The 72,089-nt window shown below is 48.6% G+C and overlaps 1 protein-coding gene across 1 annotated transcript; it reads right to left on the bottom strand.

Annotated features, from left to right (window-relative positions):
- Nucleotides 1–16,019: 16,019 nt before the first annotated feature.
- prelp (proline/arginine-rich end leucine-rich repeat protein) lies at nucleotides 16,020–41,445 on the bottom strand. The gene is made up of 3 exons (XM_072479959.1): nucleotides 41,254–41,445; nucleotides 23,329–24,353; nucleotides 16,020–19,680 (listed from the first exon to the last, which is right to left on the bottom strand). The coding sequence occupies exons 2-3, from the start codon at nucleotides 24,332–24,334 to the stop codon at nucleotides 19,505–19,507; spliced, it is 1,182 nt and encodes a 393-aa protein (XP_072336060.1). The 5' UTR covers nucleotides 24,335–24,353; nucleotides 41,254–41,445; the 3' UTR covers nucleotides 16,020–19,504.
- Nucleotides 41,446–72,089: the final 30,644 nt, after the last annotated feature.

The following is a 72,089-nucleotide window of genomic DNA, read 5'->3' as shown; positions in this document are numbered from 1 at the left end:
GTCATGACCGAAGCAGTAGGGGACATATCTCACTCATTGAGAGACATGACCCAGTCTCAGTCCTGCGCCATGGCTGAGGGCATCGTGACCATGGCTCAGGCGTGGGCAGGCCCCCATGACTGGCAACGCCAGGTGATGGAGGTGCCTCCAGTGATCATTTTGTATCCCCTCCATTGCATGGAGTAGTCCCAGGGCCTGCAACAACCCTGAGGGATGAGGAAGTGGAGAGGCCCATGCTGCTGCCTCCTGCACGTAGGTGTTGGAACACCTCAGCACATCTTGAGGATGCTAATGCACCGTTCAATGACGCTCCTGGTTGCTGCATGGGCATCGTTATAATCGGCCTCCACATTGGTTTGGGACCTCTAGACAGGTGTCATCAGCCATGAACTCAGCGGGCATCCCTTGTCATCCAAGAGCCAACTCCTCAGCTGAGGGAGCACCTGGAAGGTGCCGGGAATCTCAGAGTGCACCAGGATATTGTGCCCGCTGCCTTGGTGCCCCCTCAAGCTCTGGAATGATCCAGAGGCATAAACATTCAGGGCGACTTCCACCGGGAGTGGGTATACTCCTCCAAACTCCCGCGGTGCCAGGTGAGCCACCAGCTGGCGCAGTTGACACACAATCTGCCAGGTGAGCCGGAATCAGCGTCAGCACCAGCGGTCTGGCAGCTCCTTGAAGGACAGGCGCCGAAGGCAAACACATGCCCTGATGTGGTGTCCCCCTTGCACCTAGATAAATAAATAAATAATTCTTATTAGTGTCACAAGTAGGCTTACATTAACACTGCAATGAAGTTACTGTGAAAATCCCCTCGTCGCCACATTCTGGCGCCTGCTCGGCCTGTTGAATGGCGGCTGCTGAGCCTCACCTGCTGGCTTCTGCTCTTCTGGGGCAGGCTCCTCTTGTGCAGGGTCCTCCTGATGTGGCGCTGATACTCCAGTCACTGTGCATCCGCAATGGCAGCAGCGGCCAGATAGATAGCGAGCGTGGCTGGCTGGGCTCCAAAATCCATCTCTCTGCAGGAGGGGTGGGTGGGCGGGGGGACGGGGACAGAGAATGTGAGCAAGGTAAGGATTCCCTTGACCATCCAAAGCCATCAGGTTACATAGTCAGCCTGAGCTGCACCGCCCTCAACCCCCATAACCACCGCACCCCCACCTCTCGTTCGGTCCCTTCGATGTGTTGTCATCCACACTGCACCCCTGTCCCCATTAGTGAGTGGCACCTGGCCTGTGATGTGGGGAACCTCTATCCTCACCTCCCGTCCCTGTCAGCAGGGGTATCGATGGCTGCCACAAACTGTGTCAGTGATAGGCTCTATGGCCCCTGTTGTTTCCCGCAGTGGGCCGCCCCACTGGTGTGTCATGTGTTAAAGCACCAGAAGGATGACAATTGGTTGTGTGGTGGAGACAGTCAGCCTGTGTTGCTAATCGCCTCTGTGCTTAGAGGCTTGTGTCTGGGCAGGTCCGACAGATGGGGGTGAGCGAGGGAAGTGTGCCTTTGCTGGGACCTTAGCTGCAGTGTGATGTGTGGCTTGGAAATAGCACACAGGGTTGTGACAGAGAGCAGGTCAGGTTTCCTGACTGGGGATGGGTGGGAGCTGGGGCACGGTGGGCAGGCTGGGCTTGGAGACAGTTGGTAGTCCTGAGGGGTGGGCTAGCTGAGAGTGTCACTGGTCAGGTCTCTGCCCTGAGAGGGGTAGTGTGCCAGGGAGGGTGCCAAAGACCACGGTGCAGGTTTGTTTGGGGTGAGCTCTGCTATTCCCCTGCTTCCCCTCCAGTGGGGCTGAGCTTCTGATGAGTGAGCTGAGGAGTGGCAGCACCTGGTGGGCCACTGATTGAGCTTGGCCACGCCCATCCCGGTGATGGGTCAGCCGGGGGTCTGAGAGTGTCCAGAGGGACGGCCTGGGGTGGGTTCCAGACCGGGCGCAAATTCCAACTTTTGCTGCACCGGATATTTTCCACCCGATCGCGATTCTGGCTGCTGGTGTGGACAGCGGAGAATCCAAACCCTTGTTCACCAACCCTAAAATATCTCCATTTTTGTGCTTGAGTGTCGGAAGTGAGACTTGAGAGTCGATGAAATTCTGAGGGTAGCCCTGAGCCTCGGCTGACACTTATATTTGTAACAGCGTGATAGAAAAATGTTTGGCGTATACTGCTAACCAACTGATAGCTGCTGCTTTCTTCCAATATCTCTACGTGTCCCCTTAAAGTCACCAAGTGTAATTGCTGTAAATTAAAGGTCAATTGGAGTTGGTGAAGGAGGTTGGCAGTTAGCCAGAGCGCCAGGTATCTCTGTAAACCCACTTCCCCAGCAGCGTACACCCTCCACATTATCTCAACATGAAATTATTCTTTTTTTCCTGATATTTTGAGCAGTGAAGGGCAGTTTCTCGCTCTTTTGCTGAGGATGTTTTATTCTTAAACAAATAACAACTTTTGGCCTCTCGCCTTTATGAACACCGATGAAGGAATTGTCCGCACACAGTTCCCCTGCCCCGACAGAGGCTGATGTGCTCCTGTGGATTCTGCAGGTTGAGGGCAGCTGTGGGGCGAGTGGGTTGGATAGGGCTGTGACTGAACACAGTGCCCACATGGACTGGCGGCATGAGCAGTAACAGGAGCAGCCCTGTGGGTTTTCCAAATCAACGCCAACTTGTCTGGGTGCACTGCTGCATTCAAGGCTTGGGCTGTTGCCAGGTTTTATGGGAATTGTACCACAGGGCAAAACAGTTTGGAATGAATCAGGGAAAGCACACAAAGAATATAATGCCCTTCCTATTCAGTGCTGCTTTTGCAAGGTCACTTAGCTTATCTTCCAAGGAAGGGACATGCCAATGACTTGTAAGGTCCAGGCTTTATTTCTACAACTGTATCTATTTTATTTTCATTAGTTGATCTCAAAAGGCATTGCTCACTCTTATTCCTGGTCCTTGAAAAGAGAAGAATCTATTTTAGTGCAGAACACAACAAGGGGCCAAGGAACAGAACCCCTGTTGAACAAATTTGGAGTGGGAGCTTGGATGGAGGGACATAAAGCTGAACTCTTGGCAGACTGAACGTTATAAACAGACTGAAACTCTCTTTGGGCTGATGCAGAGAGTGCAGATAATATTGGGATTAGGGTCAGGGGGGAGGTGGTACTGGGATTGAGGTCAGGAGGGGGCTCTGATCCCCAAATGGGGGCATTCTTAAGGCTGGGAGTAGAGGCATTCCTGGGTTTAAGGCTAGGGATCAAGCTAATAGCATCAACAGAGTCATGTCTTAGATATTGGGGTCAACTTTCATTATCGCCACAACACCAGAGCAGGGCTATAAGCCGGCGAAAGCTTCAATATTGCACTCCCAACATCTCTCCAGCCGTTGCCATTTTGTGTGTGTGTGGTGGGGGGAGGGGGGGGGGGGTGCAACAACTAAGTGTCCCAGGTGCCTGCAGGAAGCAATTGGGTGCATCATTAACCCGTGTAAATTGAAGTCATCAATCGGCTCCGTGAGCTGTAGAGTGACGGGGCAGATTTTGATCTGACCCTGGTGACTGGTTGGGAGTTGGGGATGTCCAGTAATATCACAGGGAACTGTGGTGGGTTGACACCACAACGCAGTTTTGTCACTGGAGAGTTTTCTAGTGCCGGGCATGCGATGTGTACCTCATTGGGGTGGGAAGCTTATTTGTATAATTATAGGCCCCGTTAAGAGTCATATTATAGCAGGACAGGTCCTTCCGCCCCAGGAGGGTGCCAGCTTCACTGAAACAATGACCCCATGACTCAAAGTGAAGGCCGTAGATAGGAGATTTGGCCCCGGCAACCCCAGTGATGCCCCTGGGGGGACTTCCCTTCTGCCCTGTGATTTTTAAAATTGCCTGGAGGCCCCCGGAGTTCTCCTGCCTTTTTGTAAATTCTTTCACAGGATGCGGGCACCTCTGGCCTGGCCAGAATCTGTTGCCCATCCCTAACTGCCCTTGAGATGGCGTTGGTGAACTGTCTCTTGAACCACTGCAGTCCATGTGGTGTAGATGCTGAATGAACGGGCTAAGGGCTAAGTCCTTATCTTATGAAGAGGGATTGTCACCAGATTCAGGTAGTTGCTGAAAACTAGCTTATTTAAATTATGTACAAGATATACAAGATGTGTTACTGTGACGGTACATGTCTTTTGAGTGCTGCCTGTCTTCTATACAGAGTATCTTCCACATGACAGCTGATGTCACTGACACATCAGAGGTTCCCAAACCTTTCCAGCCACAGCAGCCTTTTGACCTTCAAGACTACTAATGGAACTCTTCAGAAACATTCTGAAGAAGGAGGTCATTTGGCCCATCGAGTCTGCACCGACCCTTCAAAAGAGCACCCTAGCCATGTCCACTCACCCGTCCACCCCACCCTATCCCCGCAACCTAATAACCTAACCTGCACATCCCTGGACACTAAGGGGCAATTTATCATGGCCAATCCACCCACACAGCACATCCTTGGATTGTGGGAGGGAACGGGAGCACCCGGAGGAAACCCACGCAGACACAGGGAGAACGTGCAGACTCCGCACAGACAGTCACCTGTGGCCAGAATTGAATCCAGCTCCCTGGTGCTGGCTATGAGGCGGCAGGGCTAACTACTGTGTCACTGTGCCGCCTGAAGAATCAAACAGCAAAGAAAATTATTACTATTATTATGCAATAGGTACAAACTTACAAATACAAACTTCAAAGATATTTCTATGTCTTATATGTATATGTTTTTATAAATAACACACCCATGCTCACCCCACACACACAGTTGCCGTCACCCCACACATACACCTCTCTCAGGCCCTCATGGTCCCTCAAAGCCCACTCGGACTTTTTTAGGCCCACACAGCCCTCTCTCCTCTTGGACTCTCTGAGGTCCCCATGACCCTGGCCCCTCTCGGACTCCGTTAGGCAACTCTGGCCCTGGTTTTCTCGGAATCCCATTCCCTGTCTTGGGCCTCTGCTCCTTCTCTCGAACCCTGACTCCCTCTCTCACGTCCCTTCCCCTCTCACAGCATCCATGGCTCCGGCCACTCACTTGCCCGTGAGTTTAAATTGGGCCGGATCCTCTGCCGCCCTCTGCTGGTAGCGGACTTCCTGATGCGGTGGAGAATCCACCATCGTCAAAAAAATGGGATCACCGCCACTATTCCGATGCTCGGGTCCTCCCGCTGCTGACGGTATTGAGGTTCGCTCCCTGCGCTAGCGGGATGATCCAAATGAGTCAAAATGACCCATTTGCATCCTATTAATGGGCACTGGGTTCTCCAAGACTGCGTGTTTCTCCAGTCTTCTGGGCTGGGAATTGATTTGTTATGTTGTAGGTGTAACATAAGCAGCTTCCTTGTGGTGCACTTGACAAAGGACGGTTCAGGCGTGGAGATAACTTCAACACGTTTATTAAACTATTTACACTTCTATTACTCGGGTTCGACACTACTGCTAATCCTACTATAGCTACCCAGACTGACTAACCAGTTGCTGCAATCCACGTGGTGGGTGTAATATTGAATCAACCCTGTGTCTCTTCTCACTGACTGTCTCCACTGGAAAGAGGCAGATCATGTGTGTGGTGTCCTTTATATATGGGTTGGTGTAATGCCCCCCTGTGGCCGTGTCACCTCCTTGTGTATCGTGAATGTCTATTGGTCGTGTCCTATCTACTTGATCTATTGGTTGAGTGTGTGTGATGTCTTTGGTGCTCCCTCTAGTGTCTAGCTAGCTTACATGTATTTACATTGATGCACATCACCACAGGAATCATGTGGGCGAGCCCTGGCATAGTGAACCATGCGGTGGGCCAAGGGGATAACTCTTTAAGGAAGTTGCCCCCACAGCCCATCGGAGGGCTTCACTCCCCCCCCCACCTGCAATCCTGCACACCCACCCCAACAGATCCCTCTCACCAGAGACCCCGAAAAGAGAGACCCGCCATGAGAACCCCCATTACAGAGACCCCCACCAGAGACCCCAATAAGAGAGCACCCAACCAGAGACCCCTCTATACAGAGACCAGCACCAGAATCCCCCCATTATAGGGATCCCCACCAGTGACCCCATAAGAGAGACCTCTACCCAAGACCCCCTCCATTACAGCGACTCTCAGTAGAGACTACCCCCCCCCCCCCCCCGCCAATTACAGATACCCCTTCTTGGAAGCTAGAGAGCAGTCCAGGCAGAGACAATGAAAACAATCACTGCTTTAAAACTCAAAAGCAGTTAAGTGCTCACCTTTTTTTTGGCAGAAAGCACTTAACTGCTTTTGATGTGATCCAAGAGCTGTCAATCACAGCCAGATGTTTATAAACATTGTGGTTAGTTTCACAGCTGGGTACCTGAGATGCACTCAAGTGAGAAGGGAAATAAAATGAAACAATCCAGACAGTTGGCTGTGTGCAGGCTGTGAATTAATGACCAGTAAAAACAATTTCACATTGATGTGGATGAAAGCCTTGCGGATCAAAGATCTGAGGGGTTTTAAATCCAGCTGATGTCTTTTTCGCTTCCTGGGGATTTGTAGTTGCTGCTTTTTCCACCTGAGTCAGCAGGTGTAGGGCACAGGTGAATTTTAAAGCAGTGATTTTGTTCACGGTCTCTGTCTGAACTGCTCGCTAGCTTCCAGGCAGGGGTCTCTGTAGTATGGGGGGGGGGTCACTGGTGGGCTGGTGGGGGCCTCTGTAATGGAGATTCTCTGGCGAGGCTTTCTCTTATGGGGGTCTCTGGTAGGGGGGGGTGGTCAGGTTACCTTCATACTGTGTGGGGTAGGGGGTGACCCAGAAAATCCCATGGTGGGGGAGGGGAGAATTGTATTGTGGGAGGAGGGAAGGGGACCAGACGTCAGACCTCACAATGGGGCCCGATAGTGGGATTCATGAGGGAATCCCTCGTAATCCCTTCCATGCATAAATTTGCCTGGCAAGAGATAACGAATCACCTGTCAATTCCGCTCCAAATGCGAGCACAAATCAAGCTGGAAAGACAGCTTTGTTTAAAATGTAAAATGGTCGGACCTACAGCGGAATGTCTGGAGGGGTCCCGCGGAACCCAGTATTGGAACCTCTGGTCGATGTCAATCCTTAGCGTATCTATTCTATTGACACATAACACAACAGTAGGTACACTCACAGTGCTGTTAGGAAGAGAGTTCTGGGATTTTGGTCCAATAACAGTGAAGGGACAGTGATTATAGTTCAAAGTCAGGATGGTGCGTGAATTGGAGGGGAACTTGTACACTTACAGCTGATGGTGTTCCCTGACATCTGCTGCCCCTGTCCTTCGAGACGGTAGAGATTGCAGATCTGGAAGGGGGTTTGATGGAACTGTGGTGAGCTGCTGCAGTGAATCTTATACATGGCACACTGCTGCCACTGTATGCCGATGCTGAAGGCAGCGAATGTGGATAAGGTGGCAATTAAATGGGCTGTATTGTCCTGAACAGTGTCAAGCCTCTTTAGTGTTGTTTAAGCCACATTCATCCAGGCAAGTGAAGAGTTTTCCATCGCACGCCTGATTTTTGCCTTGTAGATTGTGGACAGGCTTTGGGGAGTCAGGAGGTGAGTTACTCGCCACAGAGTTCCTCGCCTCCCAGCTGCTCTTCTCGCTATTGTATTTATACGGCTGGTCCAGTTTAGTTTCTGGTCAATGGTAACCTCCATGAACTTGATAGTGGGAGATTCAACGATGGTAATGCCATTGGATGTCAAGGGAGAATGGTTGGATTCTCTCTTGTCCGAAATGTTAATTCCTGGCATGAATGTTACTTGCCACTCATCAGTCCCTCATGCCCAGTACAGGCATCTCATATTATGCACTCTCAGTTGATGGTTTGTTTAAAAATTAGACACACACAAGCTGGTGAGATGGCTCCCGCAAATCGTGTGACTTTTAGCATTTGTACTACAGACGGGATCAAGTCTCCGGAGACTGAGGTGATTGACTCCAACACTCACAACTTACAATCCAGTCAGTCAGTCCCATTCCCACACGAGGAGGCCAATCCGCCCATCTTTTGCATGGCAGCTCACTGTAGACCAATCCAGTCAGTCCCAGTCCCATACTCCATTCCCATAATCTTGCTTTGTTATTCCCCTGAAGTGCCTGTCCCATTTCCTGAGGAGATTTTGTTGTAGCAATGAATGATGTTCGATAAAGCTCTTGTGAATTTTACTGTGTTAAAGATACAGTTGGAATGTGCATGTACTACCCATTAGTACTTGGCATTGAGTGTCCCGACCACTCCATAAACCTCACAGGTCAGTTTTTAAATGATCAATTCTGTGTCTGATTGCAGAAAGACATTCCTCCCACACCAGCTCCCTCCCTTAGTAAACGTTCGGAGTGCCCTACATTTAGTGCAGTGGGAATATTGCCCAAGGTCGAAGGTTTAAAATTAGTTCTTGGGCATCACTGACAAGGCAAGTATTTATTGCCAATCCCTAGTTCCCCTGAGGAAGGTACTGATTCAAGTGAACCACTTTAGTGTGCAGTTAAGATTCAAGCACATTGGTTTGAAACTGGGTTCACAGTCCAGAATGCGTATTACAGCTTTCCTTCTATAGAAGTCATTGGTGAGCAGCCGGGTTGGACACTAAAGCTGTTTCTTGGCCACGTTTACTGATATCAGTGGGATTTGGACTCATGCTGTATGGATTACGAGCACAGTAATATAACTGCTACACTTGTGTATCCTTGTCATACAATACAAAATAATAACATAAATTAGGGGTTGCAAAATAGTATCCCTTTGTGTTCTGAACTGGATGCTGCCTCTCCCCTTACTCATCATGTTCCACTACATGTTTCAATGTGGACTCAGCAATTAAATGCAGCCCACAGAATACTTACACAGAGAGACACTGGTGAATGGCAGGAGCATCTATTTTGCTGCTTAGTCGAGCTACTTCATTCAGGACAATGATAGATGACAGTAGAATACCGCAGAACAAACGATCGCGGAGCATATCGGACAAAACAGTTCCATACCCACATAACTCGGCTATCTTCCATAGCCAAGATACAAACTCAGTGACGGGCTCACAGGTGGGCTTCTCCTCCGTACTGAACGATTATCGATGGGGTTGGGATAAAGTGTTGTGCTACAAGTGTCACGAGCTGGTCGAATGATTGCACATCTGATGTCGCCAGGTACGTGAGATTCCTGATCAACTGCGTTTCACAGGCCATCAACAAAGTGACCATCTGGCGCTCGTTCTCCGTGATATTGTTGGGCACCTAAGAAATAATGCATTCCTGCTGCCTATTGGTTCCAGTCTTCAACACTGGGTCAAATGTATCTAACCCCCCCCCAAACAGAGGCACGGCGAATCAAAGAAATCCGAACCTGGGTCCAGATAATCGGGGTGGTGACTCAGCTAAGCAGGTCGCAGCGTCGACAGCAAAACAGTTTACTCCTTGTCGCCAGTTTAATGAGGGCACGGGAATCCACGCTGAGTAAAGTAAGAAACAAAGTTTTATTTACACGAAGGATATGTGCACTACCCGGGAGATGCCTACCGGGTTCCTATTCTGGTCAGCACCTTACTGGCCAACCTTTTATACATGGGTTAATTGAGATACCCCATCCCTAGCGGGAAGTTCATACACAGCAGGGAGCTTGGGGAAGATAAGATTTCCCACTCTGTAGGTACCATGCGGGAGATTACAATAAATCACAAATAAAAGCGCCTGTGAGCCTCAACGACCAATATGTCGTTTTGAGGATTCAGATTGTTCTTTTCCATGTGGCTGTGGCAGTCATCCCCCCGTCAGAATTGTGCACACTTCAACCGTACTGTTCAACCTTTCCAGATAATTTTATTATTCTTTCATGGCATATGGGTGTTACTGGAGAAACCAGCGTTTGCTGCCCATCCCGAATTGCTCCTTGAATTAAATGATTTGTGAGGCCATTTCAGAGGTCGGTGCGGTATGTATTGTCACATTATATGTAACTATCTGTAAGTAGCAAGGAACTACTTAGCTAGGAGTGTAAGTTGTATATGTAAGTGTTCCAGGGGGCTACATTTCACAACTGCAGTAGAATCTGTACCAGACAGCATGGCAAAAGTAAACACCAAACTTTAGAAACTTAAAAGTGTGGAATTTTTCCAATTCACTTAAAAGAGAAACAAATAGTCTCCAGACAGCCAGGTGTCTGGATTGTTTATTTCCACAGAATCCAGAAACATCATGGTTAGGTTCACAACAGGGTACTTAGAATCATAGAATCCACCTAACCTGCACACCTTTGGACTGTGGGAGGAAACCGGAGCACCCGGAGGAAACCCACGCAGACACGGGGAGAACGTGAAAACTCCACACAGACAGTGACCCGTGGCTGGAATCAAACCCGGGTCTCTGGAATTGTGAGGCAGCAGTGCTAAGCACTGTGCCACTGTGCCGCCCATTTTTTTAATTGGTCTACCATTCAGCTGCCAAATCCTTAAGCTCTGGAACTCCCTCCCTAAACCACTCACCTTATCGTCTCAAAATGGAGCCCTTTGACCAAGTTTTTGGTTGTATTTCTTAATATGTTTATAGAATTCCTGCAGTGCAGAAGGAAGCCATTTGGCCGATCGAGTCTGCACCCACCTCTGAAAGAGCACCCTGCCTAGGCCCACACCCCCACCCTATCCCCGTAACCCCACCTAATCTGCACATCTTTGGACACTAAGGGGCAATTTAGCATGGCCAATCCACCTATACTGCACTTCCTTGGACTGTGGGAGGAAACCGGAGCACCCGGAGGAAACCCACGCAGACACGGGGAGAACGTGCAAACACCACACAGTCATCCGAGGCCTTTCCTGAAAGATGGAGATCAGTCCAGGCAGTGCAGTGAAAAATCATTGCATTTTCACTCACCTTACCCTAACATCTACTGCCTCAGACAAAAGTATGTAAATTAGCAGCTGTTACAAATAACAGAGGCTTGCTCCAAAGCCAAGTATACTTCAAAGAGCTTCAAATCCGTTGACAGCCTTTGAAATGCAAATCCCCCAATCAATTTCACACAGAAATACATTGGGCTGGATTCTCCCAAAATGGGGCTATGTTCCCACACCGGCGTAAAAACGCTGGCGTTTCACGCCCAAGTTTCCAATAAAAAAGAGCAGTCGATTCACTCACCTGCAGGGGGCGAGCAGGGACCCGGAGTGATTCTCGCAGCTTTAGCTGTGGATACGGGTCCTCACACTTCCGGTCTGGAGGCTGCGCATGCGTACGACGGCGGCCTGCAGACTTTCTGATATTCAGATCATTGATGCTGAATGGGTGGTACGGCTAACCCTATGCTCGGCATCTTCCAACATATCACCAAGGTAACCATTCTTCATGTACGAGCCGGACCAGGGGGCGATGGTCGGGGAGGTGTCGAGGATGAGGAGCAAGTAGACTGTTTAACCATGCGAGAATTCCAATTGACCGCAATTGTGCCGTATCTTAATTTATGTCCTCAGCTGCAGATTGCACAGCAGGGGTCAGTATATAACCATCCTCCTCATCGATTTTCCCTCTCTCCCCCAATGATTCTGAGCAGTAACCCTATCTCCTGTCTTTCCTGGGGATAGATTGAACATTGACAAGTGAGTGAACCTAATACAGCTCCTTTTGAATATGGTTGTGCTCCACAGCACTAATAAACCAGTAGATTACGAAGCACCGTCGATTGATTGTGCAGTAAAAGACTCAGGCCGAATAATGGTGAATTCAACTCTGCAACAGGAATTCGAGCTCACAACCTAAATGAAGCAGTGTAGTATTATTGACAGTGACGCCCGGCTGCCTGATAAAAGTCCAGGTGGATACTATAATTTTGAAAAGCAAACCGATACGGGCGGGATTTTCCCCGGGGTTAGGGTGAGGTGGGGAAATTGCCGTCGATAGGACTGGAAGAACCCGCTCACGGAAACAGCCTGACAATTTCGGCCACCGAGCTCTCCTGACTTCTGCCTCAAACCAATACCACCGAAAGTAACACAGAATAATTAATCGCTTGTCTCAGTGCTCCTTATTGGAGTTTGTTGTGCACATGACGCCAAGCAAAATTGTTTAGACAATGAGTCATTAAGCTTGACTCAAAGCCTTCAGAAAAAGATGGAAATAATAAAAATATTGTGCAATAGAACGTTCTCCCTGACATTCATGTAACATCTGTTCTTCCTTAGAGCACTGGGTCTGTATTAATTATGAGACATAACGGGTGAGTTTTTCAATCCCGCCTCACCAGTTTTCTGGTCCGCCGGCAGTCAGATTCTCCAGTCGGCCAATGGGCTTCCCATTTTGGGTAGCCCCGCGTCGTCGGGAACTCCCCGGGCGTGGGTGCGCTGCGGGCGAAATGAAGAATCCCGCCAGCGGAGAATCCAGCACAACATATTTAGAGGAGCTTTTATTGAACTCAAGGTGCAACAGTATGCTTCCCAACAATTCAATTTTTCTTCAGATAGGGGGACACCCACAAGACCTGTTTCCAATTGTGGTCCCTCTTGACTAACTGTACAGGAAAAGCACCCATTGAATCAAAAGGCTTGAAAAAGTAGCAAAGAAGGAACGACAGCCCCAATTGTTTCCAGATCATGCAAATACTCAAGGAGCATTTATTTCTAAAGCATTATAAAGTGCTGAATGTTCATTCTTCACAGTGTGGTGTCAAGCCAACTGTCTTGAAATCCAACAGATCTAGATTCAAAAATCATCCCATCTGTTTTCAAGGAACTGGAGACATCAAAGGTTATCGGTTCATGGGTGATTTGTGCATGACCGTTGTATCTGATCCCGTTCACTGAGACACATTCCTCTTTGTGAAAGGCATAGAACATAGTATATACAGTGCAGAAGGAGGCCATTCGGCCCATTGAGTCTGCACCAACCCACTTAAGCCCTCACTTCCTCCCTATCCCCATAGCCCAATAACCCCTCCTATCCTTTTTGGACACTAAGGGCAATTTAGCATGGCCAATCTACCTAACCTGTACGTCTTTGGACTGTGGGAGGAAACCGGAGCACCCAGAGGAAACCCACGCAGACACGGGGAGAACGTGCAGACTCCGCACAGACAGTGTCCCAGCGGGGAATCAAACTTGGGACCCTGGCACTGTGAAGCCACAATGCTAGCCACTAATGCTACCTCCAGCAATCCTTTCCTTTTCACTTTTGACAGAAACTCTGCCGGTTTGAAAATGAACAGAGTAGCAATTGAGTGCGACGATAGATCAAACGCTCCAGCGCTGCCTGTGTGAGCATTCCAGCCTTGACTGAATTTCTTCTCCGTGGACCACTCTGACCGAGTTCAGCTTATGGGCAACCACTGAAATGCCAGGCATGATTCCCTTCCCACATCTCCCAGCAGCACAACCAGAAACATTCACTTGAAACATAATAAAAAAATAAACAATGTTGATTCGTGCTCTGAAACACCACAAGAATATAGCTGGGTTCACGACTAACACTCACAACGCAAACCCTTTCATCTCAAGTCAATCAGCTCCATTTCAAGTGATCCTATTGAAAATATTTCAAGGATTGAAATAACAATTAATTTATTGATGTTCAGGACAGCAGCGTCACAGTGTTTCGAATCAAAAAGTACACCAGCCCTTTCATTGATCGAGCACATCTGGGATTTAAATCTTAACATAAACCTATGTATTCTCCTTTAATCATGTCATAAGCTCAACAATGATGGCAGTTTAAATTATAAGCATTGGAAAATGTAGTTCCTTTTGGGTTAAAGGTCCAAGGGAACTTGTGATTTTCTTTTGTGAAGTGTGACACATGCTAAAATTGATTAGTGTCATCACTCTCTGAACGACCAAGTGGGATTCTTACGGTCAAAAGAAGGAACAGTTAACTTCAATTAAATATGCCCTGATTGATGCCCTCAGGTTATTCCCAAGTGCTTGACAGCCAATTAATTACTGAAACTTGTAATCATTGTTATCTGAGAAAACACGGGAACTGTTTTCCGCACACCAAGATCCCGCAGAGAGCAAAGAGAGAAGTGATCAGTTAAGTTGTTTTTGGCGGCACTGGTTGAGGGAGGAATATTTTGCAGCTTATTGGAGAACTTCCAGTTGTGTTGTGGGATCTCCCACATCTTCCAATGTTGGGTTTTCCAATGTTGTGGGAACTCCCGCATCCACCTGAACAGACATTCTGTGCTCAAGTACCTTACAACAGGCTCCTGGAAGGCGAATTAGATGAACCTTGACCTTTATTTTACAACTAGCAATGTCGAATATCCAAGAAGAATGTGTATGAATGAGAATCCCGTATTGTTACAACACCCTGGGCCAGTACGCGGGGTCAATTCCAGCCCCACTTGACCCGGAGTCGCAACGTAATTGAAATTAACAAATAATTCTTAGGAAATACCCAAAGTCATTAGTCTGGCTGCCCAATAATTACAGTCACCAGGTTTGTAAATGTAAACACAATTTTATTGATGACATTAACTACAATTAAATATGCAGCAAATACAGCTGGTTAACTATTATCTAATTTCTAACCCCACCCTCTCTAACATACCCCACCCTCTACACACGCACACACACACAAGACAGACAAATTCAGAGGGGAAAGTAGGGTGTAAAATAATGGTGAAAGTAAATGGATAAGAGTCTTTGTTTCAGATGGACATCTTCCAGTACACCTTTCTTCAATCCAGGCCTTCAATTAAAGGCTTTTTGTTTGCAGTCTGTAATGATTTTCATTCTAGATTCATCCAGGTCTCAAAAACGTCTCTGCAGGTTCAGGAAACAGCAGATAGGCAGCATTTTTGGAGAGGGAGAGAGAGGCAGACAGACAGACAGACATTCACAGTGACCAGGATCCGACTCTCACTTCCTGATCCTCTGAAAACCATCCCATTCGAATGGACCCAATCACTGCCTGTCGCCAGGCAGAATACGGCCTTTGGCCGATTCACTGGCCACCAGTCAGCCAGTCAACCCGAATCCCTCCAATCTCTCAGGTGCCAAGTAGTCTGAGTCCTGCTGCTCAAAGGTTAAACATCCATCGCGCAGTGTAACATTTTGCAACTCTGGAGTTCCTCACTTCCTCTGCTCGACTTGAAGGTGCATGGCCATTAAATATCCATGGATCAAAATGATGACAACAAAGGAAAAGAAATGGGGAATAAGGGAATCAACAGGAAGGGCCCTTACAGTATTAGTGGCAGAAATTAGTAGCTTTATGAAAAATATCTTATAATAGTCAGAATCGATCTTGTAGAAACATGTTAAATCCTTTAAAAGTCAGTCAGAATTCTGCAGAATGCCCTCTGCTCCTGTTGGACTCTGTATGATTTACCCATTCTCCTCTGGTAGATTTTGTATTGAATGTTTCATTAAGGATTCTTGATCCAATGACTTGGCGCTGTGCTGTTAATTTGCATAAAGGAATTGACACCAATAAAGCCATTTAAAAATATTGACGTGGGCAGCACGGTAGCACAAGTGATTAGCACTGTGGCTTCACAGCGCCAGGGTCCCAGGTTCGATTCCCTGCTGGGTCACTGTCTGTGTGGAGTCTGTACGTTCTCCCCGTGTCTGCGTGGGTTTCCTCCGGGTGCTCTGGTTTCCTCCCACAGTCCAAAGACGTACAGGTTAGGTGGATTGGCCATGATAAATTACCCTTAGTGACCAAAAAATGTTAGGGGGGGGTTATTGGGTTACGGGGATAGAGTGGAAGTGAGGGCTTAAGTGGGTCGGTGCAGTCTGGATGGGCCGAATGGCCTCCTTCTGCACTGTATGTTCTATGATAAATATTTGCAACATTCTCTGGTGTTGTCTCAGGATTTCCGATCAGCTTTTAAAACACAAGTTCTGCAGTAAAGTCTCTTTGTTGCTAGGAATTACAGTGGCTGAGATATCTTTTCCCATTTTTCTTTCCATTGGTTCTATCCCACATGTTTGAATGGTTCCACAATTCATCTCCTGTTGATCATATTCCAGATGGACCACACAAAAAAAAAAGCTGCTTTAAAGGATCAAAAAATCTCTCAATGTCCGTTTTTTTGCTGAAGAACCGTAATTTATTTAATTTTTATTAAACGTGGAGTAAGCAATGTCAACATTATTCGATTTTGTGCAAGAAATGCTTTAAACTGCACTGCAGTAAATTACAGATCTCTGCAAATAAATGGATAAAACAAAGCAAATACAAACAATTTGCATTCAATGTCTATGGGGAAGAGGCTTAAAGCTGCAATTTGTTATAGTAAAATATGTTGGCTAATAATTATTGCTACAAATATTGCTTAATAAAATATGCATGCAAGAGGTGTGACATTTTTTGAAAGTTATTATACAATTAATATTTGACAAATAAATTTAAAAATAAACAAACTTCAAAACAAAGATGATAATAGCAGTAATCTATCATTGTATAAAGCAAAGCTCTGAGAATGGATATTTGTCAACTGAAGACTTGCCAGGCACTTTTTAGCTTTGACACTTTTAATTATTTAGGTTTAATATTCTATGTATTTGTTACTCTATGTATCGGCGAGGCAGACATATGTGGGCATCATTAAAATAAAACCTTATCTGGCTATAAAATATTGCAGCTTTAAAGACCTTTGTAATACATTAATTCAGGATGAATGGATGTCCGTGGGACTTGCATGATGTTAACATCATTAAACCACTCACCATCAACTTTCTACGCTTTATCATTGACCAGAAATTAAACTTGACCAGCTGCATGAAGTTCATGGCTACCAGAGAAGGTCAGAGTGTGGTTTGCAATGAATGGCTCAATGCTCGAGTCCCTGAAGCCACTACACCATCCACAAGGCACAATCAAGATTGTGACGGACAAAGCGGTTTATTTAATCGACATCCCGCTCACCACCTTAAACACTCACTCCCACCTTGGCAAACCACGAAAGGCGCACTGCAGAAACCTGCCAACGATTCCTTAGATGCACCATTCAAATCCATAGGGTGGGGTTTCCAGGCCATTTCCGCCAGTGACATTTTCCAGTCTGGCCAATGGCAACCTTCCGCTGCAGGTTCCCAGGTGGCGGAGGATGCGAACAACAGGAAACCCCGTTGATAGCGGTGAGAATGGTAAATCCCGCTGCTGGCAATGGGAGGTTGCCTTCACTACCAGAAATCCTACCCGTAATCTATACAATTTAGAAGGACAAGGCACCAGGCGCACAGGATTAACACAACCTTCACATGAGCAACTATATGATGGGAAATAAATAACGGCCTTGCTATGAACAATGATATCCCAGGAATGAAATTTTAATAAATTGAACCAGACTAGAGTTGTGGTATAGATGAAAGCAAAACTCAGAAACTTTGGTTGTGGATGCAAAATCTAGGTCAAACTATATCAAACCAGTTTTGTTGAAGACATGTATTGCTGTTGATGAAAAACATGCATTTACTAGTTTCAAGAAGATAATAATATTTGCAAGCTGAAACAAATACATTCTTCTCATGTCCTAATATTTCCTGAAGCATTATTCTGGAACCCTGTTTCTTTTAGCCAACTTATAATGAATACAGGGCTGTCCATTACTGGAGAGGAATAATTGAAAAGGTATATGCAAATAAGGAAACGCTCCCTATTTTAGTTCTTCTGTTTTATTCACATTTAGACCCAAATTACTCTTTCTGCATCTGCAAACTTTTGAGTTTGTGAAAAAAATTCCCACAGCTCAAAGTAAGAGTGAAATACCCTCGCCAATGGCCCGGTGATTGACCCTGGAGACTATGAGCCTCGCATCGTGGAGGCTGCAGTGTAGTTTGTGAAGATTGTGTTAGGGTTAGGGATCTCACTGTGGTGCTTATGCCTTCTTGGATTTGGCTCAGGAGGCTGACAGAAGCAGCAGTGTGAGGGTAGGCAGACTTTGAATAAATTGGAGCAATCAAGCAGAATGCAAAATAGATCCAATTTAACATGTTTGAATTACACTACAAACGCTAATTCCGTCCTTCCATTCTGGATCTCGCACTAATGAATTTTGGAAGTGATAATTATGTCTGCTATTATCTTGTCTATTAGTTTTGCATCAATGGAGCCAGCTGGTGAAAAGGGACAAAAATGACTGTTTAATCATTTTAAAGTCAGCACAAATTCAACAGCCTGTAGGCTGATGACCGCTAACTGACTGTGCACGAAAGATAAAGTTTGTGTGCCGGGTAAAGCTACACAGTGTAAACAATTAATAATGACAAAAACCTTTCCTAGGACCAGATAAACCACAAGTAGCTCCGAATGATGCATTTTTTGCTTCTAAAACCTTTATTAAGTTGCATTAATATTCGGCGTAATTGGTGACAGACTTGCAAGCGAGATAGAATTCTGTTGGTAACCACAGCACAGCTCTGGTATGGTTCAATTTATATGGAAGCCCATTCAACCCTTAATTTCTAAATTGAGACGTGGGGCCACATAGGCAACAACTTAGAAAGAGAAAAGAGGAATAGATTAGGTGGCACGGTGGCACAGTGGGTAGCACTGTTGCTTCACAGCGCCAGGTTCGATTCCCGGCTTGGGTCATTGTCTGTGCGGAGTCTGCACGTTCTCCCCGTGCCTGCGTGGGTTTCCTCCGGGTGCTCTGGTTTCCTCCCACAGTCCAAAAGGTGTGCAGGTTAGGTGGATTGGACATGCTGAAATTGCCCTTAATGTCCAAAATGGCTAGGTGGGTTTGGTGAGTTACGGGGATAGGGTGGAGGTATGGGTTTAAGTAGGGTGCTCCGGTTGAGACTCGATGGGCCAAATGACTTCCTTCTGCACTGTAAATTCTATGATTTTATGATTCCATGAAGATTGTAACATTCCCAGCAGTGATTACACAGCTACTTCACAGATAAAGTGGCAACTTAACTTCTAACAGAAACCAGATTAGTAAAACATGGTGCTTATGGAGTCTTGTGGTCTGCACCACAGCAGGAGGCAATAGGTCATCGTTTGCGCATGGTCTTAACACCACAAGCGCACTTAAAATATTACTCAGACCCAATACAACTCCATGATTGGAGTACATGAGAATCAGAAAGGAGATCTCAAAGAATTTCTATCTATGTTCTGTCAGTTCAAGATTCATAACAGTTACAATATTGTTTTTTTCTCAATAATTAACTAGCGCTTTATTAAAACATGCTTTCCCTTGGATGTCAGGACTGGTTGGTGTGCGTGGAGGCTGAGCCATGTCTATACGCAACAGACTGAACAGATTGGCTGGTCTTGTCTTTCTTTTCAATGCTTCTCCTGTGGGGCAGAAGGTTGCGTGCGCTGTCGCTGGTTTAACACAAGTGTGATGACACCCCACTTGGATCCAATTCAGACCTTTTGTGTCCCAGTGGAAACAATGCTATTGTGACAGGGAAGAAAGTGTTTCTGCAGTACTTTGTTCCTGACCATTTTACACAATCATAGCAATAAAATCTGACAGAAAGAAAGCTGGACCAATGGCTCTATTTTAAAAATTTGCTCTGGTTAAAGAGAAGAAAGAGAACCTGCAGGGATCCAGGTTTCATACCACTATCGCCTGCAGAAGTCTAAAACACATTCTTATGTCCATTGGTATTGGGGGCGCCAGCGCGTTCCCGTCCAATCGTAGATATCGAAGGCGTGGTATCATTTCAAAGTCATGGGCATGTAAAGCAATATTATCGAGGGTCCATGGGCAGATTTCAGTTCCATTGATCTCTATGAGGAAAGAAAAAAGTGACTTTAGTATTGATATACACACATGATTTATTTCTTTATGGCCGGGATTCTCGCTTTTGGGGAATAAGTCCCCACGCCCGCTGGAAAACGGGCGAGAATCAATCCGGACTTTTTCCTCGAATGTCCGGGGTGATTCTCCGTTTTCCACGGGGTTAGCAGAGCCCCGGTGTGCGTCCTGCAGCTCTGGCTGGCGGCAGGGCCCTGCTGTCCAGACTGTGCGGCCGAGCATTACATGGTGGCTGCAAGCCGGTCCGCGCATACGTGCGGTGGCCCACCTCGGCGCCGTCGACATGGCGGAGTCACACAGCGGGCTCACGCGGAGTAAGGTAGGTCTCTCCAGATTGCGATGGCCCGCCGATCGGTGGTCCCCGAACACGGGCCTGGCCACCGCTGAGGCCCCCCCGTGGAGTCAGATTCCCCTGCTCCCCCCCACCAGGACCGCCACCGCGGCCGCAGATCCCAGCTCCCGCTGGGTGGTACCAGATGTAAACCATGTCGTACGGAGTTTGGCCAGTTGGCCGCGGAGAATCGCCACGGGAGCCTTTTTAAGCGGTCTTGACTGGCGCCGCGGCAACTGTGTGGGCGCGATTGGTGCCGATTCTCAGGTGTCGGAGTGGCGTGGCGAGAATTTCCCGCGCCCCCGCCGATTCTCCGACCCGGCGCGGGCTCGGGGAATCCCTGCCCATATGCTCACATGTGTTTCCTGCATTAAACTTTTCCATAAACTCCTGTGTCCACTTTTATGGTGGCACGTGTCTATGTAAACCAGTCACACTGTAATTACACCATCCTTCCATTGGTGGCAGAATGACACGTCAGTTTTCCACCACCCAACTTCTAGTCATGCACCGCAGAGAAACATCCATGTGACAACCAGCTCTACAAATCAGGAAAGGGTTGGCACATTGGGTCTCTTTAAAAAAGAAGGCTGAGGGCGGAGGGGGAGGGGGGGGGGGGGGGGAAGGGGGGAGGGTGCTCATCTCACAGAGGTATTTAAAATTATGAGAATTCATCTTGTGGGGAAGACCACAACCAACGTCGACCAATATCCAATAAGATTTACCTTCCCAAAGTGGTGGTGAGAATTTGGAACTCACCAACACAGGGAGTGGTTGAAGTGACTAATACGGATGCACCTCAGGGAAGCCGGACAAACATATGTGAGAAGAAACTACAGACCTGTCAGTCTAACCTTAGGAGTGGGGAAACCTTTGGAAGCAATTCTGAGAGACAGAATTAATCTGCATTTGGAGAGGCGGGGATTAATCAGGAACAGTCAGCATGGTTTTGTTAAGGGAGGTCATGTCTGACCAACCTGATTGAATTTTTCAAAGAGGTGACCAGGTGAGTGGATGCGGGAAATGTATTTGACGTGATCTACTTGGGCTTCAGCAAGGCTTTTGATAAAGTCCCGCATGGGAGACTGATAGCGAAGGTAAGAGCCCATGGGATCCAAGGAAATTTGGCAATTTGGATCCAGAATTGGCTGAGTGGCAGGAAGCAGAGGGTGATGGTCTAGGAGTGTTTTTCTGACAGTGAGCCTGTGTCCAGTGGGGTCCCACAGGGATCAGTGTTGGGGCCCTTGCTGTTTGTAGTTTATTTCAATGATTTGGATATGAATGTAGGAGGGTTGATCAGTAAGATTGCGGATGATATGAAAATTGGTGTTGTAGTAAATAGTGAGGAGGATAGCCTTCGATTCCAGGCGAATATAGACAGGCTGGTCAGATGGGCTAATCAATGGCAAATTAAATTGAATCTGGATAAATGTGAGGTGATGCACTTGGGCAGGACAAACAAGGCAAGGGAATACAGGATAAACGGCAGGACCCTGGGAAGCACGAAGATCAGAGGGACCTTGGTGTGCATATACGCCCGTCCCTTAAAGTAGCAGAGGTGGTGGACACAGTGGTTAAGAAGGCTTATGGTATTCTTGCCTTTATTAGCCGAGGCATCGAGTTTAAGAGCAGGGAGGTTATGCTGGAACTGTGTAAAACGTTGGTTAGGCCACAGCCAGAGTATTGTGTGCTGATCTGGAATCCACATTGTGGGAGGGATGCAGAGGAGATTTACCAGGATGCTGCCTGGGCTGGAGAGTTTTAGCTATGAAGAGAGATTGGATAGACTGGGGTTGTTTTCCATGGAGCAGACGCCACTGAGGGGGGACAGGATTGAGATGTATAAAATTATGAGGGGCATAGATAAAGGAGACTGGAAGAAAGTTTTCCCCTTGGTGGAAGGATCAATGACCAGGGGGCTTAGATTTAAGGTAAGGGGCAGGAGGTTTAGAGGGGATGTGAGGAAAAACAATTTCGCCCAGAGGATGCTGGGAGTCTGGAACTCGCTGCCTGAAAGGGGGGTGGGAGCAGAGACCCTCATAACATTTAAGAATTTAGATGTGCACTTGCGATCCGAAGGCACACAAGGCTATGGGCCAATTGCTGGAAAATGGGATTAGAATAGATAGGTAGCTGTTTTTGACTGGCGCAGACCCGATGGGCTGATTGGCCTTTTCTATGCTGTATGATTGTATGACTCTATGAGTAAGAGGGAATAGTGGGCTATGATGACAGATTTAGATAAGGGAAAATAGAAAGAGGCTCAAGTGAGGCAAAAACACTGGCATTGACTGGTTGGGCCGAATGGCCTGTTTCCTATCCAATCCTAAAATCCAATGTGCTTCACTAGTTCCAAAATTGCTTTAAACTTTGTGAAATTATGATGCAAAAATAAGGGGAGAATTCTTAAAATGCAGAATTAATTACGTCTGCTTGCCCTGCTCCAATCCTCTGACCACTTGCACTTAAATTACCTTCACTCCTAATTCAGTGAGTCAGAGGGCAACCGCTGCCAGTGGTCACAATAACCGGATGTCATTGTGACGGGCGGGGTTGATGTTACACACAGGGGTGAGTGGCGGGTGGCGTTATCATCGTGAGCACTGGAATAACCCTCACCAGGCCCACGGGAAAACCATCATCGATCTCCCATGGGGCTCGCGGAGTAGGAGCTTCCCTGGTAGCGGGCGGAGGCCCACCCACCTGGGGCTCATAAGATCGAGCAGAAAAGCCGGGCCGAGCAGGACCGGCATGCCGACTGTCCCAACGGGCGGGGGCTGTGAATTGTAAACAGTTACTGCCGTGAGCAGACATTATGTTCTGTTAAATAAACCGCAGGCTGGCTTCCTGGTCATTAAAATTATCATCATCGTCGACAGGACGATGTCATCACACTTGGGAATGGCATCATCACGTTTCGGGATCCATCACAGTCCGAGAGGTATTGCCTGGGATCTTCCCGTCCGGCTGAAGGCAATGACCATTTGCACCGCTGGGGAGCCGGCCAGTCAATGGATCTGCCTCCGCTGCCGGAAAACCCTCTCAGCCAATGTGTGGAGTCTGGGGACTGGGACAAAATGGAGCGTCCAGTGTAAAACCAGGTGAATGGTCACCCAAATGACAGGGGTCCCTGGTGGGAGTATACCTATTACAAGGGTCCCTGGGGGGAGAGCGGGTCCGGTCACCCCCATACCTGGGGGTCCACAATGTCGCAGATAGATGAAATTAAATTCTTCCTAATTCAGACTGGATTACTTTGCTGTACAAAAGATAAAATGTGAAAACTTACTTTCAATGTGGTTGTGGCTGAGGTACAGGTGTTCCAACTTTGTATTAAACATCGGTATAGAATTGAGTTTGTTGTTGGACAGGTGGAGGTCCAGGAGAGTTGATACATTAAAAAGACCGTTGGGGATCCCTTGGTCTGTCAGCTGGTTGAAATTCAGCCTTAAAAAGGCCAAATGGTGTAAACCCTTGAAATAGTTATTAGGAATTTCCTTGATTTGATTCTTATCCAAGAAGAGTTGGAAGATATGCTGAGGGACAATTGGAGGCATTTTCTTCAAGGAATTGTGAGCCAAATTGAGCTGCATTAGGCTTTTGAGGCCTTTGAATGTATTTTTGTTGAAGACGCTGTCAGATAGCTTGTTATGGTGCAGGTCGAGCAAAGTGAGGTTCTCCATCTTGCTGAAGCTGCCCGATGGGATTTTGGAAATCTGATTCCGAGACAGTCGGAGTTGCTCTAGGCTGGATGGAAGATTTGGGGGAACTCCATTCAACTTGTTTCTATCCATGTACAAGAAGAGAAGTTTGTTTAGAATGGTAAAAACCTCCTTATCGACTTTTTGGTTGGAAATCCTGTTGTTGTCCAAATTGATCCATTTGATTTCAGTGGCATTCCTGAAAGCCCGTTCAGGAAGGCCTTCTATGAAGTTGTTCTGGAGATAGAGATAGTGGATCCTCGGTGGAATGATCGGGACAATTCTTAGATTGCGGCTGTCACAGTAGAGGGCGTTGGGGTAGTCAGGAGGGCATTTACACTCTCTTGGGCAATCCGGGAACACTGACATTGGGCCTGGTGGGAGAGGTGGGGGGAGCGTTGTAACATGACTTGGCTCTGTAGGGTCGCTGACCATGGCTTTCCCAGGCTTTGGGGGTTTGGGTGGTTTGGGGGGTTTGGGTAGCTTGGGTGGCTTGGAGGGCTTCGGGGCCTTGGGTTTCGGTTGACGACGCTGACAATGGACAACTGTGCTCAGAATAAGACAGATGGAAAGTATGTATCCGAAATGGGTCATGATCCAGTTGAATGTGTTCCTGCAAAAACAAACAATCACATTTGCCTGCATTTTTATTTTGTACCCAATAAGATGATTGGACAAAAGCAGAGATACAATTGAAAAATAGAGCTGTACCATGCCTGATAAAATAAACCTGTATACAAAGGATAGACATCGGAAAAAATGGTCTTGTAACTGAGTCAGTCGTACTCTTACATTTCAGTCTGAAGGCCTTGGGTTCAAGTCCTACCCGAGGTTTGATGGCTGCAGAAGGATTGTGCGTAATGCCTTGTGGGTTGGTCATTTGGTCTAACCTACACAGGAAAGCTTTCGCTTTTATCAGAAGTAACTAGTCTGACTCAGGCTGGTTGTTTTGAAACTATTTTATGAACACAATATCCAAGATAAGCTTTGCTCCCCATGGTCACTAACAGATGACTGTTGATGCCACTATTACACAATGATACCCATCACCTACTCAATATTATTAACCCATTATGTTAGCCCTCCCTCCAAGTATAATGTCAACTTCTTTAATAAGAATGTTAAACTGCTGACATTACTTTCTGAAACTTCTGTAACATCCTTCACAGATTCTGTCCAACTCTGTCTTCAACACCCCTCCCCCCTCCCCAACTACCATCAAGTCCCTGTTATAAAGGGGTCACGGTATTCTCAGCTCCCTGGGAGGACATTGGGGCTAAGTGGGGGTGCTCATTTGTTTCCTGGAGAACTTCATAATTGGTAGAGTGGGGCAGCAGTTTCCCAGTCCTGCTGGTATGTAGGGCGTGATCTCGACAAGAACTGTGTAAAGGGCATGTAAACTTTCCACTGAAAGACTGATCCAAGAGAGAACGGTGAAGGATATCAACACTTGCACGCCCTTGGGCAGGAAGAGGATAGACTAGCATTCACTCCGGAATGAAAACAGAAAATATTGGACAATCTCAACAAGTCTGACAACATCTGTGGAGGGAAAAGGGAGCGAATGTTTCGAAGCTGGATGACTCTTTGTCAAAGCTAGAGAACTGGAAATAGGGTCAGATTTATACTGCTGTGTGAGGGTGTGGAGCGGTGGGGCTGGGTAGGGGGCTAGCAATAGGTGGAGATTGGCAAAGATATTGTGTGTGCAAGAGCATAACAAAACATCGTGGACAAAAAGACAAAAGGAATGTAAATAGAAGTGATTAAAGCTGAGAAGGGTGTTGATAGTGGCACATAAAGAGAGTTCATTCAGGAATCTTTGGCTCCCTCTCAGAACACTGGGGAAAGTCCTGAGAAGCTAAAGTGCCATCAACATAGAGGACGAAAAAGGTATACATTATCTGAGATTCAAACAAATCTGGACGACAAAAAGAATGACAAAATTCCAAAAGACATCGTAGGAAATGAAGAAGATTTGGAGCGTGATTCTCAGGTCGCCGACGCCAAAATCACGTTCGTCGATCGGCCGGAGAATCAAAGTTCCCGACCGAATCGGGGGCGGCGCCGCTTCCGCGATGCTCCGCCCCCTCCAAAGCAGCGTACTCAGAGAGTACACCGCGCGACATACCAACATTGCCTGAGGCCCGTTCCCCGATGCTCCGCCCCCGGCCGGCCGAGGTCCCAACGCCGTTGGTCGCGTGTGGTCTCATCCGTCGGGAACTCGGCGAGGCGGCTGCGAACTCAATCCAGGGGAGGGCCGACCCGCGGGCAGGGGGGACTTTATCAGGGGCTGGGGGCACTGTGGGGGTTGGTCCGGGGCCCGCGAGCCGGACAAAGTGGGGGTGCACTGTTTCGCGGGCCGGGTCCGTGAGCAGCCTCCACCATGTAGCACGGCAGCGACGCTGCAGGTCGCCGCCGTGCGCATGCGCGGCCATGGACCCAGCAATTCTCCTGGCCTTATTGGCAGCTAGAGCCAGGTGCTCTACGCTGCCGGCATGCTGGCCCCAGTAAAACGGAGGATTAGTGGCCGTTTTACGCCATTTTGTCTGGTATAAAACCCCACCATTCCCAGGTCGAAGTAGGGACATAGCCTCAGAATCAGAGAATCCCGCCCATGACGTCCTGACAACATTTCAGAAACTAATTTTAAACAGAATTAAATGATTTCCATTCATCTCCTTTCACGGTTGAGTGACTTTGAAGTGGTCAGATGTGGAACTAACAGCACTTTGCCTGCCGAAGAATGTAGTACGTATGTTCCCCAACCGGAAACCATGGCTTAATCGGGAGATTGACTCCCTACTGAATGCCATGTCTGAGGCGTTCAAGTCAAGCGACCCTGACCTACACAAGAAATCCAGGTACAACCTCCGCAAAGGGATGCCAAGAGACAATATCAGACCAAACTAGAGGCACAGACTATCGTTGCGGACTCCTCAACCTTACAAATTGATATCTGATGGCTAGAGGGTTACTGCTTGGGGCCAGTCCAGATGATCAGCTTGAAGGTATCAATTTTGAAATCATTGTTAAAACCTTTAACTGCCACAGTGTCTGACCAAAACTCTTGATCAGGATGCTTTACTTCATCGAGGAACTCTGTCATTTTGCTTCCTTCATTCCTTCCAATTTCTTGAATTGTTTGCATTTCATAAATGTTCTCTTGAATTCTTCTTCTGCTGCAATCATTAGACTTTCAGTGCTGCTGGAAGTGCCCCATCTTTCAGCATCATATATACACTGTGCTTCCCGCGGGACCGCCTTGCCTTCTACGTTGCTTCTATGTTGCGCGGCAGCATAGACCCCTCAAGATGGTTCCTGCAGGGTTTCCGGACCCTTCGCCCATTTTGGTGGACTTTTGAGTGGATGGGGCCCAAGGTGACCATAACCGTTGGGCAGCTAAGGGCCAAAGACATTGGGAATATTTAGAAACATTATTGGTTAATTCACTCCAGTGGATCTGGAGTTGACAGCACCCTTGACCAGGGCGGTGGAACAACACTGTTACAGGATCAGCTACTGGGCAGGTGCATCTTTCTTGAGCACAGGACTGTTTTATCTGCTCTAGCCCATGATGTCACTGCTACATCACGATACCTATCACTAACTCATTACCGTATCTATCAACCAGGCGGCAGATAGAGTTTAATCCAGACAAATGTAAAGTAATTCATTTTGAAAGGTTTAATACAGATGGGAAGTGTACTACAAATGGTAGAACCCTTAAGACTATTGATAAGCAGAGGGATCTGGGTGTACAGGTACACAGGTCACTGAAAGCGGCTCTGCAGGTGGAGAAGGTAGTCAAGAAGGCAGCATGCTTGCCTTCATCAGTCGGGGCATTGAGTTTAGAAATTGGCAAGTCGTATTGCAGGTGTATGGAACCTTAGTTAGGCCACGCTTGGAATATAGGGCGGGATTCTCTAATCCCGCAGCAGAGTGTCCACGCCGTCGTAAATGCCGTCGCGTTTTACGACGGCGTGAATGGGCCGACCCGATGACTAATTCTGGCCCGCAAAAGGGGCCAGCACGGCACTGGAGCGGTTCACGCCTCTCCAGCTGCTGATCTCGGTGCAAACTGTTGCACTGCGGGATCTGCGCGTGCGCGGTGACACCGCCGCCAACACGCATGCGCAGTGCCTTCCTTCAATGCGCCAGCCCCGACGCAACATGGCGCAGGACTACAGGGGCCAGCGCGGAAGAAATGAGGCCCCAGCCAGAGAGGCCGGCCCACTGATCGGTGGGCCTCGATTGCGGGCCAGGCCACATCGGAGGCCCCCCTGGGGTCAGACCCTCCCTCCCACAGGCCGCCCCCCCCCCAACCCTTCCACGCCGAGTTCCCGCCGGCTGAGAACAGGTGTGAACGGCGGCGGCGAGACTCGCCATTTTTTACGATGGCCGGGCCAAGTATCGGTGGGCTGGCCGCGTGGAGCGGCCCCCGACTGGCGCCACGCCAACCACGCCGCGCCAATGGCACCGATTCTCGGCTCTGCGGAGAATCGCGTGCCGCCATCGGGGCGGCGTGGCATGATTCACGCCGGTCACGGGGATTCTCCGGTCCGGCCCTGGGCTGAGAGAATCCCGCCCATAATGTTCAATTCTGGTCGCCACATTACCGGAAGGATGTGGAGCCTTTAGAAAGGGCACAGAAAAGGTTTACCAGGATGTTGCCTGGTATGCGGAACATTAGTTATGAGGAGAAGTTGGAGAAATTTGTTTTTTTCTCACTGGAATGACGGAAGTTGGCCTGATAGAAGTCGACAAGATTATGAGGGGCATGGATAGAGTAGTTAGTCAAAAGCTTTTTCCCAGGGTAGAGGGGTCAATTACTTGGGGGCATAGCTTTAAGGTGCAAGGGGCAAAGTTTAAAGGAGATGTACGAGGCAAGTTTTTTTTACACAGAGGGCGGTGGAACCCGTTGCCGGGGGAGGTAGTGGAAGCAGATAGTGACTTTTAAGGGGCGTCTTGACAAATACATGAAGAGGATGGGAAAAGAGGGATATGTTCCCCTGAAGGGAATTCTGACGGGCAGCATGGTTGGTCCAGGCTTGGAGGGCCAAAGGGCCTGTTCCTGTGCTGTAATTTCCTTTGTTCTTTGTTCCTTAACCTAAATATAGCCCGTCAGGTTGTTGAGTTGTAAATCCTTCAAACACTCCAAGACATTCTCCAGGAGTGCAAAGATGTGCCAGACAAACTTATGAAACTTTTATGACATCAATTCTTGGACAATGTAGCTAGTGCACTCTGCTTTTTGTTATTTCCAAGTCTGTATTAGGCCATTGCTTTTAATGCCAGAATTAAACAACACAATCTCTTCATGTGCATTTCTATTGCCAGCCTCACTATGGGCGGGGGACGTGACCCATCTATAGCGGATTCTGTTCAATATAAGTCTGATTTTCTTTTCTTGAAATGACTTTTCAGCTGGAAACATCCAACTGTACTGGGGTTCTATTCCAGGCACCCAGTAAAGAATCGCTCCAAGGTCAGGTGTACCACAGTCCCGTGCAGAGCAGAGCACCCACCACACTGCCCCAACAAAGTCCAGATTCACAGTTGAGTATATTGCTCAGATGTCTTGTTGCCTTATCTGTCGTGTGCAGGATGGAATTCTTTTTTAAGATTACAAATTAGTCTGGGATGTTATCAATTGCAAATCCCTCTCTCTGGGATTTTAACAGAGGAGTTGGTTTTCATTGGGGCGAGCATGGATGTTAAAATGGTGGTTTGGGGACCCTCACACATGGTGCGCTCGTCCAATAATATAGTACACAACAATGACCAAGCTTTACTTTTGAATAGTTGAGAAGCTAAATATGCAAAGAAAAAAAGGTCAGGAACACTGAAGAAGTGGAGGAGTACAGCACAAACATCTGACGTGCCTGAAACTTATCGAGCAGAAATTGCAGCAGTAACCTTTTCCAATTCCAAATCATTGGGTACAGTTCAGCAATTGTGGCACGATGACGGATTTTTTTTAATGTTGCTTTCCAAATGATCTCACTCTTTCACAAACCTAGACTGATTAATTCCTCCTGGCTGGGCAGCAAAGGCCTCAGTTTACGCTGAAGGATTCCATTCTCTGCCGTAGAAGAAATAAGAGCAGCTGGTGCATCGCTTAGGATCTTTCGGAGTTGCCGAAGCCATTCGACGCACAGAATAAAAATGGGATTCGTGTAAACATGGTGTACTTTATATCATTCCCTCTGGCAGCGTATTGCTGGCATCTTCTGCAGACTAGTTGTGGTGGGACGGGGTCAACAAAGATGGAGAAGGAGCATCTACCAGACACTGCAGATGCTGAAGATCTGAAATAACAACCTAAATTACTGGCAACACTCTACAGCTTAGTAATACACTGGGCGGTGCCATTAAGTAATCGAGGAAGCCAAAATGTCCATTTCAGTGGCAGCCTGTTCATCTCTAGGTGACGGGTTGTGAAGCAGGGGTGGGGGGGGAGGGGGGGGGGGGGGGTGTAGTCGCACAAAGTTTATGTCTATGAGCACAGCGTGTCCTGCCTGACTGGGTCAGCAGAATGCTATTTGTCTTACCTTTGGTCTTGGAGGAAATTAGTAATGTTCCTGGTGCTGGCTTTTATGAGCATCTGACACGGAACTGTCATTTAAATATATTGAGTTAAACAAATGTCATTTAATAATTAATGTGCGAAAGCTATTTTTAAAGATTACTATGATAAATATTACAGAATGTCACTGTAAAATAATGTAATGCCTCCTTTACTATAATTATATATTGGTTAATAAATATTGCAGTGAAGCACTTTGAATAAAAAAATCAATTTGGTATTTATATACCTATGCACTGTCCAACATTTAAAACCAAAATATAATGCATTGCACGTCATCTATTGACGCATGTTTTTGAACAGTTACATATATTGTTAGGGAAACAAAGGTAGTTTTAAGGAATTTATATTTGTATTGTTAAAAATTAGAAATGAAGTACAGTTATAAGTGGATTTAATTTAATATTTCTGTGCTTTGCAGAGTAAAAACTATATTTAGATCCACACTAGACATAGATTTTTTCATGTGTGTGGGTTGGTTAGGTTGCAATTGTGATTTTATTGTGCTTAGAGAGGGCTACGGCATGAAGAATAAATACAAGCAATTAGCATGTGGGTGTTTCTAGCAACTGGGGCCATATAAGGTACAGAAGATTTAAGTTCTAGTTTTGCTAATTTGATTTCAGTTGGAGACAGGACCTCTGGGCGTGAACTCCGCCAGAAGAAAGACGAGGCAGGATGTGAGCTGCAAAAAGGCAGGATTCTGAAAGTGCAAGTGACAGTCTGGATAACCAAGGCATTGGAACAGGAAGAATGGTTAAGACGATTGGAGTTAAGTAAATAGTGACCAAGGTATTGCTCAGAAGAATTAAAGGAAAATTAAACAAAGTGTTCTGAGTTTAAGAGACAAGTGTAGTAATCAGGTTTAAAGTAGGACAACAGCCTTCAAAAGTGAATCAAACGTCCGTTGCCATTTTAATGCAGTATTAATTGAGTATTAAAGCAATTGTGAGCCGTTTGCACAGCAGTCAAGGCAATGATCTCCTAAAGGGTTTGTTGTAAAATCCTGGTCTGAATTCCTTGTTGAAAGAGGAGCGAAAGCTTGGGTTAAAAGAGTTATTTGTGAAACCTGGACTGAATTTCGAAATGCAAACTGCTAAGGGGAAACATTATTGTGAGAGAAGATTTTAAAGTGTGTTTTTGGGAGTGCAGTTTGGAAACTCTCATGACCATCATCCGGCGGGATTTTGAGGAGAAATCCACAGACACGAGCTTGGGTTCAATGCTGAGTTTGTGCATTTGTCCATAAGAACATAAGAACTAGGAGCAGGAGTAGGCCATCTGGCCCCTTGAGCCTGCTCCACCATTCAATGAGATCATGGCTGATCTTTTGTGGACTCAGCTCCACTTTCCGGCCCGAACACCATAACCCTTAATCCCTTTATTCTTCAAAAAACTATCTATCTTTATCTTAAAAACATTTAATGAAGGAGCCTCTACTGCTTCATTGGGCAAGGAATTCCATAGATTCACAACCCTTTGGGTGAAGAAGTTCCTCCTAAACTCAGTCCTAAATCTACTTCCCCTTATTTTGAGGCTATGCCCCTAGTTCTGCTTTCACCCACCAGTGGAAACAACCTGCCTGCACCTATCCTATCTATTCCCTTCATAATCTTATATGTTTCTATAAGATCCCCCCTCATCCTTCTAAATTCCTACGAGTACAGTCCCAGTCTACTCAACCTCTCCTCGTAATCCAACCCCTTCAGCTCTGGGATTAACCTAGTGAATCTCCTCTGCACACCCTCCAGTGCCAGTACGTCCTTTCTCAAGTAAGGAGACCAAAACTGAACACAATACTCCAGGTGTGGCCTCACTAACACCTTATACAATTGAAGCATAACCTCCCTAGTCTTAAACTCCATCCCTCTAGCAATGAAGGACAAAATTCCATTTGCCTTCTTAATCACCTGTTGCACCTGAAAACCAACTTTCTGCGACTCATGCACTAGCACACCCAGGTCTCTCTGCACAGCAGCATGTTTTAATATTTTATCATTTAAATAATAATCCCTTTTACCGTTATTCTTACCAAAATGGGTAACCTCACATTTGTCAACATTGTATTCCATCTGCCAGACCCTTGCCCATTCACTTAGCCAATCCAAAACCCTCTGCAGACTTCCAGTATCCTCTGCACTTTTTGCTTTACCACTTATCTTAGTGTCGTCTGCAAACTTGGACACATTGCCCTTGGTCCCCAACTGCAAATCATCTATGTAAATTAGAGTCCAGAGTCATCTTGTTTGCTGAGAAGGGACTTGTTGTGTTCATTAGACCATTGAAGCCTAAGATCTACTTTCTAATCCATCTTAATCTTAAATCTGTGCGCATTTGTTAAAATGATAGATGAGTAAAGGAGTATTGTATAATAATCCAACTTTTAATTTCAGTGAACTTTATTTCCTTGTTGTTCAAACTAATTAGCAGCCCTGTGGCTCTGTTCATCCATGTTTAAAAAAAGAAAATAAAGTGGAGGCTTTTCAACCTGGTTACTACACTTGTCTCTTAAACTCAGAACATTTTGTGTACTTTTCCTTGAATTCTTCTGAATAATACCTGTTTATTTAACTCCAGTCATCTTAAACATTCTTCCTGTCCCAATTCCTCTGGGATTTCTAATCTTGGAGAAATTGTTTTTGAATGCTGAACATTAGTAATTCATTGGGAGATATTGAAACATGGAACACAAGTTCTCGGATTCTGAATAGTAATAATAGTCCTGGGATTTATAATTAAATGGTGGGATCTGTGAATCCTTAAGAAAGTATAAGTGGGGTCCAGAGGTACTGGACAAAGAAATTGGAGTTACGGTGAGGTGTATTGTACAGGTTAGAATGTAAGATGTCAGCGGAAATGGCTAAGATTTTCCCAAAGTTGGAAGGTAAAGTTAGTTAACTGAATTGGCAGACAAATTAGAATTGGGTTTACATGTCTGGGTAAGGAAAGATGAGATTATTGAAAACATAGTGACACATTTAAATGTACAAAAGTTGTCAGAATTACTGTTCAATAGAGCTACAGGCCGGAAGCTCTCAACGGGCGGGATGTCTGCTGGATCTTTGATCAGGATGGGAGACATACCACTGCTGTTTAGTTCAGTGTCTGAGTGGTTCTTGATTCTGCAAGCCTTTCCTACAAGAATTGGTGCGGAGCTCTCTGTCTCTCCAGTGGGCAGGCAAGATCCCAGTCTCCTCCATTGAATACTCTCCAGCGTGTGGAGTTTAATTCCCTCCCCAGTGGGGAGTGTTGTACTGGGGATGCATTTAACCAGCTGCAGATTTGCCATTGTGGACACCGCCACTCCCCGCTTCCAACTTCCACTCCACCCAGTGCAGGGTTACTTGTGGGCTCCCGGAGGCAGGGGGAAGGATCACTTGTTCAAAGACCCTTCATCCCTGATTGAATGACGCGGCATGGCGAAGGGTCAGGAAGGGGGGATGGGATGTAAAGGACCACCTCCCACTCCCGCCCTTACTGCCAAAACCACTACAACACCCCGATCCACAATTAAAAACCAATTCAAAATGTTCAATGAAAAATCAGTAACGTTCCCACCAGTAGTATTGGAGGTCCATTTGAAGATATGCATGACCCGTTTGGAAATGTTTTACTGGGACCCTCCATTTTGTAGTTTTGCTGTTTTTTCGCGACCACCAGCCTGTTATCCGTCGTGGCCTGGGGCGCAGCAACTTTCCTCGGCCCAGGAGGGCGCCGCACTGTTCGCAGCCAATGGCTCCCAAGTGATGCTGAGGTTCAGTGGAGACGCCAGCCTGTGATTGGTGACAGCTCTCAGCAGGTGTGACATCTGTCTCCAGGATCCTTGACCCCAGTTAAGGTGAACACTGTCCATTTAGGGCACTTCATTTGGGGAGGCTTTCACTAAAAGGGGCTCTCTCTGGCTCTTGAGCCCATTACCTCCATTAAATATTGCACTACGATGCAGGCAAAGGCCTGAAGATTGCAGCATGTGAGTGACTTTAGCTGGGATAGTGTGCGTGCTTCCACAATGGTACAATATGAAACACAAAAAAACACACAGAAATGTTATCTGATGCCTTCGGTTGAAATTTTACCTGTCTGTTACCTACCGAGAGCAAGCCACAGTGAATGGATGTTACATTGGTGGAGAGTTAGTGGCCGGAATCCTCCGGCTGTTCACTGGCGGCAGCATTCTCTGGTCCAGCTGGAAGCACGCGCCCCCCCCTCGCGAGTTTCCTGCCAGCATGGGATGGCTTCATTGGAAAATCCCAATAACAGGGGTGAGAACAGAGAACCCGACCACCAGTGAACGTCGCGCCGCCTCCCGCCATAAGGAAACACACGGCTGGGAGGTCGGGAGAATCTCGCCCAGCGTCTTGTGATTCACAACCTCAGAACTGCCTAAAATGTCTCGAGCCAATGAAGTACTTTGTTTTTGAAGTGCAGTCACTCCTGGTACTGGAAAATGACACTGCCTATCTCACCCCCCCCCCCCCCCCCCCCACCCAACCCCGCCTCCACTCTTCTTCAAACACCGCCACGGGATCTTCCACATCTACCTTAACAAACAAGACTTAGCAGTTATTTTAAAAGTACAGTAATCCTACTCCATTGCCAAGTTTACCATGTGCCAAGCAAAACGAAGAGACAAAGACAGCTTGACATTTGTCAACTTGCCAAATGCGCATATGAAGTCATCAGTTATTTTATATGATAAAATAGGATTCAAACCGCCTCAAAATTGCACAGGCATCCTAAATCTTAAATCAGCCCACTAGGAGTCGGTCAACATTCAATGCCAAATTACTTTACATTAAATTCAGTCCTGTTGCTCCATGTCCCCGAGCATCAAACCCAAAACATGACCGAAGCCCTTGGCAACACAGAAAACTTTCTGTTAGCAGAGCTGAAAAGTTGGGTCTGGAACAGATCAAAAGTTTATATTTATAATGGCAAAACTTCCAAATCTTCCTTTGGGACACGTTGAAGCATTTTGGATGTCTAGGTTGTTGAAAAGGAAATGTCTGTGGATCAGTTTTATAAATGGGCAACTTTTCCTACCTATCATTTTGTGCCTTAATTGATCAAAACACCTGCATTCAAATGCTTGTTTATTTACTGCCATTTTTTGAGTTGCTATTCCTTCAAACTGCTCTGAAAGTAAGAGATCTGTGGGCAGCATGGTAGCACAGTGGTTAGTACTGTTGCTTCGCAGCTCCAGAGTCCCAGGTTCGATTCCAGCTTGGGTCACTGTCTGTGCGAAGTCTGCACGTTCTCCCCGTGTGTGCGTGGGTTTCCTCTGGGTGCTCCGGTTTCCTCCCACAGTCCAAAGATGTGCAGGTTAGGTGGATTGGCCATGATAAATTGCCCCTTAGTGTCCAAAAAAGGTTAGGTGGGGTTATGGGGATAGGATGGGGTAGGGTGCTCTTTCCAAGGGCCGGGGCAGACTCGATGGGCCAAATGGCCTCCTTCTGCACTGTAGAATCTATGATCTACTTTGTCTAAGATCATTGACTTTATTCCTGTGAACATTTTTGATTAAAAACAACAGTCAGAAGAAAAATCCATGGGTTATAATTTACAGGAATGTGGACTGTCAGAACCATCAGGTTGAAGTGGAAAATAAAAGTGAAGGTACAGTAGTGTAGTGGTTATGTTATTCTCGAGGTAAATCAGACTGGATATGAGCTCAAATACCACAGCAGCAGCTGGAGACTTTAAATTCAGTGAAGCAAATTAATCTAGAAGTTAGTAAAAGGTTTAAAAAGTTAGCATCAGTAATGGAAACCACAGAGCCACAGAAATGCTATCAAGCTAATGGGCTGGATTTTATAGGGCGCGTTATTCCCTCACCCACCCCTAACTAAACCATCGGATGGGAGTCTGTCCACAGAAAGACTAGCTTACCCGCAACCACTGGCGTGGTGTTAATTACTTCAGCACCAGAATTCCACCCCCCCCCCCCCCTCCCGCCCCTGCATCTGGAAGTCTTGTCAATTGGATTTTCTGGTATCTTTGCCAAGACCAGGTTTGAGCAGTGGCCACTGCTGCGTCTACAGCCCACTCCCTGAGGGAGGGGAGGTTACGGAAGCTGGACTTAAGGTATGTCCGGGGTACCAGAGGGGCCTGGCTGGCAGCTAGGTGGGACTGGCTGCTTCTGAGTGGACAAGGGGCAGTAGGTTGAAAATGGCGCAGTTGGGTCGTGACCTGGGGAAGGTTGGAGATGTCTCCAAGGGACACAGGAGATGCCCCAAAGAAGGTCACCTCTCCCCACCTCCCCCCAATCATTCTTTCCCAACACCAACTTGTCCACTGCCTTGTATAAATTGGGTGACATGTCGGGAGTGGGCAGGAAGGCGGGGAGATACCCTCTGATTTAAAACCTGCTGAGGGATGGGGGCATAAAATCCAACCCAATGTCCTTTAGGGAAGGAATTCTGACATCCTTACCCAAGCTGGTCTGTGTGCGAATCCAGTCCCACAACAATTGTGATTGGCTCCTAACTGTCCTCAGATATGGCTTCTAAATCACTCAGTTGTATCGAGGCAGGCGACAAGTGCTGATCTTACCAATGATACCCCATGTCCAATGAATTAAAAAGCAATGGAAGTGTGTGTAGCTTTGACCTGTTGGACATTGCCACAAACTATATGGATTGCAATGATTATGGAATATTTCTTTGGAGAACTTTATCAAACTTTCTTCATCTCAATCCCTCTGGATCAGTGGAAACTTTGAGAACCCGGACGATGTGGCCACAAAACTGTGACGCAAAAACTTTTGGCTGGACTTTCAGACAGACACAGTGACCGAAAACGAATTAGAAATCGTGTACTGAATTTATAAATAATGGAAATAAAGATGGACTAAAGACGCAGTCATGCCCAAACACAAGCAAATTAAGGGGTAAGTAAGATTACCCAGCAGAAAGCAATTCGCCGAAGTTCATTGGTAAAACCTGTAAGCATGTCATCAAATTTTCCATTTTCATGTAAAGGATTTTATTAGTGGCGCAGTTTGGTTTATACCTCTAGCAGATACATATTATGGACATAAACTTATTATAACATATTTCTATGCCAAAAATAGTAATTTCTTCATTTAGCATCTAGCTTTGTGTTTCTTTCAAAGGCAAACTCACATATTTTCAAAGGGATTTTATGTTAAAAGTGTTAAAAACATCGGAGGGTTGTGGATGAGATTCTTATTCCTCTGAACAGATCGATCCTAACTTGCTCGGAGTTTGCCTCTTAATGACTCATTTGGGAAAACAACAGCATGTAAGCTGCCCTGGAGGAGAGAGCTTTCTGAAAATGAATGAAATGAAATGAAATGAAAATTGCTTATTGTCACAAGTAGGCTTCAAATGAAGTTACTGTGAAAAGCCCCTAGTTGCCACATTCCGGCGCCTGTTCGGGGAGGCTGTTACGGGAATTGAACCGTGCTGCTGGCCTGCCTTGGTCTGTTTTCAAAGCTAGCGATTTAGCCCTGTGCTGAACAGCCCCTTTCTTTATGTGTTTGTTCATGAAATGCAGGCATTGTTGACAAGGCCAACATTTCTTATCTGTCTCTAATTACCCTTGAGAAGGTGGTGTTCCTGAACCGCTGCATTCCATGTGGTGTAGGTGCAGATGGGAAGGGTTTTTCATCCGCAATCCTGAAGGAAAAATTATATTATTTCCTGTTGGAACGCTGTGTGGTTTGGAGGGAATTTGCAGGTGATGGTGTCCCCAGGCGCCTGTTACCTTTGTTCTTTTAGGTGGTAGAGATCCTCAGTTTGGAAGGTGCGGTCGAAGGAGCCTTGGTGAGTCGTGGCAGTGCACCTTGTAGTTGGTACTCACTGCTGTCACTGTGCATCAATGGTGGAGGGAGTGAATGTAGAAGGTGGCGGATGGGATGTTAATCAAGTGGGCTGCTTCGTGAATATTATTGAAGCTCTCATCCACGCAAGTGGAGAGTATTCCATAACAGCCCTTACTTGTGCCTATAGATGGTGGGCATGCTTTGGGGAACCAGGAGGCGAGTTATCCAGAATTCTAACCTCTGACCCTTTTGCCTCCACAGTATTTTATGGCCTGTCCCATTAAGCGACTGATGCATGGTAAAGCCCAGGATGTTGATGCAGGGGAGTTCAGCAATGATAATGCTATTCAATTTCAAGGGAAAATGGGTTGATTCCCTCGTGTTGGAGATGGTCATTGCCTGAAACCTGTGTGGCAGGAATGTTACTTGCCACCTCTGAGTACAAGCCGGAATGTTGTCCAGGTCTTCCTGACCATGGGCATGGATTATTTCGGTACCTGAAGAGTTGCAAATGGTACTGAACATTGAGCAATTATCAATGGACTTCTCCATTGCACTGATTGATGGAACAGGTGAAAATGGTTTGGTCCAGGAAACCACTGTGAGAAACATCTGCACAATTGCCTTGGTATTGAGATAATCGGCCTTTGACAATCACAACCACCTTCCTTTGTCTGAAATTTTCCAAGGATTACCACTGACTTCAGTTTTGCTAGGGCTCCTTGATTCCACACTCAAACAAATATTACCTGAATGTCAAAGGCAGTTACTCTCACCTCACCTCTGGAATTCACATCTTTTGCCTTTGAGTTTCACACCTGATGCATTTGAAGCTAGCCTGTAACTCCTGTTGAACCAGATTTAAGAAATGCGCACAAATACACCTATAGAAAGTCTAGTGACTTTTGGTGCGATCGGACGATCTCAGCAGTCGGCAGAGCTGGAAATTCCCACCCAAGATTACTCAGTCTGTGTTGAGTTGGTGACTCTGAGTCAGGAGATATGTGTGTTTGTGTTTCTAACTTGACATCTGTCCCCCTGAGTTTGGGGATAAAATCATATTGACCAGTTTCTGGCTCCTAGTTGTTACCCTGATGGTCAATGCAAACGTGCGGAGAATTTCTCAGCGGCAACATTGGGCTGTGATGCTGCCGTGGGAGATGACCAACCAACGTCAACTATCTGAGCTCACAGATCGGGCGGCACGGTGGTGCAGTGGTTAACACTACTGCCTATGGCATTGAGGACCCGGGCTGAATCCCGACCCTGGGTCACTGTCCGGGTGGAGTTTGCACATTCACCCCATGTCTGCGTGGATTTCACCCCCACAACCCAAAGATGTGCAGGGTAGGTGGATTAGCCAGGTTAAATTGCCCCTTAATTGGAAAAAATGAATTGGGTACTCTAAATTTTTTTTAAAAATCTAAGCTCACAGCTGTTCCATTGAACCTATATTCCAGTCACATGCGCACCAATAGACATGTATTTTTATCACCCATGCACTGATGAATGTATATTCAAGTCACCCAAGCACTAGTGAATATGTATCTAAGTTGTTCATGCACTAGCGGATGTTATCCCAGTCACAAGTGCACGAGCAGACCTTATCCTAATCACATCTTCACTTATTTGTCCTGCATCGGACATCAATCATGCATCTTAGTGTGTGTGTGTGTGTGTGTGTGGGGGGGGGGGGGGGGGGGGTGCTTTCCTGGGGAAATATTCCACTCCTTTCCTGAGGACAGTCGGTAATCAGGTTTAAAGGTCTGCAGCCTCCCCAGGGAATTCTTTACCACAACGTGGGCCGTTGCTTTTAGGAGGGAATTCGAATGGAACCAAGAGGACAGGGAGGGGAAGAGAAAAAGAAAACTGGAGGGTGATAAACTGTTCACGAAACTGTCCTTTCAAAGAATCATAAAGGAATTTAATTAGTTCTCCTAAACTGAGAAAAACAATCAGTGTTCCCAGAGGAAATGTCTATAAAGGAACAACATTGTTCAGTAAAGCAATCTTCGCACAACAGTCTGTCGAGCAGTTGAATCTGCAGTTGCTCACAACACAAAATTAGGCTAAAGCACAGGGGACTTCACAGCGATGAATCAGAATATATTAGAGGTCTAACAGCTCTCCTATTTACTCTCTAACAATCAAAGTTTATTTTGTGCTGTAGTTTCCTGACGTTTCGATGACTCAAACCCTTTCAGTGATCTGAGCAACTTCGGAATTCCTCATTTGTTCCATTTTTTTGTCATTCGAAAGATCCCTGATGGTGTAACTGGTGCAGGTGTGTGAGGTTGGACACTCAAAAGTGTGAGGGGACAGCTAAAAGCCTCAGCTTACAGTGCTAGAGAAGACTGAGTTAAATCAAAGTAAATAAAACACGCAGCTCAAATCTCAGATCCAATTAACTTAAGTGCTACTTTCAGATGGAAAACAGGAAGCCTGCTTGAAAATTAGTTACTTGAAGTATTTGGCAAAGGCGACACAGCAGAACTGAAGTAATTAATATGTTTCTTTTGGTGGGCAGAACTGTAAGCTAGCTACTAAAGTTTGATTTAAAACAGCAGAAAACATGTAAACGGACCAGGGAATGTAATGTGTATAAAAGCACTCATGTATCCGAGTGTGAAGGGTGATATTTCTCAGCTATTGGCCCCTGGTCAAGGCAAATGGCAAGCTTGTTAGTAATTAATTATAATACATTCTGTTGCACGAGCAAGTTTCCCTTACAATGGGTTCTTCATATGTTTAGTAAAACTGAATGCCAAGTTCTTTATATCTATCGCAATGAAAGTTCAACTTCAGGAACAAAAGAATCTTGATGTTTATTCAAGCTTAAGCAAATGCTGTAACTTTAAAGTTTCATTCCTATCCATCAAAGTAGAAGTAAAAATGTTTTGTTAAAAAAAATGTATTCGCACTGACAAATGTGGACTGAGAGAAATTGTCCTTCTGGATCATTCGAGCTCACTGAACTAAACATCTCCAGAAATCTCCGATGTTTTCTTAATACATTCCATCAAAAATGTCAGCAACAATCATAAAACCGCAAACATTTGATCCGAGAAACTTTTGGAGATATTTTTGTCTATTTAGATCAACACTGTTGAATGTTAAACGTGCAGCAAAATGCATGCTTACCACGACCCTCCAGAATCTGCCTGCCTCTTCGTAAATGCAGCCTCGACTGATAGTGCCGTATGTTTTTGTTATGTTTCAGTTTGTTTCTAGTCTCTCAGACTCCATCGGAGCAACAATACATCCTTTATCTCCCAGCCAACTCCTTAAGACTGAATCCACACCCCCAAAATGCTCAAGCACAAATTGCCATATTTAATAACGTTCTCTTCAGTGAAATAAGTGCATTCTTTCATCATTGCATTCCCCACATTCTTTCCAATATTTATGCATCATTTCACCAAGAATCATTCTGGCAGCTACTTAAGTCGCTCAAGGGTCTGTAGGATGGATACGCAATTCTGTGGAGACTTATTAAAGGAAAATTGAAATAGCCTCCGAAGTTTTCTTTCTGGGCAGAGACATTTCAGAAGGCTAAACCTCTTCATTTTACAATGGGGATGGTTTATATGCATTCCTAGTGAAGTTATAAACGACAGAATGCCTGCCTTTCTGGTGGATTCTTGAAAAGTACTTATTGTCAGAAGTCATCAGCAGTTATAGACATCTCTTCACATTTTCTAATTGGGGACAAAACAAAAAAGCTTCACTTTTCTTCAGCTTTTTCGTTGTTTTCACAGTTTAAGATTTGGCAGCAAGTTTTTTTTCTTTTTTTTTGTTCTTGTACATCGGGTTCTGCCAACATTAGTTCCTGTCAACATCTGGAGACAACCAAATTAAGGTCTTTGGAACGCCATGCAGTGACTCAAAATGATAAGGCATTGCAATTTAGTGTCACTGTATCTTGAGGAATGTAGTTCCTGGCTCCACTAAAAAGGCATTACCGTTAAGAATAACAATGTGCCTGCTGTAACCCCAACGGAGGTCCCGGGATCAGGACAATACAACTTCCCATGACCTCTCCGGAATATGACCTTCCCCTTTGAGGAGCGGTGTGTGGGGGGGGGGCATTCCCTTTAAGGGGGCGGGTCTTCCCCTTCTACTAGGAGAGCCCCAATTGGAAACCCCCAGGCTATGTGCAGGTTGGGGAAGGAGACCGTTAGGGGAGTAGAGGGGTACTGGAATGCTATTGGAATAAAACTTGTTAGTAATTTCTACTATCGTCTCTGCGTTCTACTTATCACGGATTGGACAGCGTTCTTCCTGCCTTGCCCATGAAGATCCCTCTTGATTAAAGACCCCCAGTTTTATTATTTTTTAAATGCACTTTTGCCACACGATAATGCTAAATGCAAATCTGCGCATTTTCTATCGGGTATCAGAAGAATAAAATTCCCAATGTGAATGGATCACTTTGGGTATAATGACCCACACCTCATTGCAACTGGTAACGAGGGCTGTAGCCAAAGGCACCATCTTGATTTGAGGTTTATTGCAACAGCAGCTTCAGCTCTGTGAATGCTGAACAATGGTCTTAAAGATTGATCCCTCATCTATTTTTCTATCTTCAATGGCGGAAGGCAGATTTCTGCAGTGTTCGGGAGAGACTGCTTTCACTGGGTAATGTTGGAAAGTGTCAGGCAAACGACTGCGAGCAAGCGATGATGGATTAGAAAAACGCAATATTTATTCACCTACTCAGCACACCCCGACTTCCCAAAGGGTCTCTCCCGACCTGCCCAGACTCGGGCCTAGGTATTTATGGCCCAATGTCACCTAGGTAAGGGTGTAATTCTGCCCTCTCATCTGGGGATATCACACTCAGGTAAGGCTACGGGAAACCTGATGGTGCAGACCCCGTGGTCTTCAGTCGGATTATAAAGAAGTGGAAATGGTTGGAGTGATTGGGTAGCACGGTAGCACGGTGGTTAGCACAATTGCTTCACAGCTCCAGGGTCCCAGGTTCGATTCCCGGCTTGGGTCACTGTCTGTGCGGAGTCTGCACGTTCTCCCCGTGTGTGCGTGGGTTTCCTCCGGGTGCTCCGTTTTCCTCCCACAGTCCAAAGATGTGCAGGTTAGGTGGATTGGCCATGCTAAATTGCCCTTAGTGTCTAAAATTGCCCTTAGTGTTGGGTGGGGTTACTGGGTTATGGGAATAGGGTAGAGGTGTGGGCTTGGGTAGGGTGCTCTTTCAGAGAGCCGGTGCAGACTCGATGGGCCGAATGGCCTCCTACTGCACTGTAAATTCTATGATTATATGATTCTATGATTGGTACAGCTGTGTGCAATGGTAAACCCATTTGAGTCAACTTATGGTAGCACAGTGGTTAGCACTGTTGCTTCACAGCGCCAGGGACCCGGATTTGATTCCCGGCTTGGGTCACTGTCTGTGCGGAGTCTGCACGTTCTCCCCGTGTCTGCGTGGGTTCCCTCCGGGTGCTCCGGTTTCCTCCCACAGTCCAAAGATGTGCAGGTTAGGTGGATTGGCCAGCTAAATTGCCCTTAGTGTCTAAAATTGCCCTTAGTGTTGGGTGGGGTTACTGGGTTATGGGGATAGGGTGCTCATTCAGAGAGCCGGTGCAGACTCGATGGGCCAAATGGCCTCCTACTGCACTGTAAATTCTATGATTCTATGATTCTATGATTGGTACAGCTGTGTGCAATGGTAAACCCATTTGAGTCAACTTATGGTAGCACAGTGGTTAGCACTGTTGCTTCACAGCGCCAGGGACCCAGATTTGATTCCCGGCTTGGGTCACTGTCTGTGCGGAGTCTGCACGTTCTCCCCGTGTCTGCGTGGGTTCCCTCCGGGTGCTCCGGTTTCCTCCCTCAAGTCCCGAAAGATGTGCTTGTTAGGTGAATTGGACATTCTGAATTCTCCCTTTGTGTACCCGAACAGGCGCCAGAATGTGGCGACGAGGAGCTTTTCACAGTAACTTCATTGCAGCGTTAATGTAATCATACTTGTGACAATAATAAAGATTACTATTATTACAGCGGTTTTGCCAACTACTGAGAGTGAATGTTCTTTGGTTTACGCCAGCAATGTGAAAGAGTGAGTAAATGAGTTTCCATTGAAAATAAAAAGCAATCGTGGTGAAAAAGGCCATATTTGATTAGCTTTGAGCCTGTTATGTAACTGATCTCGACCAATTGCAGCCCCAAGAAATAGAATCAGGAATTTTTACTTTGGTGGCACACTAAACAGCCAAGAAGAAAAGCTTGGCAAATGTGCAGAGCAGAGATTGGCACCAAGCACCATCTGCAATATGGAAATGACTTTGTTGGTTTACTAAAGTAACATCAATTTGGTTCAGTTGACAACACTCTGACTCAGAAAGCTGCAGATTCAAGTCTAATCGATGGTGTGATTCTGACATCATTTCGATCCTGTTTTGAGTATCATAGATATCATAGAATTTACAGTGCAGAAGGAGGCCATTCGGCCCATCGAGTCTGCACCGGCTCTTGGAAAGAGCACCCTACCCAAGGTCAACACCTCCACCCAATCCCCATAACCCAGTAACCCCACCCAACACTACGGGCAATTTTTGGACACTAAGGGCAATTTATCATGGCCAATCCACTTAACCTGCACATCTTTGGACTGTGGGAGGAAACCGGAGCACCCGGAGGAAACCCACGCACACACGGGGAGGATGTGCAGACTCCGCACAGACAGTGACCCAAGCCAGAATCGAACCTGGGACCCTGGAGCTGTGAAGCAATTGTGCTATCCACAATGCTACCGTGCTGCCCACGTGTCTATAACTTTGGAGGCATCGGCATTTGGGTGAGAATTTAATCTCGAGCCATATCTTCCTGATCAGTGGTTCTATTTAAAGAAAAAAAACTTTCCCTCAACCAAGACCTCCCAAAACAGATTAACTGTTGAAAATGATCTTCATGAGAGAGTCCCTTTCAATCGTCATCCCTTTTGCTGTTTGTGAGATCATTCTCTGCGCAAAATAGTTGCCACATGTTGCCTTAATGACAAATGTTACTGTACTTCAGCAAAAATCTAGGCTGAAACCCAAATGCAGAACTTGTTAAAAATGTATTTGCGAGATGTGAGTGTCATGATATGCAAACATGCGACCAATTAATACTCAGAATAGGACACAACCAATGGGCAGTCAGGATACTCAGAGGTGGCATCACCACAAGGGGGCATGACATAAACACTATAAAAGGGATGAGGCACTCACACCCTGCCTCTTTCCACAGACAGACACCTAGAGAGTTAGACAGGGTTGATCAGCAGCATCAACCCCAGCACGTGGCTTAGAGCAAGCTGGTACAGTTAGACTGAGTTACTACAGTTAGATTAGCAGAGAGTCAAACTCATTTGAGAACTGTGTTAATAGTTCAATAAACAAGTTGAACTCATTTCAGAGTCTGGAGCATCCTTTAGTTAAGACTGCATCAAGTAGCAGCCTGTGTTATCCGAAGCAGTATAACACAACATGATACCAAGAGTGACTGTTCAATCTATTTAGCAAGATCTGTGACAACCAGCTACTGAATACAGGCACAATGGACAAGATTCAGGCTCCTCATCAGCTCAGGACCACCGGCAATTTTAGTGCCAACTGGCGATCATTCAAGCAGAAATTTCAACTATACATGGAAGCATCCGACCTCAATGGCGCAACCAATGCTCAGAAGATAGCTCTTCTACTCACCACTGCGGGTGACCATGCGATAGAGATCTTCAACTCCTTTCACTTTTCCGAAGGGCAGGACAAAGCGAAGTATCAAACCATCCTGGACAAATTCAACACCATTGCGAGGTGGACCCCAACAAAATCTTCGAGCGCTACATCTTCAAGCAGAGGAAGCAAGGTAAAGATGAATCTTTCAACTCCTATCTAACTAGCCTTAGATTGCTAGCGCAATTCTGCAACTTCGGTGATGTCACTGACTCCATGATCAGAGACCAAATCGTTTTTGGAGTCCACTGATCCTCTGCGGGAGCAATTGTTGAAAATCAAGCACATGACTCTGCCAGCCGCGATTGAAATGTGTACTGTGCATGAGCACTCTAAAAATCGCTATTCACGGTACAAAACGGCAGAATGTGAAAAACAAGCCTCCCACGAGGTGGAGAGTGTCCAGGCCATCTCCCGGATGCAGCGCCACCACATTGACGAAAGCGGCCATTTCGCACACTCTTCCCGGGACACATGCGCAATGCGATCGGGAACACGAAGCAGCCAAAAACCGCAATGTACAGGTGCAGACGTCCAAGAAACGCACCGCGCATGCGCAACGACGCACTGAGCGTCATGACGCCGCGTCATGACGTGTGCGAACTGCGGCACCGCCCATTTTTTAAAAAACGGCCCTGCAAGAGGCAAACGCTGTTTAAACTGTGGGAAACCAAACCACTATGCAGCCCTGTGCAGATCTGCACCACCAGTCAGGAGCCAGCGCTCCCAATTCCGGCAGCGGCGCATCAGAAGTGTGCAACACCGAATGCATGACTCTGATCCAGGCAGTGCAACGGACCCAGATGATGAATACCTGGACAACACTTACCGAGTGGGCATTATTATGAAGTACGAATACGCCACACCGGACACATCGCGAGTCCAATCAATCCTGCCCGTGGATTCCAAGGACGAATGGTATGCAGTGATGAAGGTCAACCACTGCCCCATCCAGTTCAAACTGGACACAGGTGCCTCCACCAACCTGACTTCGCAGGTGGACTTCAAGAGAATCAAGAAGCCCCCCACAATCCTTCCAGCTGCCTGAAAACCCCTGGACTACAATGGAAACACAATCAAGGCACTGGGGTCCTGCCATCTGCAGGTGTCCAGCCGACACACACAAGCAAGCTTACGCTTCGAGATTGTTAAACCAGACAGGGCGTCCCTGCTAGGTGCGCACGCCTGCAAGCAACTGAACCTCATTCAAAGGGTCTCCACCACGACGCCGTCCCATTCGGATCTTCAGGCCAACATCGACGACATCCTAACCCAGCACCCAGATGTATTTAGCGGGATGGGCATGCTGCCGTACGAGTACAAGATTCTACTGCGGCCTGATGCCAAGCCAGCACCATGACGTGTCCCTGCTCCATTGAGAGAGCGCCTGAAGGCAGAGTTCACGAGTCTACAACAAAAAGGCATCATCTCCAAGGTCACTGAACCAACCAGCTGGGCAGCTCGATGATGTGAGTAAAGAAGCCTTCGGGGGACCTACGCATCTGCATTGACCCCAAGGATCTAAACAAAAACATTATGCGGGAACATTACCCCATCCTGAAGAGAGAAAAAATCATGAGTGAGATGGCACAAGCGCGCTTCTTCACAGAATTGGCCGCATCCCAAGGATTTTGGCAAATCCAAGTTGAAGAATCCAGCAGAAGGCTCTGTACCTTCAACACGCCTTTTGGCAGATTCTGCTACAACCGAATGCCATTTGGCATCATCTCGGCATCAGAGATTTTCCATCGCATCATGGAACAGATGATGGAGGGAATAGAAGGGGTTCGTGTCTATGTTGACGATATCATAATCTGGTTCACAACCACAGAGGGACATGTGTCGCGACTCAAGAAAGTATTCTGACGCAGACATGAACATGGCCCCAAGCTAAACAGGTCCAAGTGCTGTTTTGGGACATCCACGCTGAGGTTCCTGGGCGATCAGATTTCGCAACACGGCGTGCGCCCGGGCACAGACAAAATTAAAGCCATCGAGGCAATGAAAGTCCCCGAGGACAAGAAGGCAGTACTGCGCTTCCTGGGAATGGTCAATTTCCTTGGCAAGTTCGTCCCGAATTTGGCCAAACACACCACGGCCCTACGCAACCTGGCGAAAAATTCAGCCACTTTGAGTGTAAGGCGGAGCACCGAACAGAGTGGCTGGAGCTGAAAGCCAAGCTCACCACTGCACCCGTCCTTGCATTCTTTGACCCAGACCGAGAGACCAAGATATCCACAGATGCGAGCCAGGATGGCATTGGGACGGTGTTGCTTCAAAGAGACGACACGTCATCCTGGATACCAGTAGCATACGCATCACAGGCAATGACACCCACTGAGACCAGATATGCGCAGATTGAGAAGGAGTGTTTAGGTCTTCTCACCGGCATCCTCAAATGTCATGATTATGTCTACGGCTTGCCAATTTTTACTGTTGAGGCGGATCATAGGCCTCTGGTCCACATCATCCAAAAGGAAATGAACGACATGACACCTCGTTTGCAGAGAATTCTGCTCAAATTCCGGAGGTATGATTTCAATTTGGTGTACACACCTGGCAAGGAGCTCATCATCGCCGATGCAATGTCCCGCTCCGTCAACTCACCCAGTGAACCACTGGAGATCATCCAGCACATTGAATTGCAGGTACAACTGTGTGCAAGCACTCTCCCGGCAACAGATGAGAAGATCATTCTCATCCGAGAAGAGACGGCCAAAGACCTCCTGTTGCAGCGAGTCACCCACAACCTCAACACTGGCTGGCAGAAAGGGCAATGCCCTCAATTCTACAACGTCAAGGACGACCTGACGCTGATCGACGGCATCCTGCTCAAGCTGGACAGGATAGTCATCCTGCTACATCTCCAGAGCACGGTGCTGCGGCAGATTCATGAGGGACACCTGGGCGAGGAAAAGTGCAGACGCAGGGCCCGGCAAGCTGTCTACTGGCCCGGCATCAACCAGGACATCACGGACATGGTCCTGAACTACGAAACCTTTCAGAGGTTCCAACCAGCGCAGAGCAAGGAGACGCTCCAACCACATGACCTAGAGACCTCTCTCCGTGGTCCAAGGTTGGCATTGACCAATTCCACGCGAATGGTCGCGACTATATCTTAATCATCGATTACTTTTCGAACGATCCTGAGGAGCTGAAGCTGCCAGACCTCACCTCACAGACCGTCATCAAAGCGGTAAAGAGACTTCTCACGGCATGGCATCCCGAACACCGTCATGAGCGCAGTGGCCCGTGCTTCCACAGTCGAGAATGGTGCACGTTTGCTAAGAGCTACAATTTCAGGCATGTCACCTCCACTCTGCACTATCCGCAGTCCAATGGCAAAGTCGAGAAAGGGGTCACATCGTTAAGCAGCTCATCCGCAAGGCCTCGGACTCCGCTTCCAACATACACCTTGCATTACTTGCGTACTGGGCGACTCCCTTGTCCACTGGCATGTCGCCAGCTCAACTGCTGATGAACAGGGACCTGCGGTCAACGCTTCCAGCCATACACCTGCCCAACCTTGACCACCTCCCGGTGCTGCAGAAGATGCAGCAGCTTCACAACAGCCAGAAGCAGGACTATGACGCACATGCCACCGATCTGGACGTGCTACCCCCGGCAGGCACGGTCAGGATCAAGATACCGGATGGTGGGTGGTCTGCTCCAGCTGTCGTTGTTCGACAGGCCGCGCCCAGATCCTATGTCATACGTATGGCTGATGGCTCCATTGTGCGAAGGAATCGAAGAGCACTGCGAACAGTTGCTCGCCCACAACCACTTTCCCCTCCATTTCCACATGTCGAATTGCCACCTCCAGACAGCTCGAACCATGAGGCCACCAGTCGTGCCTCCCACCTGCCTGTCAAAACACCGTCATCCCCTCCACCACCTCTCCGGCGGTCGACGAGGATCAGACGCAAGCCTCAGAGACTGGACTCATGAGCATTTGTTCTGTTCTATATTCCTCAGTCAGTCACATTAGACCGACACATTCACATGCATATACATCTAAAAAAAAAGGGAGATGTCATGATATGCAAATATGCAGCCAATGAACACTCAGAATAGGACACAACCAATGGGCAGTCAGGACACTCAGAGGTGGCATCACCACAAGGGGGCATGACATAAACACTATAAAAGGATGAAGCACTCACACCCTGCCTCTTTCCACAGACAGACACCTAGAGAGTTAGACAGGGTTGATCAGCAGCGTCACACCCCAGCACGTGGGTTAGAGCAAGCTGGTACAGTTAGACGGAGTTACTGCAGTTAGATTAGCAGAGAGTCAAACTCATTTGAGAACTGTGCTAATAGTTCAATAAACACGTTGAACTAATTTCAGAGTCTGGAGCATCCTTTAGTTAAGACTGCATCAAGTAGCAGCCTGTGTTATCCGAAGCAGCAGAACACAACAGTGAGCACCACTGGCTCGGTCGACATTTATTATCCATCCCTAATCGCCCTTGAGAAGGTGGTGGTGAGCTGCCTTCTTGACTCGCTGTCGTCCATGTGATGTAGCTGCCCCAATGGGAGGTCCAGGATTTTGACCCAATGACATTGAAGGAAGAGCAGGGTTGAAGCGAATTACAATCATATCCCGACGTTTGGAGCTACTCCAGATTGGGAGCTCTCACCTTACAGTCACCCTGACTTGCGTTCAAAATGGCCACTTCTCAGAGACAGTGGGTGGGATCCTCCATTTGGGAGACTATGGGCAGGATTCTCTGACCCCGGGCCGGGTCGGAGAATCGCAGGGGGGAGGGGGGGCGCGGTCACCGGAGAATTGGCGCCATTGGCACCAGCGCGGTAAACGCAGCGGCAGTCGGGGGTCGCTCTACGCGGTCCCCCAGGCGATTCTCCGCGCAGGATGGGCCGAATGGCCGCTGAGATAGGCCGAGTCCCGCCGGCGCCGTTGACATGTGGTCCTACCCGGCGGGACCTCATCATCCATCCTGCGGTAGGCTGCCTGATGGGGGCGAGGGGGTTCCGACCCCAGGGGGGACCTCAACCGTGGCCTGGCCCGCAGGGAACTACCGATCGGCGGCCCTGCTTCTCCTGGTGGGGGCCTCTTTTGCTCCGCGTCAGGCCCCTGTAGCTCTATGCCATGTTGTGTCGGGGCTGTCGCAGAGGAGGGAACTAGCGCGTATGCGCAGACCCGCGGCACCCGTTTGACGCCGGTGTCGGCAGCTGGAGCAGCGTGAGTCACTCCACTGCCGTGCTAGCCCCCTGTAGGGCGCAGGTTCACTGCTCCTGGGGGCCTGTTGACGCTGTCGTAAAACACGACGGCGTTTACGATGGCATGAACACTTAGCCTCACGATCAGAGATAACCGCCCTCTGTCCTCCCGCCGGAGCTGAATTGCAACCGGTTTAGGATCCTCCTGGAGGAGAAAACTGGCAGGAAAAACGAGAACCCGAAGCCACAATCTCAGACTGAACGGACGATCCTTTAAAACTGAGATCAGGAGGAATTTCCCCAACCAAAGGGTTGTGAAGCTGTGGAACTCTTTGCCGCAGGAGGCGATGAGGCCAAATCAGTGAGTATCTTTAAGATTGAGGTCGATAGGGTTTTCATTAGTAAGGGGATGAATAAGGGAATCAGGGGCTATGGGGAGGAGCCAGGAGAATGGGGATGAAGAGCATGTCAGCCATGATTGAATGGCGGAGCAAATGCGATGGGCCGAATGGCCCAATTCGTCTCCTATGCCTTACGATAAGCAATTCAGTGTACCATGCCATGTAAATGTATCCATGGCATGGAATATGAGGGATTCCAAAGAATCTCGCAGTCAGTCCACCACCTTGAGCGGGCGGTCCGATATCAAGGATCCACAGCTGGCCACCCCTGCAGCGCGAATCAGCCTCGAACCCCACCCCCCCAGACCGCACAGCAACCGCCCCATACCCAAATTGTGTGGGTTCCCCCCTATCCCCAGGTACGGTGGTGACATGGCCCGCACCCCCCCCCTCAGGTACCCCATAATAGGGAGACCCCCCACAGGGACCCCTGTAATATGGAGAGCCCCACAGGAACCTTCTGTTTAAAGGATCCCCCTAGAGACCCCCATCCACACACATACATACCCCCCCCCCCCCCCCCACCACCCTCCCAGAAGAGATCCCTGTCTGGAAGGTAGACAGCAGTCCAGACAGGGGTAGTGAGAAGAATTACAGCTGTAACACTTATCTTGCAGCTCCACATGTCCATTCCTTGAAGGGGACCAGCTGTAATCTGTGTCTGGTTACCACAGATCCATTAGCTGCAAACCATTAATAGCTTTCCAGTAGTGGTCTGGGATTGACACCTTCTAAAAACGATCTGTAACTTTGATTCATTCATCTCCCTTCATGATCTATTGGCTTAGGTAGTGAAACCCCAATGTTTGTAAATGTTGACCACATCAAAGAGAGGTAAGTGCATTCCAAGCACTAAGTGCATTCCAAACACTCAAGTGTGTGATGTCACTGCACTTCTTTCTGATGTGCGCGTAGAGACCACAAGGGATCCGTGCCCACGTGGTTCCCGGGACTGGGGAATCACAGTAGGTCGCAGCATAGGGCGCTGGGCCAACTAAATGGATGCAAATGGAGTATTGTGAACATTTGCATTTATTTACATGCTCCTGTTGGCATGTGGCATGGACCTCGTTCTTACTGCCAGCTGTGGGGTGGGGGGGTTTCGGAGCATCGCAATTGGGTCGGCGCCTGACGTCGAACCCGATTTTGCTCTGACGCCCGATTCACCGTGCCATTGGGGAAGAACGCGATCCAGCCATCCCGGGATGGAGAATCCCACCCACTAATTATGGGTCTGAGAAAGCAGACCAACTCTTCCTCAAGAAAGATGATGATCAGGAGATATCACCTTCTTCCAGTTAACTTGTTAAATAAATATAGGCCTAGTTATAATGTTGCAGATGTTATAAGGGTCTGGGGGAGCTCTCTATAAATAAATTGTATCATTCACTTTCAGAGTATACAAGAGGAGCAGGTTCTTAGAGAAAATGACATGGGACATTATACTTTGCTGAGTTAATTACACGTTTATTAAAGCACTGTTTGGTGTGCAATACACTTTAAAGTGGGTAAATACATCGCAATGTTAATTACTACAGAGAGATGAAAAACATTGAATTCAGTAAAAAATTATTTTAAAATATAATGTTAGAGCTAGATCATTTATGGCTATCAATCAAATATTCATAGTAGGAGAGGCATTTAGCAGCGAACATTAGAAGGCTGTTAAATGTGATAATGATGCCCTCCGAGGGAAGAGAGGTGGAGGTATTGGTCGCCATGGATGCGGAGAAGGCCTTTGATCGGGTGGAGTGGGAATATTCATGGGAGGTCCTGGGGAGGTTTGGGTTTGGGCAGGGCTTTGTGGACTGGGTCCGGTTGCTGTGCCAGGCACCGGTGGTGAGCGTGCAGACGAACCGAGTGAGCTCGGATTATTTTAGGCTGCACCAGAGGACGAGGCAGGGATGTCCACTCTTCCCCCTGTTGTTTGCCTTTTCCATAGAGCTACTGGCGATGGCATTGAGAGCATCGAAGGACTGGCAGGGGATAGAATGGGGGGGGGGGGTGATGGTGGAGCACAGGGTCTTGCTATCGGCAGACAACCTGCTTTTGTGTATTTCTGGCGTGCTAGGGGAGGATTGGAGAGATTATGGGGATCCGAGAGGAATTCCGACGGTTTTAGGGGTACAAATTGAATATGGGTAAGAGCAAGGTTTTTCCAATTCAAGTGAGGGGACAGGAGAGGCGACTGAAGGAGATGCCGTCCAAGGTGGTGGGAGGGACCTTTCGGTATTTGGGTTTCCAGGTGGCGCGGGAGTGGGAGCAGCTACACAAGCTGAGTCTGGCTCGGTTAGTGGAGCAGATGAAGGGGGACCTCCGGAGGTGGGATATGCTCCTGTTGTCACTGGCGAGGAGGGTGCAGATGGTAAAGATGACAGTTCTCCTGAGGTTTTATTTATAGTTCAGTGCCTGCCTATTTTTATCCCCAAGGCTTCCTCTAAGAGGGTGAATGCAGTGATTTCTGGGTTTGTGCGGGCAGGTATAACCCCACGGGTACAGAAGGCGTTGCTGGATCCGCTGAGGTCGAATTTCAGAAACTACTATCGTGCGGCGAACATAACAATGGTCAGGAAGTGGGTAGTGGAGGAAGGGTCAGTGTGGGAGCGGGTCGAGGCGGCCTCATGTAGGGGCACAAGTTTAGGGACACTGGTAACGGCACCTCCGCCGTTCTTGCCGGCTCGGTGAGCCACAATCCCGGTAGTTCAGTCTGCCCTGAGGGTGTGGGGACAGTGGCTGAAGCATATGGGAGTGGAGGGGGCGTCGGTGTGGACTCCAATTTATGGTAACCCCCGGTTTGCACTGGGGGGGGGGGTTTCGGAGGTGGCAGCGAGCTGGGATCGAGCTGTTTGGGAGCCTGTTTATCGACGGCAGTTTTCCGTCCCTGGACGACTTGGAGGAGGAGTTTCATCTGCCCGGGGGGAATGGGTTCCACTACCTGCAGGTGAGGGACTTTGCGCGGAGGCGAGTCTCGACCTTTTCGCACCTGCCGTCCCAGGGGATACAGGAGAAGGTAATGGCGAAACCAGGAGTGGGGGAGGGGAAGTTATCGGAGATTCATAAGGAGCTGATGGAATGGGAGGGAGCCCTGATAGGCGAGGAGAAGCGAAAGTGGGAAGAAGAACTGGGCAGGGAATTAGAGGCGGGATTGTGGGAGGATGCCCTGAGCAGAGTTAATTCGTCCTCGTCGTGTGCCAGGCTTAGCCGAATACAATTTAAGGTGGCCCACAAGGCGCATATCACTGTGGCCCGGATGAGCAGGTTCTTTGAAGGGGTGGAGGATAGGTGTGGGCGGTGTGCGGGAAGGCCCGCAAATCATATCCACATGTTTTCGGCATGTCCGAGGCTGAGGGAATTTTGGCAAGGATTTGCCGATGTCATGTCTACGGTATTGAACGTACGGGTGATCCCGAGTGCAGAGGTTGCAATTTCTGTTGTGTCGGAAGACCCGGGAGTCCAGGGGGGCGAGGGAGGCTGATGGTTTGGCCTTTGCCTCCCTGGTAGCTCGGAGACGGATCTTATTGGCGTGGAGGGACTCGGAACCCAGGAAATGAGGGGTATAGGTTAGCGACATGGCCGGGTATCTCAGGCTTGAGAAGATCGAGTTTGTCCTGAGAGGATGAACATTAGGGCTCCCCAGGAGGTGGCAACCGTTCACCGACTTCTTTCGGGAAAATTAAACTGTCAGCAGAGCGTGCGGGGGGTGGGGGGGGGGGGGGGGGGGGTGTAAAAGGAAAGAGGGAAGCATTGGTTGAGGTGGGAAATAGTTAGTGGGAAAGGGGGATTGGGGAATTGTGTGTGTGAGCCAGTGTGGCTGGGTTTGGTTGTGTTATTCACTTTGTTGTTTTTCCTCTTGAAAATTGTTAAAATTATGTATGCCTTAATAAAAATAAAAAAACATTCAAAGTATTGTTGCCTCGAACCGTTGAGTGATTTAATAGTTTGCGAAACAGGGCACAAAAAGATGTCTGCTTTTAGACATCCAACTCGACAACAGGGGAAGTAGTGGTGGGTTCACGATACATTTGAATCCCTTTTACAATTTCTCTGATTTTTTACCCTTCTGACCCAGGTTACGTCATTTTCGGTAACTATGGATACTGCCTCCTTGATGAAATTCTCCCTTTTAATTAGCTCTGATAACTCACTTATTACTTAATTGTTAATAATGGTCTTATTACATTGAACATCTGCGCTGAACACTCTGCTCTGTGACGCCGGCAGCGAAGATTGCAAGCGGGCGGAGAGAGTGCACAATTTGTGCCCGGCGCCGATTCCGTCACCTTGCGCCGGTCCCTCGCTGGCGGCGTTATAGAGGTTTGCGCCTCCGCCAGTGGTTCCATGCAATCCTGTCATTCGCATTGATTTAAATATTATTAGCGGCTTGGACACTTCATACCCACCCCGCCGCAATGCTCCCCCTCTGAGGCGGAGGTCTTGGAGGCGCGAATTGGTACAAGTATTTTTCAAGTGGGACCAGGGCCCCACAGAATCATAGAATCCACAGAATCCCTACACTGCAGAAGGAGGCCACTCGGCCCATCGAGTCTGCACCGACCCTCTGAAAGTGAACCCCACCCAGGTCCACGCCCCATCCCATCCCTGCAACCCAGTTACCCCACCCAACCTTTTAGACACTGAGGAGCAATTTATCACGGCCAATCCACCTAACCTGCACATCTTCCGACTGTGGGAGGAAACTGGAGCACCCGGAGGAAACCCACGCACACACGGGGAGAACGTGAAAACGCCACACAGTCACCCAAGGCTGGATTCAAACCCGGGTCACTGGCGCTAACCACTGTGCCATCCCATTGCTGCTGAGGGGGAGCGGGAGGCTAAGCAAACCCTCAAGAAACCTCACAAATTGTTGGGCTTTTGTGGTTGGCTGCCCGGGCTATGGACAGTAACAGGGTATGACTTAGTGCCACGTCCATGGACTCAGGGCGTCCCCCTCGGGATCGAGGTGGCCTGTCTCAGACCGCCATTGTTGCAATATACAGATTTGGCAGAAAATGATCCCACCGACAATGGGTGGGATTTATATTGCGACGTCTTGCGAGATTGCGTTAGATCCCACGAGGTGTAGGAAGCCGGGTGGATCCCGGAAGTGAGATCTCCTGGCATCTATCGGTTGTGTTGCGCCATGCCATGCGAGCAGTAGATCCCACGCTAAGTGTTCCCGCCGGGACTGAATAATATACGATTTGCGTTCCCATTGGGAGCACGATCTGTTTCACAATTCAGGACATGCAAATGGGCCAGCATTGGATGACGTAGCTGCTGGGGCTGGAATTGTGCTGAGGAGCCTGACAATGGGACTATTTTTAAACACTCTTACCACACAGGCAGTGCCAGCCTGGCACACTGGCATTGCCAGCCTAGAATCCTGGAAGTGTCAGCCTGGCACTGCCAATGTGCCCAGGTGGCACTGTCATCTGGCAGGGGCCACCTGGCACCTTGGAGCAAGCCGGGTAGCCAGGCTTGCACTGACAATGTGGCAAGCTGGCATTTTATGCGCAGTGGTGTTTCGGCCGGGTGCGCCCTGCGCAAGTGTGTGTGTGGGGGGGGGGGGGGGGGGATTCGGTGGTCATGTCGGGGGCTTGAGAGATCGGCATGCCATTTAAAAATGGTGTCCTGATCCCTCGCTGCACTGAGCTGGACCGGCAAGCGGATCTCTTCAGCACAGAAAACGTGGCTAAGTGTGGCGCTGTCAAGAAGTTCCCAACTGAGGCCCCCCGATCGACCCAGATGGCCGTCACAGAGCGGGGTGTGTCTCGGCGCTTGGGGCGCTATGAAACACCCGGCCAATCTCGCGCACGACCGACTCTGACCCCAATTGGGTAGATCAGGTTCCCAACCGGGGAATCCCGACCTTATCTCATGAATGAGTACTGAGAATATATCCCAATATCATTCCTAATTAATGCCACTTGCTTCTGTATTTTCATCAAGTGGTTTTAAACATTTTAATGGAGAAATGGTGATCTTTAAAAGTTGCCTTATCCAGCTGAGAGAAAACTACATTCCCACAGTATCTGCTTTTTCCGTCAGACATCTGATAATGTTCAATTCTGACAAGCAGGGGCTTACTAGCCTTTCATGATGCTCTGTGTTAAGTTTTAAGAATGCCTTCTCAATAGATAACGATGATAGTACCAAGATGTATTGTCATTAAAGTGAGTTATGATCTTTTCAAAGATGTCTTTGTGAGGAAATGAGGCATTTGAGTTTATCTCTATTTCCAAAAAAGGAAAGATCCCAAGTTACACCGGGTGATCGTATGGTAATGTTATCTGTTTCTAATCAGAGGTTAGTACTTCCCAGGTATTTGTATGAAGACCTCTGGGCCATCTATTACCGTGTATCTATTTTCTCAATCCTAAATATACGTGGATTCTACCTATTTATTTGGTTCTTGCCTTCGCAGGATGGTGTGTGGCTTGAAAGGGGAACTTGAACAGGAAAGTGTTCCCATGTGTCTGTTGCGTTGGTCTATCTAGATGGTTGGGGTTGCTTGCGGGTTTGGAGGGTGTCCGCAGAGGGAGTGCTGCACAGTCAGATGCACCCTCATTCTGCTGCCACGTTTAACCAAGGCCCTGGCTGTCCTGTCAAGTGTGTCATGTGAATGTCCCTTTAAGAAAAGTGTGTTTTACCAAATGGCTGCAGTGATGTCAGTGTGTGGGTGGAGCTGGGCTCCTGCGTTACACTTTCGTTTTGAGCTGGAAGCTCTTTTTGGCTCTGTGTTTTAGTTTTGCTTTCAGTTGGAGAGCTGCATTCAAACAAGAAGGTGTATACCTCTCTCTCTCTCTCCAAAGAATGTCTCCAGATCACTTGATGATTTCAAAGTAATACCTGTTTTTGTAGAGAATTCAAACCACAGTCTTTGTTAAAAGGTGTTTTAGGGCAGCATGGTGGCGCAGTGGTTAGCACTGCAGCATCACGGCGCCGAGGTCCCAGGTTCGATCCCAGCTCTGGGTCACTGTCCGTGTGGAGTTTGCACATTCTCCCCGTGCTTGCGTGGGTTTCGCCCCCACAACCCAAAGCTGTACAGGGTAGGTGGGTTGAACACGCTAAATTGCCCCTTAATTGAAAAAATGAATTGGGTACTCTAAACTTTTTTTTAAAAGTGTTTTGACTTATGGGTGTTGTCAGGAAAGTTATTAAGGGTTATCTATAGAGTATTGTATCTTTTTGGGGGGTCATCAGTGTTGGTAGTTGGTAAGATGTAAATGTGGGTTTATAAAATGTTAACTGAATTCATAGAATAAACATTGGGTGGGCTTCTCCGTGAATCGACGCGATGGCCCGAGCCCGGCGCCAAAAACGTTGCGAATCACTCCGGCGTCGGGCCCCCGAAACGTCGTGAATTCTCTGGCCGGGAATGGACTAGTAGCGGCGTGATGCCATTTGCAATGGCATCACCAGTCATGGACGCGCGCGACATCACTGCACAAAAGACGACCCCTCCCGGGAGACCCGGCAAAATGGCTGCCCGTCGCGCAGCGCCAACTGAGATCCCCCACTGCCTGCCCCTTCCCCCATATTCCTCCTTTCCCCATATTCCCCTTCCCCATGTACCCCCTCCCCCCATATCCCCCCTCCCCCATATCCCCCTTCCCCCATATTCCCCATATCCCCATTCCCCCATATACCCCCTTCCCCCATATCCCCTTATCCCTGTTCCCCCATATCCCCCTTCCCCATATTCCCCTTCCCCATATCCCTCTTTCCCTATATCCCCCATATTCCCCCTTACCCCATATCCCCTTCCCCATATCCCCTTCCCCATATCCCCTGCCCCATATCCCCCCATATTCCCCCTTCCCCATATCCCCCATATTCCCCCTTCCCCAATACCCCCATTTCCCTCCTTCCCCCATATCCCCCTTCCCCATATCCACTCATATCCCCCCTTCCCCCATATCCCCCTTCCCACATTTCCCTCCTTCCCCCATAGCCCTCTCTCCCCCCTTCCCCCATATCCCCCCATGCGCACAGGCGGACGCATCTAGTGCGAGTGCGGCGACGCCGGAGGGCCACACCCAGTGACGAGGAGGGCAGTCACAGCAACAGGCCCCCATCGCATCCGACCCAGGACACTGATGCACAGGACACCGACACACAGGACCCAAACACACACGACACTGATGCACAGGACACTGACGCACAGGACACCGACACACAGGACACCGACACACAGGACCCGAACACACAGGACACTGACGCACAGGACACCGACACACAGGACACCGACACACAGGACCCTAACACACAGGACCCTAACACACAGGACACTGACACACAGGACACCGACACACAGCACACTGACACACAGGACCCTAACACACAAGACCAAAACACACAGGACCCTAACACACAGGACGCTGACACACAGGACACCGACACACAGGACACCGACACACAGGACCCTAACACACAGGACACTGACGCACAGGACACCGACACACAGGACACCGACACACAGGACCCTAACACACAGGACCCTAACACACAGGACACTGACACACAGGACACCGACACACAGGACCCTAACACACAAGACCGAAACACACAGGACCCTAACACACAGGACGCTGACACACAGGACACCGACACACAGGACACCGACACACAGGACACTAACACACAGGACCCTAACACACAGGACCCTAACACACAGGACACTGACACACAGGACACCGACACACAGGACACTGACACACAGGACCCTAACACACAAGACCGAAACACACAGGACCCTAACACACAGGACGCTGACACACAGGACACCGACACACAGGACACCGACACACAGGACCCTAACACACAGGACCCTAACACACAGGACCCTAACACACAGGACACTGACGCACAGGACACCGACACACAGGACACTAACACACAAGACCCTAACACACAGGACCCTAACACACAGGACCCTAACACACAGGACCCTAACACACAGGACCCTAACACACAGGACACTGACGCACAGGACACCGACTCACAGGACACCGACACACAGCACACTGACACACAGGACCCTAACACACAGGACGCTGACACACAGGACACCGACACACAGGACACCGACACACAGGACCCTAACACACAGGACACTGACGCACAGGACACCGACACACAGGACACCGACACACAGGACCCTAACACACAAGACCGTAACACACAGGACCCTAACACACAGGACGCTGACACACAGGACACCGACACACAGGACACCGACACACAGGACCCTAACACACAGGACACTGATGCACAGGACCCTAACACACAGGACACTGACACACAGGACACCGACGCACAGGACACCGACACACAGGACACTGATGCACAGGACACTGACACACAGGACACTGACACACAGGACACCGACACACAGGACACTGATGCACAGGACACTGACACACAGGACACTGACACACAGGACACCGACACACAGGACACTGATGCACAGGACACTGACACACAGGACACTGACACACAGGACACTGACACACAGGACACTGATGCACAGGACACTGACACACAGGACACCGACACACAGGACACTGACACACAGGACACTGACACACAGGACACCGACGCACAGGACACTGACACACAGGACACCGACACACAGGACACCGACACACAGGACCCTAACACACAGGACACTGATGCACAGGACCCGAACACACAGGACACCGACACACAGGACACTGACACACAGGACACCGACGCACAGGACACTGACACACAGGACACCGACACACAGGACACCGACACACAGGACACCGACACACAGGACACTGACACACAGGACACCGACACACAGGACACCGACACACAGGACACTGACACACAGGACACCGACACACAGGACACTAACACACAGGACCCTAATACACAGGGCTCTAACACACAGGATCCGAACACACAGGACCCTAACCCACAGGACATTGATGCACACGACACCCACACACAGGGGACGGATGGACTGGAATCACCACTCCGGGGGACCTCGGACTTCAGGTCTGATGAGGAGCAAGCCATCACGCCACTGCTGTCTCCTACACCCTCCACCATCGCAGTGACACTCACCTCGGTTGGGCACTTTAGCGATGAGGCATCTGGTACACTCACTGGTGCGCACAACACAGCCGTCCCGGTACAGCAGGTGGAGGTAGGAGCAGCCGAGGGGCCGGGCGGTCAGAGGGCAGCCCGGCGCAAGCAACCATCTGCAGCCCAGACGGGTCCCGGGTCCCTGGAGTTACCACACCCACCCATAGACCCAATGCAGTTACGGACCAAGGGACGACCAAAGGGGGTGACGGCCGGCTTGCGGAAACTGCAGACGAAGGTGGAGGAGTCCATCTGCGTGCAGGAGCAGGTAGTGGTGCCGGTCATGCGTGCCACCCAGGCTGACACAGCACAGGTGGCGTCGGCGGTGGAGGCAATGGGTGCGACTGTGTCAGACATGGGTCGCAGTATGCAAGGCCTGGGGCTTTCCGTGCAGGCGGCGTCCGTGGCCCAGGACGTGGCTGCCCTCTCACAGGCTGCCAAGTTCGAGAGCCAGCAGCAGATCACAGAGGCGCTCAATGCCGTGGCCCAGTCTCAGCAGGCAATGGTCCAGTCTCTGCAGACCATCGCTGAGGGCATCGCCGCCACCCCGACATAGACAGGGATGGCCAACTCCCTGAGCTCTATGGCAGCAAACTTGCAGACCCTTGTTGATACCAGGGCGGGCCTCCAGGACTGGTAGCGCCAGGTGTCGGGGGGCGTCGGTTGCTCGGTCCATTCGCATCCCTGACCCATGTGGAGGTCCAGGGGCCATCGGGCACCCCGAGGGTGGAGGAGGTGCTAGGGCCCGTTCTGGGTCCCCCTGTAGGGGAGGTCCCGGAACACCGCGACACCTCGGACTCACCCCCTTCCGTCCCAGGTGCATCTGGTGGGCAACGGGTAGGACAGGCTGGCAGCTCACCATCCCAGTTGCCCGAGCTGCAGCCTGGCCCATCTAGGCCGGGCCACCCCAGAAAACGGCCGCCAAAGGGGTCCCTAGTCACAGGGCAGGAATCACAGGCGTCCACCTCCAGTGCAGGGCACAGATTAGTTCTGGGGCTAGGGCACGTGTATGAACTGTTTGTTATTAAAATCACTTTCACACCTACAGAAGCTGCCTTTGTGCTCCGTCCGATGCGTGCGGGGATTTTTGGGGGGCCGGAGAATATCGCGGGACGGCCGGGCGGGATTTTGGGGGTCGGAGAATCCCACCCATTGTTTTTGTTTAAAAATACTTTTAGTTCTCTGTTGCATTACACCTGTAAAGTGGGCCCTTGTGCTCCCCACAATCTATTCAAAGTCGTGGGTCAGGTGAACTTTATGATCTACTTTGGTGTTCTCTAAATCCTGGCCCATAATAGCTGGGTGTGAAAGATCCCATGGCACTATACTGAGGAAGAGTCGGGGAGCTGTTCCCCTGTGCTGCGCAACATGTTAACTCTTAACCAACATAGCAAAAGCAGACTATCCAATGATTGTTGCATTATTGTTTGTGCGAGCCTGGTGTGCGCAAATATGCGGCCACATTTCTTACCTGACAGCAATGAATGCATTTCAAAAGCACCGCACCAGCTGTCGGGCACTTTGAGGTGTCTGGTGGTTGTGAAAGTGCTTCCATAAACGCAAGTCTTTTCTTTTATTTGATATGACAAGCATTTTTATTTCCTCAATCTCTGCGCAAAATAGGCTGATGCGCGTTGAAACAAATCACAGATGTCAAAATCATTACATGCCTTGCGTCGGAATGACTGACAACTCTGTTGGTGTCCCACAGACTGCCTCAGCCCTCCTGATGTTTGACCATTTGATACACTTCTCCATATGCTCTCCTAAAATGTGCTGAACTGCAAAAACCTCACATGGAAACGCTACTTTGAGGGACTTCAATGGGAAAATAAATTCCATGGACTTATCTCTTTCAGTGTAGTTTTGGGAGAAGCGTTAATGAAAAAACGTTTTGGGAATTTGCACTCAAAGGGTCTTTTCGGGTATACATTTCTCATTTTACACCGATTGCTCTGTTGGGGCAGCGTGCTGTGAGTGTCACATCAGGCAGGACGTTAAAGAAAGATTGAAGAAGAAGGTAATGGATACTTTTAAAGCAAGGTTCATAATGAGTAACAGATGAAATCAGCTCAACTCAATCTGCCAGAAAAAACATAATATCTGACATCAAACTGAATGACGAACAAGGGAAAGTGTATTGTGGTTGTCATCAGCCGTGGACAAATTCAGGCACTGAGATCCAGGGTGGGAAACAGCTTAGTTCAGTGACCATTAGTACAGCCTGCAGGGAGGGTTTCCCGGACTGACATCTGAACTCCTGAAATGCCACTGAGTTTACCAAGCTTAGAAATGAACTCTGCAGTGACTGCCAATTCTTCTCCCGCTGTGCATGTGCATCTTACTTGCAGAAGACTGAATTTTGTTTTTATTCTTGGGAGCCTTCTAGCCCTTTCACATTCGCTCACACACCCTCTGGATGTCCCTTGCTTTCACATAGCATTTCATTGCCAGTATCAGTTATCCTGGATTGCAAAGCTGGAACTCATCGAACAGCAATTATAGCCAACGAGCTGCAGTTAATGCTCACTCATCATGATGGAGTGAATCCGATGACAACAGTGTTGTGCAGCACCCACAGTACGGGTTTGAAGGCACATGCATAATGTAAAGGCTTTCCTGAAATGCCTCCAAGGTTATTTTAACAGTGTTGGTAAGAAGAACAATAATAAATTAGATGTTAGTGAGAAGGGATATATCAGGAAGAGCTGTTTCCCTGCTCAGTACATTGTGTTTGTGGAAACAATAACCACTAACTATCAGTATAAATGTGTTGGAAAGAAAAACGAGGGATCTCTTCCTGGTCTTGCAGCTGGGAAATCCTCATTTCCAAGGTTTGGGGCCAAAAAAGGAGTGAAAGCCCAGGACACTGAACCTCTTCTCTGTCCTTCACCCAGGGATACCCTGGTTATTTCCCAGGCATAATGGGGCCCCCGTCTCAATTTCCTATTTGTTTACTGGACGGGGCAGCCCATTTCAAAGGTTGTCCAATCAAAGAGGTTGTGAGGCCTTGCGCAAGGCCAGGAGTCCGAAGGACGCGAGTGGAATATGTTTTCAAAGGGTATGGAAGGTACAGCCACAGGGGAACTTTGGACAGCTGCCAGGTCCCTTATAATCAGGCCTCCAGCACTGAGTTTCAGACACAAAGGCCTGCGTTTACCTTAAGCCTTTGGTATGTCAGGCCTGAGGTGATGATCTAAAACATAGAAACATAGGAAATAGGAGCAGGAGGAGGCCATTTGGCCCTTTGAGCCTGCACCACCATCCAACATGATCATGGCTGATTTCCAAATTCAGTATCCCACTCCCGCTTTCTCTCCATACCCCTTGATCCCTTTAGCCGCAAGGGCCACGTCCAGCTCCCTCTTGAATATATCCAACAAACTGCCCCCAACAGCTTTCCGTGATCGAGAATTCGACGAGTTCACACCTCTCTGAGCGTTCTTCCGCACCTCAGTCCTGAATGGCTTGCCCCTTATTTTTGGGCTGTGATCCCTGGTTCTGGAAGTCCCCAATATCGGGAACATTCTTCCTGCATCCAGCCTGTCCAGTCCCATCAGGATTTTAGATGTTTATCTATGAGATCCCCTCTAATTCTACTAAACTCCAGTGAGTACAAGCCCAGTCGATCCAATCTTTCTTCATGTGTCAGTCCTGCCATCCCGGGAATTAGTCTGGTGAACCTTCGCTGGACACCCTCAATCGCAAGAATGTCCTTCCTCAAACAAGGAGGTCAAAACTGCGAACAATACTCAGAAAGCAGAGAATCACATCACCAGCAAGTGGCACGCCACCTACCACCACCAAGAAACACGCAGCCGTGAGGCCGGAGAATCCAACACTTCGATCTAGAATGGAGGCATGTTAAGTTGCTCGTCCACTCTAGCGAGTAGCTCTGTGGGATGGGGTGGTGTGTCGCGGTCAGGAAGATGGAAAGGAACATTACTGTGATGACCCATCCTTTCTTGGCCTCCTTTTGCACTCTTGTTGGGTCTGTGGCAGTTCCATTGGTACCAATCCCATCGGCTGTGCAGCAGGCAGGGCACAGTGACAACTTTCTGCAGAGAGCCAAACGTGAGGTGGATAGTCCACATTCCCTCCTGGTTGTTAGGCTCAAAGGCCTTTGTTAGGGCAGAGAGAGCCATGATTAGCGGTTGCTGCTGCCCTCGGTATTTTTATTGGATTAATGTTGCTATGAAGGTCACGTCCGCTGTGCCTCTTGATGGGTGGAATCCACTTTGTTCACTCCACTAGGAGCTCTTCAGCGACATAATAATAATAATAATAATGGCTTATTGTCACAAGTAGGTTTCAATGAAGTTACTGTGAAAAGCCCCTAGTTGCCACATTCTGGGGCCTGTTCGGGAGGCCCATAGGGGAATTGAACCCGCGCTGCTGGCCTTGTTCTGCATTACAAGCCAGCTGTTTTGCCCACTGTGCTAAACCAACCCCTGTGATGTGGAGACAGGGATTGAAAAGGACTCTTACAATGACTTTCCCTGTGGTTTATCAGCGGCAGCACGGTAGCACAGTGGTTAGCACAGTTGCTTCACAGCTCCAGGATCCCAGGTTCGACTCCCGTCTTGGGTCACTGACTGTGCGGAGTCCGCATGTTCTCCCCATGGGTGTGTGGGTTTCCTCCGGGTTCTCAGGTTTCCTCCCACAATCCAAAGATGTACAGGTTAGGTGGATTGGCGATGATAAATTGCCCTTAATGTCCAAAGAAAAAAGGATAGGTGCAGTTACTGGGTTAGAGGATAGGGTGGAGGCATGGGCTTAAGTGAGGTGCTCTTTCCAAGAGCCGGTGCAGACTCAATGGGCCAAATGGCCTCCTTCTGCACTGTAAATTCTATGATTCTATGACAGCAGAGATTTCCTCTGTCCCCCTGCCTGTCTTGTCTACTTTTTTGAAGAAGGCCACAATTTTATGTTCATGCAATGTGGGCATCTACGTCAAGGCCAGCATTGCTCATTCATAACTCCCATGAGAAGATGGGCATGATTCACCTTCTTAAACCGTTACAGTCATGTGGATTAATGGCCACCACCAGAGTGCTGTTAGCTTGGGGTTCCAAGGTTTTCCCCTGGTGGCAATGAAAGAATGTTGATACATTCCTAAATTAGAATTGTGTGCAGCTTGGAGAAGGACATGTGTATAATAACAGAATGCTGGCGATGTTACTGGGTTCGTATTGTGAGGTTGTGGATTAATGACCCAGAGATATGAGTTCAAATCCCAATATGACAGCTGGAGATTTTAAATTCAGTGTATTGAAATATGGAATAAAAAGCTGGTGTCAGTAATGGTGAGCACGAAACTACTGGATTATTGTTATTAAAAAAATCCCAGGTGGTTCACTGATGTCCTTTTGGGAAGGAAATCTGCTGCCCTTACCTGGTCTGGCCGATTGTGAATCCACAAACTGAGCAATGTTGTTGGCTTCTAAACTCATTCCGAAATGGCCGAGTAAGTCATTCAGTTGTATCACATTGCTACAAAACAACACGAACATTGTGTGGACCTGCTGTCCTCAATCTCAGCAATCAACATGCAAAAAACACACCTCCCCTCGTCAACCTTGCCAAATCGTCCTCACTGGGGACTTGTGGCATAGCTGCCTTACAGCCTAGTGAAGCAACAGGGTGAGATAGTCATGCCCATAGAATCATACCTTTCAGGCAAAGTCCTATAGCCCTGCATCATCATCCCTGAGTTTCTGCTTTCCCACCAATAGGACAGATCCACCGGAGATGGCAACACAGAGCATTGCATTTGTGATGGAATGGTCCTAGGATCCCTCAGTTTTCACTGTCGACCCCATGAGGTCTCATATAGGTCAAACACGGAGAAGAAATCTTCCATGGATCACCACCTACCAGCCACCCTCATTCTGAGTCAGCACTCCTCCATGTTGAGCACAACTTGGAAGAAGCACTGAGTGCAAAAAAGGCAGAGAATATACTCTGGGTGGGGGACGTCAATGCCTATCAGCAGGAGTCGCACAACAACACCATTACTGACCAAACAGGTTCAATCCTGATGGGCGTCACTGTCAGATTGACCTTGTGATAGGTGGCGAGGAAACCAAAATACTGGAAAAGTCTACTTTGACCTCGTTCTCACCAATCTATCTGTCACAGCTGTATCTGTCTGTGACAGTACTCGTCAAGTGACATCAGCACAGTACTCTTGGAGATAAAGTCCCATCTTCACCCTGCGAACACCCTCCATTGTGTTGTGTAGAACTATCATTGTGCCAAATGGGATAGAATCACAACAGACCGAGCAGTTCAAATCTGGCTATCAATGAGATATTGTAGGTCATCAGTCTTTCACTTAACCCCACCTGTAAACTCATGGCCCAGAATTTCCCTCACTCTGCGTTGACCAATAAAGCCGGGATTATCAGTGGTTTAATGAGGAGTTGCAGGAGATCATTGCCTGAAGCGATACCAGGTGTAGGTCAGAATGAAGTGTCAGTGTGAAGTCACAAGACAGGAATTTATAAACCAATCAGCAGAGGCAGCGTGTTATAGACAGACCTTTGCAATTTCGCAATCAAAACTCCACTGGGTGGGATTCTCCATTGCCCAGCGGCGATAGCGTAATCGGAGAATCCATTCCGACGCCCAAATCGGGGCCAGCGCCGGTTTGATGCCAGTCAGCCATGCTCCACTCCCGCGGAAGTGGCATAATCGTATCGCACACCACCGCCATTGGAACGGCATTGGGGCGTCACCAGAAGGCCCTCCCATGATGCTCATCCCCAATGGGCTGCGTTCCTGACCGCGCGGGGGATGTGTGGTCTCGGCCGTCGGAAAACCGGCGTGGCGGCCGCGGACTGTGTCCAGCGCCGCCACACTTGGGCGGGAGCCGTGCCGCTGGCTGATCGGGGCTTCCGTGAGGCCTGGGGGGACGGATGGGGGTGGGTGCGGCCAGGGAGTGGCCTGTGGGCTCGCAGATGGCGGGTCAGGTTCACTCACAGCCGGTGCCATGTTGTACAGCGCGACAGCCACGGGTCGTCGCCTTGTGCATGTGCGGCCACGGACCCGGACATTTTCCGTCCGTTTCTGGCGCGGGAGCCGGGAGTTTCATCCCGCGCTGCTGCTAGCCCCTCACTCGTTCTGGAATCGGTGAGGGTTCGGCGCCAATTTTGGCATCGTAAAACGCCCGCGAATTCTCCGTTTGAACTGGCACTTAGCCGCTGAAATGGAGAATCCAGCCACTGTTCTTCCACAGCCAATTGCGAGTGGTGGTGGACAGTGATGCACAATCAATAGCCTCAGAAACGACATTGGAGACAATTGAAGGCTTTAATATGTGAGATGTTTCCCCCAGCAGCACAGGTACAGAAGGAAGCTGCTGGGGCCGTACGGGCTCTCATACCCCACCTTGCAAGGCAGAGCTAACATGCAAGCTTATCCAATGGAACAAGTACATTCTCCACCAATGGTATTCCGGCATTACTAGGTACCGTAATCCTCCTAACACAGACTACCACATTCACCCCCTGTTAAAAAAGAATTCGGCGGGGGTGGTGGCTTCGTATTACAACGTGGTAGAGGTTATAGTTATGAAGGTACCGTAATGCCTCCGTACAGCGTTTTGCCTCATTACAACTTTTAACTATTTACAACAGTAATGTACATTTCAAAAGGAAGCAATTAGTCGATTGGGGGCCCTGGTCGTTCTCTGCGATCGTCGTAGCTTTGATGGTGATGTCGGTGAAGGTTCGGGCGTCTGTGACTCCGGGAGCATGGTTTCGGCTTCTGCGGCGGCTTCATCACCCCTAGACGTGGCTGGCAGAATGGCCGACTGTCCTGGGAAGGGGGCAGCTGTGGGGTGTGCCGGTGGGAGGGAGGGTGGTGCTGGTGGTGGGGGTGTGTGTGGGGATCCAGCAGGCGCCAGGTCCCGTAGGGAGACCGTATTCTGTCAGCCGTCGGGGTACACCACGTAGGCATACTGAGGGTTAGCGTGGAGGAGATGGACCCTTTTGACCAATGGGTCCGATTTGTGCGCCGCACGTGTTTTCGGAGCAGGGCGGGTCCGGGAGATGCCAGCCAGGTCGGGAGCGAGGTCCCAGAGGAGGACTTCCTGGGGAAGACAAGGAGACGTCCGTGAGGTGTTTGGTTGGTCGTGGTACACAGCAGTGACCGGATGGCGTGGAGGGCATCCGAGAGGACTTCCTGCCAGCAGGAGACTGGGAGATTCCTGGACCGCAGGGCCAGTAGGACGGTCTTCCAGACCGTTCCGTTCTCCCTCTCTACCTGTCCGTTTCCCCGGGGCTTGTAACTGGTCGTCCTGCTCGAGGCAATGCCCTTGCTAAGCAGGAATTGACGCAGTTTGTCGCTCATAAAGGAGGACCCCCTATCACTGTGTCTGTAGGCGGGGAAACCGAACAGCGTAAAGATACCATGGAGGGCTTTTATGATGGAGGTTGCGGTCATGTCGGGGCAGGGGATGGCGAAAGGGAACCGGGAATACTCGTCAATCACGTTTAGGAAGTACATGTTGTGGTCGGTGGAGGGGAGGGGGTCTTTGAAATCCATGCTGAGGTGTTCAAAGGGACGGGGAGCCTTTATCAGGTGCGCTTTCTCTGGCCTGTAGAAGTGCGGCTTCCACTCCACGCAGATTTGGCAGTCCCTGGTGGCTGTCCTGATCACCTCGATGGAGTAGGGCAGGTTGCGGGTCTTGGTGAAGTGGAAAAATCGAGTGTCCCCCGGGTGGCAGAGGTCCTCGTGGAGGGCTCGGAGGCGGTCCACTTGTGCGTTGGCACATGTGCCGCGGGATAGGGCATCAGGAGGCTCGTTTAGCTTCCTGGGACGATACAAGATCTCATAGTTGTAGGTGGAGAGTTCGATCCTCCACCCTAGGATCTTGTCATTTTTTACCTTGCCCTGCTGTGCATTATCGAACATGAAAGCAACCGACCGTTGGTCAGTGAGGAGAGTGAATCTTCTGCCGGCCAGGTAATGCCTCCAATGTTGCACAGCTTCTGAATTTGGCCTGGGCCTCCTTTTCGACTGAGGAGTGGCGGATTTCGGAAGCATGGAGGGTGCGGGAGAAGAAGGCCACGGGTCTGCCCGTTTGGTTGAGGGTGGCTGCCAGAGCTACGTCGGACGCGTCGCTCTCGACTTGGAAGGGGAGGGACTCGTCGATGGCGTGCATCGTGGCCGTTACAATGTCCGCATAGTTGGGAACCCACTGGGCATAGTAAGAAAAAAAACCTAGGCAGCGCTTCAGGGCCTTGGAGCAGTGGGGAGGGGGAACTCCGTAAGGGGGCGCATGCATTCAGGGTCGGGGCCCATCACTCCATTACGCACTACGTAGCCGAGGATGGCTAGGCGGTCGGTGCTAAACACACATTTATGCTTGTTATACGTTAGGTTAAGGATTTTTGCGGTTTGGAGGAATTTTCGGAGGTTGGTGTCGTGGTCCTGCTGGTCGTGGCCACAGATGGTGATATTATCGAGGTACGGGAATGTGGCCCGCAAACCGTACCGGTCAACCATTCGGTCCATCTCTCGCTGGAAGACCGAGACCCCGTTAGTGACACCGAAGGGAACCCATAAGAAGTGGTAGAGCCGCCCGGCTGCCTCGAAGGCAATGTATTTGCGGTCACTAGTGCGGATGGGGAGCTGGTGGTAGGCGGACTTAATATCCACTGTGCAGAAGACCTTGTAATGCGCGATCCTGTTGACCAGGTCGGATATGCAGGGGAGAGGTTTCATGTTGAGCTGCGTAAACCTGTTGATGGTCTGACTGTAGTCGATGACCATCCTATGCTTCTCCCCGGTCTTTACCACCACTACTTGAGCTCTCCAGGGGCTGTTGCTACCCTCAATGACACCCTCCTTCAGTATCCGTTGGACCTCTGACCTAATAAAGATCCGGTCCTGGGCACTATACCGTCTGCTCCTGGTGGCGACGGGTTTGCAATCGAGGGTGAGGTTCGCAAACAGGGAGGGCGGATCGACCTTGAGGGTCGCGAGGCTGCAGACAGTGAGGGGGGTATAGGGCCGCCGAATTTGAAAGTTAGACTTTGGAGGTTACACTGAAAATCCAATCCTCAGAGTGTGGCTGCGCAGAGGTGGGGAAGGACGTAGAGTCGGTAGTTTTTGAACTCCCTTCCTTGGACTGTGAGGTTAGCTGCACAAAACCCCTTGATCTCTACTGAGTGAGATCCGGAGGCCAGGGAGATATTTTGATTAACGGGGTGGACGGGGAGAGAACAGCGTCTTACCGTGTCGGGGTGTATGAAGCTTTCCGTGCTCCCAGAGTCGATTAGGCAGGACGTTTAATGCCCATTGATAAGCTCCGTCGTCGCAGCAGTCGAGAGTGTTCGGGCCGAGACAGGTCCAGGGTCACCGAGGCTACTCGTGGCAGCAGTTGAATGTTTTCTTCGGGCGGTGTGTGGTCAGCCGAGCTGGAGTCCTGTGTGCCCATCCAAGATGGCGGTGCCAATTGGTCGCACATGGCTGGGGGTACACGAAATGGCGGAGCCCATCCATGGCAGGTGGCGTCCGTGGGACAAGATGG

The sequence above is a fragment of the Scyliorhinus torazame genome, chromosome 17, assembly GCF_047496885.1.
Source record: "Scyliorhinus torazame isolate Kashiwa2021f chromosome 17, sScyTor2.1, whole genome shotgun sequence".
NCBI lineage: Eukaryota > Metazoa > Chordata > Chondrichthyes > Carcharhiniformes > Scyliorhinidae > Scyliorhinus > Scyliorhinus torazame.
Note: the sequence above shows the minus strand (reverse complement) of the source record. Positions and strands in the feature narration are given on the sequence as shown.

What these genes read in the sequence shown, in the direction of transcription:
- prelp (XM_072479959.1), bottom strand. Translation starts at nt 24,334, where the DNA reads ATGACCCATTTCGGATACATACTTTCCATCTGTCTTATTCTGAGCACA. An exon ending in CAGCCACAACCACATTGAAA is followed by an intron (nt 19,681 to 23,328) that starts GTAAGTTTTCAC and finishes CTTTCCTCATAG; the next exon opens with AGATCAATGGAACTGAAATC.